This window comes from Malaclemys terrapin, chromosome 3 (genome assembly GCF_027887155.1).
Source record: "Malaclemys terrapin pileata isolate rMalTer1 chromosome 3, rMalTer1.hap1, whole genome shotgun sequence".
Taxonomy (NCBI): domain Eukaryota; kingdom Metazoa; phylum Chordata; order Testudines; family Emydidae; genus Malaclemys; species Malaclemys terrapin.
Window position 1 is genome coordinate 18,298,353 of NC_071507.1, and position 72,089 is coordinate 18,370,441.

Here is a 72,089-nt window from a genome sequence, read left to right on the forward strand (position 1 = left end):
ATGTTTTCAGGATGGGGGTTTTTCAGCTTTTTTAATACGATGATCTCAAGAAGATGGAAAGGTAGAGCGAAATTAGAATGAGTGCAGTTTGTTATGCACACAGAGGTTAAGACCAAAAAAATAGAGACACTGAGAAGAACACCCCCCAGATTGCAGAGTCAGACACAAATTCCTATTCAAGCTGTTGCAGACCTTAAAGAGAAAAGGTGCCAGGGACTGAGATGTAAAATGCTAAGGAGAAAAAGAAAAGGTTGCACAGAACGAGACTGCACAGGTGCACAAAAGAATAAAAGAGCACAAGGAGCCATTCACCCAGTCTTTGCACTGGAGTCCGGAATAATTCTGCTCCCTGAGTGCAAGACCTTAGGGTCTGTAATGCTACAAGCAACAAAGTTCAAGGGGATGGAACAATGGACCAGACCTCATCTCCACATTGGCTAGTACAGCTGGCCTGGCATGGATGTTATCTCTGTTCATGAGAAGCCTACAGAATTCCCTATTTGTTGATCCAAATTAATCTTGGATTTCTTTATGATTTTTTTTTCTGGACAGCTCACAAAATGATCACCATGAAATATCTAATATCGCAACTTAATGGTAGTGACATGGGTCACAAAGCTAACAACAATACAAGTATTGCTTCAAAGACTGAAAGGCACTCACGTGCTAAGGGTTTGTAAGTGGAACTCATCAGGGAATGTTTTTGTTCCAGCATACAACTTTTGAGTTTTCATGGAGTTTTTGGTTTTTTTCCAGTGAAAGTCCAGAACATTTCCATGGAAATTCACATTTTGACAAAAAAAACATTTTTCATTGAAGAAAACGTTTAAAACAAAAAATTGTAACCAGACATATTGGTAAGACTCTGTGTAACACAGTGCCAAATGGTGATTCCTGCCTTGACATTCAATTGAATGACCTCTGCACAGTGCAAATTTCAAACAGAACAACTGAATACACAAACTCCTTTAATGACAACTGAAGTGTCTGAATTTAAAAATGTTTTTTAATTACTATTCGGGCAAGTAAAGCTCAAGCTGTCAAATTCTAGCAGAAAGTGGACACAAAGGGCCATATTCTCAGCTACTGTAAATCAAGTCAATGGCTCTACACCAGTTTATAAGTTGAGAATCTGGCCCAAAGGTTGAATCAGAAATGGATATGGTTGAATCAAAATGTATTTTCAAATTCAAACAATTATTCACAGAAAAAATTCTTCCCTTTGATTATTTCTAACAACTCTGCTCTAATGTTTAGTTCTTCAGCAGAAAATGTTGCCGTGGAAATGGTACAAGTGTGGCCATCTGAGCTGAAATTCTCATTGTCTGAATTTCTAACTCAAAAGTTGCGATTTCACATTTAATATGCTGTTGAGTTGTCACTTCAAAAGCACTTATTACTCCTGCACAATGTAACCAAAATATAAACACAAACTTTGGCTGAAACAAAAGGCAGTTAAAGCACTCTCTCCTCGGTGCTTGATGTTAGTGGGCAGGTCAGGAAATGAAACTATTGACATAGGAATTTGAAGTGGGTTTCCAGACCTGGATACATAGGCAAGAAGGTCAACCTTTGGGATAGCTTCCTCCCACCTCCCTTTTGGGAGTTGAAAACTAGAAGAAGCAAATTAAGAACAACCTTGTACCACTGACTCAGCTCAGGATGCTGGGTAAGTGGTTGGTAATGGATGGAAACACAGAGAGAACAGTTCTTCCTGTAGAACTGCTAGTGAAAATACCACAAGAACATTGCTTCTTACGGTGCTCTGCAGCTGTATTTTGTAGAAAAATATCTGAGTGAAGGGAAGTGACCTCCTTAGATTCCATGTTTTAAACCACATGTAAACATACACAAGACTGAAAAGCCTTTAGAAGGATTATTATTAGTCAGCGGCACAAGAATCCATATATACACATATAAATAAGATAAACACAATACACAATATATATTCACAAATATATTGATGTATCTATATATGTAGACAGACAGACAGAAGCTCCATTTCAGGATTTTTTCAAAAAATTATAGGAATTAAAGGATCATTTTGATCAGGTCTGGGAGCTGGGTCAGGGATCCTATACCCCATAGTGCGTACCCTACAGGCTGTTCAGCTCCACACCACACCCAGCATGGGTCACAGTATAGCCAACACAATCTGGCCATTGCAAAAGTTAAATTAAATTAAAAAATGAACTGAAAACACAATGTATTGCATTTCTGTTATGAGAGTACCACAGCATTCCAGTCACTTCCCAAGACGCTCCAGATAAATCGCATCATCGGCCATAAACTCCCTTGTGGCTGGGGTCCTGCCTGTGTTTTAAAAGTCTGCTCCAGATGCGTTCTTCTCCAGAAGGTCAGTGAAATACATTAACACTACATGGCTTTCAGATTAGGAAAGAAATATGAAGAAAAACTCCCTATTTATCACCTTGAGGTAACATATTCTGTCTCCAGAAATTGTCCATATCGTTCAGTAACTGTGATCCATTATTCCTTCTCTTAATTTCTTTTGAACAGCAGCAAACAAACATATGGTAAGTCAGAACAGAATGGTGCTCCACAGGCTTCACAGATCACAATGGAGGCACAAATAGCAGAGGGTTGTTTTAATATTAGATCATATATGGTCACATAGATGGATCAAAGCAGATAGACAAGTCACTTATTTCTTGGTTTCAAAATAGGCAGAAAGATGATCTTGAGATTAAGACACTGGATGTAGAGAGATCTAGGTTCAAATCCCAGCTCTGCCACAAATGTCTTGTGTCCTTGGGCAAACCATTTAATCATTCCGTCTCCCAGTTCCCCTGCCATTAAATGGGGCTAATAACACTTCCTTTGTCTGTCTTGTTTATTTAGACTGTAAGCTCTTCAGGGCAGGGACTGAATCTTACTATGATCTGGACAAACTGGAGAAATGGTCTGAAGTGAATAGGATGAAATTCAATAAGGACAAAGTACTCCACTTAGGAAGGAACAATCAATTGCACACATACAAAATGGGAAATGACTGCCTAGGAAGGGGTACTGGAAAAAGAGATCTGGGGGTTATAGCAGTTCACAAGCTAAATATGGGTCAACAGTGTAACACTTACAAAAAAAGCAAACATTCTGGGATGTATTAGCAGGAGTGTTGCAAGCAAAACACGAGAAGTAATTTTTCTGCTCCACTTCACACTGATTAGGCCTCAACTGGAGTACTGTGTCCAGTTCTGGGCACCACATTTCAGAAAAGATGTGGACAAATTGGAGAAAGTCCAGAGGAAAGTAACAAAAATGATTAAGGTCTAGAAACATGACCTATGAGGAGAGATTGAAAAAACTGAGTTTGTTTAGTTTGAAAAAGAGAAGACTGAGGGAGGCCATGATAACATTTCAAGTACATAAACAGTTTGTTACAAGGAGGAGGGTGAAAAATTGTTCACCTTTAACCTCTAAGGATAGGACAAGAAGCAATGGGCTTAAATTGCAGCAAGGGGGGTTTAGGTTGGACATTAGGAAAAACTTACTAAATGTCAGGGTGGTTAAGCACTGAAACAAATTACCTAGGGTGGTTGTGGAAACTCTGTCATTGGTTTTTAAGAACAGGTTAGACAAACACCTGTCAGGAATGGTCTAGTTATTATGTAGTCCTGCCTTTGAGTGCAGGGAACTGGACTCAATGACATACTGAGGTCCCTTCAAGTCCTACGATTCTATATGTCTGACAGTGACTAGCTCAATGGGGCCCTGATCTCAGCTGGGGCCTCTAAATCACAGAATCATAGAACTGGAAGGGACCTTGAGAGATCATCTAGTCCAGTCCCCTGCACTCATGGAAAAGTATTATCTAGACCATCTCTGACAGTTGTTTGTCTAACCTGCTCTTAAAAATCTTCAGTGATGGAGATTCCACATTGTCTATCTACACAGCAATTCAACACCCGTTGCTGGCCCAGGTCAGCTGACTTGGACTTGTGGGCTGTAAAACTGCTGTGTAGACATTCAGGCTCAGGCTGGAGCCTGTGAGGGGGGAGGGTCGCAGGCTCCAGCCCAAACCTGAACACCTACACAGCAATTTTTAGCCCTTCAGCCCAAGCCCAAGTCATCTGACCCAGGCCTGCTGTGGCCAGGCCAGAGGTCTTTTATTCCAGCGTTGATGTACCCTAAGAGCGAACATAACAAGATCAGAGACCCTCCTTGGGTGTCTTGACTATCGTTCAAAAAAAGGATTTGTTTTGCTGATAAGTCTCATGGCTCTGGCTCTTCCATTTTGCCAGGCTTCAAGCGCTCTACTCCCAGGCTATCTCCAAGATGCTAGCCTGGGCGCAGCACCTCCAGCAAGCAGTATCTCTTGGCTATTTAGCAAGGGCTCCAACTGCACTGTCTTGTGAGAAGGATGTTTATTTCTGAACATACTGAACTGAAATCCATGTCTCTCTGGCAGCAATCTCGCTGAGGAATTCCTCTACCACCACAGGAAACCTGTACCACTAGGTTTTATTGGCTATAAAAATGTAGCAAAAATAAATGTAGCTTGCTCTGTTTTCTGAAGGTGTCTCTTGCTCTCTGTCTCTGCTCTGTTTTTCTGAGAAAAAGTGATTACAGAGTGGAAGTCTCACTGATGATTTTGACTGATCAACTGGAGAAATTTAGATAAATTTGGCTTTTCATGAACTGCAGCTGTTGTTCTTTTCGGTGCCTTAATGCAATTTATCATTCAAATGTGTTGGCTGAGGAATGCTGCTCTAGTTTTCCTCTCCCTTCTATCATTAATCCTAACAGTATGAATCCAATTTCAATCGTTAGCCTCTTTTGTATTGTCCCACTTTTTATTCCTTTGGGGTCTGCTATGCTAGAAAGTTATGCTTTGGAATCAGATGCCCTCTCCCTGCAGCCCTGATACACCTCCTACTTCTATAAAACAAAAGACAATCTTTCAAGCATTCTGCCAAAAGTTTTTTTTTTAAACGAACAGTGCCAACACGGGACAGCCAAAACAAGACAGTCGTGTCGGCTATAGGCTACATATGGCCTATGATGTAAGACAAACAGACAAAAGCTAAATGCAGCAAACTAAAGCAAAAAAAAAAACCTCCAATAAAAACCTCATATCCTGAAATTAGTACGAGACAGGCTAGAAATTGAAACGAGAAGAAGATAAACTTATGTAATGCTGCATGACTTCTCCATGAACAAGGGTTATGGGAAGATAAATGATTGTTGAACAACACTGGCTGATTTAAATTAAATAATAATTCATTTGTTCAGGATGAAGGCTCACGATTATCTGGACAAGAAAAAAAAAATGAGAGAGGCAAAGAAACCCTTCAGAACCTGTTTCCTGTTAGCATTCCAATTGCCTTAATATGATGCAGGTCATTATGTGGCTTCACATCATTCTTAGAACTTTAGTTACATTCTAATTACTGTATTGCTTCTTTTTTTTTTCCTGAGAAGCAGACAGGCTGCATTTTCTTTTCTCCATATCATGATGGATTAAATGTCTACAATAATTAAATACAAGGGTGTTGTAATCGAACGTTTGTGTCTTTTCGGAAACTCTATCCTGAGAGGCAGAGAATAGAAACATCTTTATTTCTTTTCGTTTCCTCTTCCTCTTCTGTATTGTTTTTAAACTTAGGTAGAGATCTTGTCAGGGCCACCCAGAGGATTCAGGGGGCCTGGGGCAAAGCAATTTCGGGGGCCCCTTCCATAAAAAAAAGTTGCAATACTATAGAATACTATATTCTCATGGGGGCCCCTGCGGGGTCTGGGGCAAATTGCCCCACTTGCCCAACCCGGCTGCCCGGGCAGCCCTGGATCTTGTAATCTCAAAGTAAAATTAAGCAACTGAAGTGTTGGACCTGATTCTCTTTTGTCTGAGGGTATGTCCACACAGCAAAAGCTGGGCACGGGCTAGCCTACTTGAGCACGCTTGAATCCAGCTAACACAGTAGGTAACTGTAGCAGTGAAGACAGCAGTGCAGGCTTAAGAGCAAGCTAGCAAGTTGAGTACGTACCCAGGTTCTATGCCAGGTTGTACTACTCATGCTGAAGTCAATGCTGCACTGTCTTTATTGCTATTGCTACCCACACTAACTGGATTCAAGCTAGCTTGGGTAGGCTAGCCCATGCCCAGCTTTTGCTGTGTAGACATACCCTTATACTGGTATAAATCAGGAGTAATTCTATTGAAGTCAATAGAGTTATTGGATCACTGCACTTACTCCTGATTTACACAAGTGTATTTCAATGGACAATCAGACCCATTCTTCTCACTTCATATTTAGTTCCTCATTCAATGTGAGGGTTTCAAAGGGAACATAGCATCTTGGACCTGATTTTCAGAAGTGCTAAGAAGCTACAACTCCATCTGAAATCAATGAGAGCTGCAGGTTCTCTGCATCTCTGAAAAACAAGCCCATAATTTCATAATTAGGTATGGGCGGAAGCTGCAAAATTCCGGTTTGGATCCAGATCTAGAATTCACACATCCCAAAGACCAATGGTGTTGAGATCAGGCAGTTTGGTTCAAGCCCATCTCATCATTTCCATAACAGAAAAATCAGGATTTATTTCAGTTTGCAAACTAAAAACAAGGCAAACAACATACACACCAACCAGACAGAGACACCTGAGATCACACTCCATGCTTCTGAGATTACCATGTATTTTCAGTAGAGATGGTAGACAATAGTTTTGGACAAAACTGACCCAGAGTTTCAACTCAGAAATTGGAATGAACTTTATGAAGGTTCAAATACATCCTAATAACTTTTTATTATTTTTCAATTTCACATACCCAAGTGCTAATCAGGGCCGCCCAGAGGATTCAGGGGGCCTGGGGCAAAGAAAATTCGGGGGTCCCTTACATTAAAAAAAAAGTTGCAATAATGTAGAATACTATATTCTCGGGGGGCCCCTGTGGGGCCCAGGGCCTGGGGCAAATTGCCCCACTTGCCCTCCCTCGGGCGGCCCTGGCTAGTCAACCTGAAGCAAAACCACAGGCATGCTGTAGGGAAGACAGTTGTTGGGGTACCGCTGATCCAAGCAGGGGCAAGAAGAATGGGAAATCTCGTAAGAAAGTCTGAGCTGTGAAAGCAGAAACACTCAGAAATTTTGGATATGGTTCAGGTAAGCAGCAGTTAGGTGGGGAAGCTCTCCCTCTGACTTAAGCAGAGGAGGGAAACTGTGCTCCTCTCTGCTCTGCCTTCCTTTACCCCTGCAACTAACTTCTGACTGTTCAGCCAAAAATGAATCACTGAACCTTTTGAGGACCTTCCATCACTACTTATTAGTTCTAGAGACAATATCTGGACTGACGGCTGCTGCCAGCAGTAACAGTATTATTTGGTGATGGGCCAATACCAGGAAATCTAAATCCAGTCCTCCCAAAGTCTGAGGGTATTTGGATATGGGGTTTCAATCTTGGTCCATTTCTAGTATCATCAATGGGCTGCACCCTAACCCCACCTTTACTCTTAGTTATTTTGTGCTCAGTTCTTACGCAGGCAAAACTTCCACTGAATGAACAAACCAAGTCCGGAGGCCGTCGCTCTGTTTTTACTGCCTCTGAAATAAAGAGTGAGGGCTACGTTGTGCTCAGCCTTCATGGGTCTGCAGGGAACGTCCCACATTACACTCTGCACAGGGCTGCTCCTAGCACCCCATTGAGCACATAGACTGCTCCTGGCTAGCAACACTGTGTGATGTTGCAGTCTATATGATTCTATAAAAACATGCTAATGAGTGAATTTAATGTAACTGGAATGTGCTTCATGCAAAAGGTCTCTTGTAAGGTATCATTACAAAGATTATAATCTATTGAGTGTGATCATCCTATTTGTATAAATGTACCACTCTTGTATCTGAAACTGGAAATATGAAATATAACTCTGAGGGCCTATTGTAATTATGCAAAGTGTGGGCCATTAATGGTGGTTTGGAATCTTGATGACTCCCATTAACCAGGACAACTGTCTGCAGATGGGTGTGTTTTACCTCTAAGTCTTCCTGTATACATGTGTGCTGGCAAGTGGGCAATGAAGTCTTGCAGTGACATGTGATCATGTCACCTGGACTGGAATCCATCTTTAACCTGGTGTCTTTCAATTGAGAAGGAGGGGGTAGGATCCCAGAGAGGGACAAAGGATTCCCGCCTTATGCAAAAGATATATAAAGGGGTGGAAGAGAACAAAAGGAGGAGGAGGAGCCATCATGAAGAATCCCCTAGTTACCACCTGAGCTGGAACAAGAGCGGTACCAGGCCTGGAAAGTGTCCAGCCTGAGGAAAAAACTTACTGAAGCATCTCTGAGGGTGAGATTATCTGTATTCAGTTTGATTAGATATAGATTGGCGTGTTTTATTTTATTTTGCTTGGTAACTTACTTTGTTCTGTCCGTTACTTCTTGGAACCACTTAAATCCTACTTTCTGTATTTAATAAAATCACTTTTTACTTATTAATTAACTCAGAGTATGTATTAATACCTGGGGGAGCAAACAACTGTGCATATCTCTCTAACAGTGTTATAGAGGGTGAACAATTTATGAGTTTACCCTGTATAAGCTTTATACGGGGTAAAATGGATTTATTTGGGTTTAGACCCCCACTGGGAGTTGGGCATCTGAGTGTTAAAGGCAGGAACACTTCTGTTAGCTGCTTTCAGGTAAACCTGCAGCTTTGGGGCAAGTAATTCAGACCCGGAGTCTTTGTTGGAGCAGATGAGCATGTTTGGCTCAGCAAGACAGGGTGCTGGGGTCCCGAGCTGGCAGGGAAAGCAAGAGCAGAGGTAGTCTTGGCACATCGGGTGGCAGCTCCCAAGGGGGGTTCTGTGATCCAACCCACACAGTGGTTGACCCAAACGGAACAGGGTCCATGGCCTTGCCCCACTCCACTCAGCCAACACAACAGGAGGGCCACTGGGAGGAAGCTGCTGATACAAATACACATAAAGAACAAACAGGTCAGAATATCCCATGCAACTGTAAATCCCAGAGTAGATGATGTATTCAAATCCTGCCATATCACCAAAAAGATTGTAACACATACACTGGGGGGGGGGAGGGATCAGAATTATCCTTCCAAACAATAGATTCTTATAGCCAGAGATGTTGTGGAGGCACAAAAGCATCTGCATGGAAAATCCCTCATCTCTCACTGATCCCAACAGATCCACAAGGTTTGGAGGCAGGGCCTGCAGCAGGGGCAGACACACACACTCCCCAGATGAAACAATCATGGAGAAATCTCTGGGAGGAGAATCCCACAACAGGTTAGCCCCTGTCTCTGTCTTCTACAAGTGGGCACAATGAGACCCACTGGCATGGCAAGCTAACTCTACAGTGCTTCCGTGGGAATTCTGAGCAAGGTCTGCAGGACTGGGCCCTACATTTACATTTCTTTGAGGTGCCTGGGTCTACGGCAGCCCTGCCCCAGTGTCTCTTCAGAGTGCTTTTAAAGACGCACAGGGTATGAAATGTAAAAACAAACCCCTTGCAGCTGCTTTCTGAGTTTTCACATTCTCACTGCAGCTGCAGGGGGCGGGTTTTAGATCTGTGTCTCTCTAAAAGCACTTCAAAAGGAGGCCAAAACCAACTATATGCACTTTTGTTAATTTAAAGCTATTTCAGGCTCGCTATCCATCACCAGCTAAGGATGTGTGTACATATTGTAGGTCAAATCGTTCATTGACTTCCAACCTGTGTGATCATAGTGCATGGGTAAGTATGCATAGAATTTGGTGCAGAGTATATTCTTTATATGCTTAAATACTGGACTCCAAAAAGTGAGATCTTATTTTTCCTGTTGAATTAACATGAAATATTCCTACGTCTTGTTATTTAAAAATATAGTTTCACTGGCATGGGTTATAAAAATGAAAGGCCTGATTCCCAGTTACACTGCTCCAGACATGGAAAGTGGGTTTATATTTATATTTGCCATTGCAGTATATCAGGGCCTTTGTGTAAACGAGAAGCAGACCTGTGAAGTTCTTACTGTAAAGTTTTTGGCTGATGGATACTCTCATTGAGATGCATGGGATGGAGGCACTGTTTACTCAGTCGGAGTGAGTGTCAGCCCATTCCTTCTTCCAGTACAAAGTCTGTCAAGAGAAACCAGCTACCAAGAGACTGAGATTTCTGTAGCAACAAAGGAGAGGCTCACTTTTAACATCTGGTTTCCTATTTAGGTACAAATGGTCACTCAGCCCTGATACGGAATAACACACTGGAGGTCACCTTGGAAGTTAATACCAATTTACACCATGTGAGGATCTCTGGTCATGGTTTTCCATCTTGATGCTTTTACCAAAATTTTGCCAAATTCCAGAATGTTTTTCGCAAGGGAAGTGGAGGGCATGTCTGCAGTAATGTGCATCCTCACTCCAGTGTGCAGTAATAATTTGGAGGAGAAATTCTAGTCAGTGGTAGCTGTAAGTTTGAGTAGTCATTCCAGGTATAGTCAAGGGACTATGAGATCAGAGAGGGATGTTGGATCAGAACTAAGAATTCCTTCCCCTTCTCTACAATCATCTAGGGGAAAAGGAGTGTCCTGACAGAACAAGGAGTAATGGTCTCAAGTTGCAATGGGGGAGGTTTAGGTTGGATATTAGGAAAAACTTTTTCACTAGGAGGGTGGTGAAGCACTGGAATGGGTTACCTAGGGAGGTGGTGGTATCTCCTTCCTTAGAGGTTTTTAAGATCAGGCTTGACAAAGCCCTGGCTGCGATGATTTAGTTGGGAATTGGTCCTGCTTTGAGCAGGGGGTTGGACTAGATGACCTCCTGAGGTCCCTTCCAACCCTGATATTCCATGATTCTATGAATACAAATTAGCTAACATATAGTAACTAATACAAGGTGAAGACAAAGCCGTTTTTAGTTTTCACATAGGTCAAGTTACAAACTATGGGGAAATCTAAAGTTTACCTCAACCTGTTAACTCATGTGAAAACTGGAAACAGCCTTGTCTTCACTAGATTTCACTTCATGTTAATTACCACGTTAGCTAACTTGAGTTAAGAACATACCTTTTTTCCTAGTACACACCAGGGGTTAAAGTTGATGTGAAGCAAGCAGACTCTCATTAGAGTTGGTCAGGCAGTTTCTTGCAAGAACAAGCAATGTCTGTTCTTCACATGAATACCCAAATTTAAAAGCAAACAACAGTATTGGCTACTCGTTCCGTGTTACTTGCTATTTGTCATTTGTTTGTTTCAGTCAGCCCATCATGTGACCAAGACAACAAAATCGCACCTCATGACTCACAAACAGCAACTAGCCAAAGTGAACTCTTTGTGCACCTCCCAACAGCTGAGATTTGTTCACATAAACAACGCAGCAAATACTTGTAACCGGTGAATACGCTCACAAGCATCAGGGCGGGTTCACAAACAGGAAAAAGAGCTACATTCATTGAATAATTTATTCTCAATGAATCATTCCACCAGCTGTGATTGCCACTGTCATGGAGACGAGCTTTGCCAGTTCTTGGATTAATGTAAAACTGCTCAGCTCTGTATGGAGATGTTTAACTTCTAACCATTAGAAAACAGGAGTAGAAGTCAGGAATCCTGCTTTGCCACGTACTCTCTGTGTGACCCTGGGAAAGTCACCAAACCTATCTGTGCTTCAGAGTAACCATCTGTAAAATACGTCTTGCCTACCCCACAAGGGTCTCTGAGGCTTAGCTCATTAATGTATGGAAAGTGCTTGTGAGAGCCTTGAATAAAAAATGTAACATATATGCAAAGTAGTATTGTTGATTGGATCCAAGATCACCTTTCAGTTCCCACATTCATTAATAGGGTTAATTAATATTTTCCAGTGTGGCTTTGGTGGTCTCTGAAACAGATTTTGCTCAGTAAGATTATTACTGTCACCCAGCCCTTGTGCACAAGGAAGTCCTTGATGACAACAGAATGAGAGGAGTCTCCACAAGCAATTTATTAGGAACAGAGCTGGTTGAATTATTTGTTATGAATAAATTGTCTGACATACTTAATGTTTTTTTCTGTTCACAAACTAATTCTGATTTCAACAAATGCACTTGTCATTCCCCAAAGAGTTTATGTGAATACATTTCAGCTCATGAGGTCTTGTAAGCTGTTCGCTTTGAGTGTTCACAGTTCATTATTTGTGCTTTATGGTTGGTTACTCGAGTCACATGGTGCTGTTTTGACTCCCTGACTGGATGACAAACTTTTTGAACAGGAGAGTAATGACTAGCAAATAACAAGTGACAAACACTCTTGCAGTCACTGGTATTTACATGATGAATGGCCATTCTCCAGCCATTGGTGTGAGAAAAAATGTACAACACAAATGTCTGCCAATAGTAAGGGAAAAGGGGCCACAAGTGGGGGAGGAATAGCTCAGTGGTTTGAGCATTGGCCTCCTAAACCCAGGGTTGAGTTCAATCCTTGAGGGGGCCACTTAGGGAGCTGGGGCAAAAATCAGTACTTGGTCCTGCTAGTGAAGGTAGGGGGCTGGACTCAACTCAATGACCTTTCAGGGTCCCTTCCAGTCCTGAGATAGGTATATTTCCATATATATTTTATATTTAAGTGTGGTTGAACCAAACAGGTCTTCAGAATTCAAATGAATATTCACAGTCATTGTTTGTGCAACGTTTGATCAGATCTACTTAGGAACACACACACTAAGTATATTAGGTATTCTTTGATCCTTCTTGTGGTTCTACGAGATCCAAACTCACATAAATCCATTTCCTTTCATTTATTTTTTCCCACCTCAAAAAAAAAAAAATCAAGGCTTATCTGTTGTAATCAGATCTGTCTCTTTCTCTCTTTCCCCTTCACTCTTCTGCAAGAACATGGGATAGTTAAGGTCTGACTTGTGGGCTGGTGCAAAGCTTTTCAAACCTGAAATCCACAGACTTAAAATCCTTGCTTCGGGCAGAACTCAGTTTTTTAATAAGAGAAGACCATGCAGAGCTAGGTGAGTCACATCTGGACAGCTGACAATGTCAAACTCAGAGATTTCACTCGTCTCCTCCCTCCCCAGAAAGCAGAAGTGGGACTTTTCAGAATTCAGAACTAAATGGAATGGATGCATGATCTTGCTCATGCTATTAACGCACGTAACTTGCCATTGCACAACTATGTCTTGTATCAGCGCCGCTTAACTCAAGTTTAAAAGCAGTTCTGCAAACTGTCTGGAAGCTTTTTTGCTCAGATACAAAATTTGCACAGTGCCAAAAGCAGAAAATTCCTTTTTTCCATGGGAAATGCATTGTTGATGCTGGCAACTTGCTGAGGCTTAAGGCCAGGGCTTTAACATGGCAGCATTCTTTTGCTGTAAGTGGATTCTTGGATTCCTACCCTATAGCAAAAGGAGTCTGTGTGATCTGTATACTCTCCAGCCTAAAGCAGGAACTTTCCTCCTCGTAAAGTGGCACCAACTCTTGCTTAGCTTGTCTAACAGCCAAGTTATGACATGGCCCTCGACCAGCATTTTGATCACCTGCAAGGAAAGTGTTAACATGTACTTGAAACAATGCTGGCATTTTATTATCTTTTTGCAAAGTGAATTCTTAGTTATGAAAATAAGGCATTAGAGGGAAAGAAAGGCTACTTGGTTTCATAATCTTGGCCCCTTTGGGGTTAGCTGAACACTACACCTCCGTCAATCCCCCACTCTTTCTTCAGGAATAAAATACGTCTAGTTCCCTCATGAACTCATTTATAAAACTTGAGGGCTTAACTTGGCAACTTGTTCCATAAATCTCCTATGCTAGGAGTATGCAGACAAGGACCCAAAATCAGCCCTAGTGCAATGGTCCCAACCTGCACCAACTGCAATAGGAATTGCACTCATCTTGGCCTGGGTTTAATTTGATCCAGGATGTCTATGGTTAGAGAAGAGGACTGTCAATCAGGTCACATGAATACTAGTCCCAGCTTTGCCACTGACTTGCTAGGAGATCTTGGAAAATTCACTTTGCTTTGCTCTGCCTCATAGGCCTAAAACTACTTATCTACTTCGCAGATAATGTTTAAACCCATGGCAACCATCAGAAGACAAGCTCGATTATTAATGATATTTCATGATTAAAGCAATTGAGGGGACACTATCATTGAGGGGACAGCTTGTAGACACTCCCATATTCTTTACCCAACTACATGTTCTTGTTGAAGCACACACAAAAATTAAAAATAAAATGTAATAACTATGGGCCTAATTATGCAAACACTTATGCATGCAAGTAACTTTACCCACACAAATAATACCGTCAAAATCAATGGGAATATTAGCACAAGAAAAGCTATCCACAAGCGTAACTGTTCACAGGATAGGGCCCTCATGGCTCAATCCTCATGCTAAAGAATAAGCACCACAGTAAATGCTTGCAAGGCCCAATAAGAAACAATCACAGCAGTGTGTTTACTATCCATTTTTTATTACTAGTGTTATTGCAGAAAACGTCCAATGGCTAAAAAACCCTACTGACCTGAATTTCAGCATCAGAGAGTTTGACAAGATAAATCAATTTTTTTTCAGCCTAACAACTTTGGTGGTGGTGTTTTAAAAATGATTTCATCCAGGAAAGTGAGTCTGTTCTGAAGGCACTGGAAATTTTCCAGCATGCACTCCCTTTCCCCAAAGTCAGAAACCTCAGACGTTGCAACTTCCTCCAGCCCAAATGGCTACCAGAAAGAGCAGTGTGCTCTGTGGACTCCCCAGCTCCCCTTTTGCTCATACCACTCATATCTCTGCAGCACTGTAACCTCACACTGAACTGCCAAACCCCCAACCTCTGCTACTGCAACACCATGCTCCCCATTACCTTGCCATACTTTCCATTATATCCTATCCCCCTGCTGAGGCTGTCAGGGCAGGACACTATTTGGGTAAGTAAAAAGCAAGGGTCAGATTGTAAACCTTATGCTTTGCAACTGGCGGAGGGTGTGAAAAGGCAAATGGCTTTGCCAGGCAGTAAATATACTCAAACCCTGTACTGCAGAGAACAATAGAACATTTGCCCATGTCCCATATTGCTCTGCGTCTCCCCCAGTTATGGAAGAAGGTCCATTGATGCTCATAGAATCCTAGATTTAAGGCCAGAGGGGAACATCATGATCATCTAGTCAGACCTCCATCACATTGCAGGCCACAGAACCTTGCCCACCCACTTCTGTAACAGGCTCCCAACCTCTGGCTGAGTTACTGGAGTCCTCAAACCTTGATTTAAAGACTGAGTTACAGAGAATCCACCATTTAAACTAGTTGAAACCTGCAAGTGACCCATGTCTCATGCTGCAGAGGAAGGTGAAAACCCCCCAGGGTCTCTGCCAATCTGACATGAGGGAAAATTCCTTCCTAGCTCCAAATATAGCGCTCAGTTAGACCCTGGGCATAGGCAGGGTCGGCTCTAGGTACCAGAGTTCCAAGCATGTGCTTGGGGAGGCACTTTTCAAGGGGCAGCATTCCAGGGTTTTTTTTTTTTTTTCTCTCTCTCTCTTCGGCGGCAGCACTCGGGCCCCCTCCGTGCCATAGGTTGCCTACCCCTGCTCTATAGTCACTCAAAGCCCGCCCCCTCTGGTCTCCCATTTCCATTGAAGATATTTGCTAATGGGGCTGCTTTCTTTGGCAGTACCACTGGCTCTGGTTCTCGTATCCCCGTCTACCTTGTTGTGCTTGAGAGCCGTATGTAGCATTTTCTGAACACCACCTCGCTGCTGTCACATTAATTCACAATGCAGTAAGTTCAAATCCATTGTGAACTGACTAAAAATCATCTTGACTGTCAGCAGAAGGATTTACACAACTTGCTTCTCTCCCCTGAAGAGTGATTGCTCAGCTAGTAGTAGCACTAGTTGTTTTCAAACTGGAAGTGGGGCGGGGGCGGGAGGGAAACCTTCTATAAAGGATTTCTTTTAGGTGAAGCCAAATAGACATTTACTGTAAATCCAATAGGCCAGTTTTCCCAGATAATTTTTTGAAACACCCTTGGAACTCCCTACAGGTGGCCTATATTAAGAGCAGCACACCTCCTGCAGACTTAGCAGCATGCATCACCAATGGTCTCATACTGCCCTCTACAGTCTCCTAACACATCTGTACCAGCTTTAAAACGGATATTCAATCTAAAGACCTGCCAAATATGTCAGAACCTGTGACATATTAAAGATACCAAAGTGTCACATATCAGGCAGATAAACCAGTGAAAGTGAGCCATGAGCTACAGTAAACAAATGGCTAGGAGAGGGTCCCTTCACTTGGACTTTCCAGTCTGGGTGATAAGCTTGTGTCACTATTCATTACCATTTCTTCTGCAAACACTGAAGAAGAACTAATTCTGATGGGATGTGTAAGAGAGTTTAAATCAGATCACAGCTTCGAAAAGGAAAATTGGTTGAGATAAAATGGGTGATCTTCCCCCCTCCCCCCCCAACACATGCACATGCTAGCCTGGGCCTTTCCCCCTTTACAGAACCTACTGCAATGCACCTTTTCCAGGCAAGTGCGTTTCTTGCTTCTGTTTTCTGTCCTGAATCAGAACCCAAAGCACCACATCACCAGGAGAAAGACTATTATTGGAGTATTTCCTGCTTAGATCAGAAGCAAGAAGACTGGAAATCACAGATTCCCAGCCCAGCTTGGCAACTTTAGAATGCTCATCTGAACCAAAACCTACTCCACCAAGCCTTTGCAAGTCACCCATCCCTAATTACATCTCTTCAGATCTTTGGGTTAATGTCTGCGTTTAGAGATGAATAATGTGTAATCTGTCTTTTGTTTAAATGCTTGTGACTTTCAAAGGTACACGCATGGTTTAGAAGACAGTGTACCTGCTCTAGCTGATGTTCCCTTGCCCACATTTCTTCCCGTGATATCAGATTTGTTGTTGGGTGGGCAAGAAGGCTGGCATCTAAACAGGAAATGTGTCCAATATCGTGGGACGGGAAAGGCCAAGTGTCCTATAGCACAATCCTACCTAAAGTGTGCTCATGGGAATGAACTAAGAGGAAAAGCATCTAAACCACCAGCCCCACATAGTGCATGCCTCAAAGCAAACCCCCCTTCTCCCAAAGAAAACCCCAAACGTACATTAACACAACAAAAGAAACTTGCTCACTTTCCCTGTGGTGGCTGGCAAATGCTTGTGTTGTGTTCCCAAGTGCCCTGTCCCAGGAGATTGGCATTAATCTCATTTCAGATCTGATAATACAGTGCCAGATGTTCTTGGAAATCTATTTTACCCCTGTACATTGTACAATTAACCTTTTGGTTTCCCAGAGATCAGATTAGAGCTGTGGAAATGTTTCCAAACCTCTCTCTAAAAAGGGGGAGTGTGTAGCATCTGAACCAATTGCTGAACCATTCTCCCAGCCCCTTAGTACTTTCAGAAACACTAGGAAGATTGTCATGCCAGAGACAAACTCCATCCTTTCAACTTTGTAGTGGAAAATATAAATAGCCCTGGGTAAAAATATCAGGTTCTGTCTGAGTGGTGTTCAATGTTATGGGTTGGTCTTGGTTAGGGGCTAAGTTCTTTGTGCCCTTCCCAATCCTCCTCCATTGCACATGTAAGTAAGATTCAAGCACACTATGGTCCTAAGGGAATACCATGAAGCTTTTATGAATGGGATTTTCAAAAGTGCTCAACTTTGGCTTAACTGTGCTTCCATTGAAGTCAATACGAGTTAGACATCTAGGCATCTTTGATAATCCCCGTAGACTCCTATCTGCAGCTTTAGGTGCTTAAATAGCTTTAAAAATCTGGGCCTTAGGAGCCTAAGTCTGACTGAAAGTCAACAGGATCTGAGTGCCCAAGTCCCTTTAAAGGGGGGGAATTACAAGCCTAAGTCATTAAGCACTTTTGGAAATGTTAACTTAAGTCTCATTGAAAGTCAATTGGACTTGGGCTCCTAAGTGTATAAGTCAGTTTTGACAATAGGAATTAGGCTCCTAAGTCACTTAGATACTTCTGAAAATCTTACCCAGCTTCCCAACTATTTCTCATCACAAAATTCCACGTTGGCTGCTGAAAATGACAAAAAGTGTCCCATTTGCTCTTGGAAACAGCAAAAATGTTATTTGAACCAAAATGGTTAAAAATAATTAGGAACATTTCTGTTTCTTGTATAAAAATGCACAGAGCAAAATTGGATCTTTGTATATTTCAGGTATAAAAGCCCTACTGTAAAGTCAAGCCAGTCCCACAAACTGCTTTGCCAAACCACAAAGGGCTAGATTCTGGTACCCTTACTCAGGCTGAGTAGTAACCTTTACTCAGTGGGATTACTCCAGGAGAGGAAGGTACTATTCCATGAGAAATCTGGCCTTAAAAATTGTAGGCCTCCTTAGCCTTAAGCACTCAACACCTATTTGATTTAAATACGATCTCACAATCCCATAACTTGAGTTTTGCAGCTGATTGTAGAAATGGGTAGAGAACAAATGAAAACAGTAACAACGGCTCAAGCGCATACAAAAGGTGTCTCTGTCTTAGGGCTTTATTCACTTGTACACAATGACAGGACATTATCCCAGCAGCCTTATACAGAAAAGCATTTATTTAGTATCTGTCAGCATCGGGCTATATGATATTGACACAGCAGAATGTCAATACTTTCATTCAAAATTTCCAGCATTACGTACATCAGAGTTTGATCAGTGCTTTTCACACAAGGGCAGGGCTTTCGCTTTAAATTATGTTCCAAAACACAGGCAAGGAGATAACTAATAAAATAAAAGAGTTTTTATGATTTAGAGTTATGAGAAAATCCTTTACTTTTCATTGAAATGATGGCTTCAAGGCGTTTCCTCTAATTTATTTATTTATGGAGTCACTACTATTGTTTTAATGTACACAGAGTCAAAGTCCGTTGACAGTTGGAAGAGGCCAACAGAAATTATTTCAAAGAAAGCGTCTTAGAAAAATGCTGTTCTGTTCAGCAAAGTGATTCCTGTATCATGACTGCAGTGCTGGTCAACAATAAGCAAAATATTTTATTACAACATGTCAAAAGGGCTTCAAGACAGAAGCTGTTCAAATATGAAAATAAACTTTCACATATAAGGGATTTTGATACACATGATTTACTCCAAGGACAACACACTGTACTGAGGAGTGCTGAAAGCTTATTAATATGATACAAAAGACTTTTGTTTAAAACTTTGCTGGACTGCATGGGAGTTGCAATAAGCAAGCAGCGACACGGCAGGGGTCCTGTCTGTATAGCAGTGTAACATGTGGAGATTTAGAAAAGAGAGCTGGGCGTGAGCCATTGAAACAAAGCCAGCTTTCCAAACCAGTCGAGGGATAGCAACACTAGTATAATGGGCACAGCTCAGGAGGTACAGAGGTTCAAATTCAGATCAGCACCCAAATGTCTGGATGTGTATTTCAAGTCTGCCAAGAAGATAAAACTCAGTAAACTGGGGGAAGCTATTTATTTATTTGGCGGTTTACACCCAAACAATCGGTTACCTTTTTCTGGTGTTGAATTCAGTGCAGGAAGATTCTGTCTGCAATCCAGAGACATAGATTGTAACTTTGCAATCTGCCTTGTAGAAGGGGTGGCGTACAGCTGCACTGCTCCAGGAGCAAGATGGGGACGCATTGGTTAGAAGTAACGGAAGAGGAGAAGGACCTAGGGGTCCTTGTGGACCACAGGATGACTATGAGTCGGCAATGTGACGTGGCGGTGAAAAAAGCCAATGCGGTCTTGGGATGTATTAGGCGAGGTATATCTAGTAGAGATAGGGAGGTCCTGCTTCCGTTGTATAAGGCGCTGGTGAGACCTCATTTGGAGTACTGTGTGCAGTTCTGGTCTCCAATGTTTAAAAAAGATGAACTCAAACTGGAACGGGTGCAGAGAAGGGCAACTAAGATGATCAGAGGAATGGAAAACCTGTCGTATGAAAAGAGATTAGAGGAGTTTGGGTTGTTTAGTCTGACAAAGCGAAGGCTGAGGGGGGATATGATTGCTATCTTTAAATATATCAAAGGGGTTAATACAAGGGAGGGAGAGGAATTATTCCAGTTTAGTACTAATGTGGACACGAGAACGAATGGATACAAACTGGCCGGGGGGAAGTTTAGGCTTGAAATTAGACGAAGGTTTCTGACCATCAGAGGGGTGAAATATTGGAACGGCCTTCCGAGGGAAACGGTGGGGGCGACGGACCTGTCTGGTTTTAAGATTAAGTTGGATAAGTTTATGGAGGGAATGGTTTAATGATAAAACATAGTAGCCAAGGAAAACCAAGCAATGGTACATGAACAGCATAATGGCCAACAAGGGTCAGGCTAGAGACTCTTGCCTATATGCTCGGGGTATTACTGATTGCCATATTTGGGGTCGGGAAGGAATTTTCCTCCAGGGTAGATTGGCTGAGCCTCTGGAGGTTTTTCGCCTTCCTCCGCAGCATGGGGCAGGGATCACTAGCAGGAGGGTCTCAGCCGATTGAAGTCACTAAAACACAGGATTGGGGACTTCAACGGTAGAGTCCAGGGAAGGGTCTTGCGGCCTGCAGCATGCAGGGGGTCAGACCAGATGATCATAATGGTCCCTTCTGACCTTAATGTCTATGAGTCTATGAGTCTATGAGTCTATGAGCAGAGTGGAGAATGAACTGTGACTTAGACAGTCATGACTCCTCCTTTGCTCTGGTTACTTCGCCTCTTTTCCTGGAGCTGTTAGCTCCCCTCTGTGTGCCCACCCAGCTACTCTGGCCAGCATGTGGTGAGACATGGCCAGGCATCTGAGATGCTTTGCATGGAGTATCTATGATCAGGCATGAATCTGGTCGCCTGGATTTTCAACCCAGGGTGATCAAAAGGAAATCTGCAGACAAAGCCTTCCTAGGAATCCATCTTGAACAATTACCACTCTCACGTGGGAATCAGAAACTGGTCTTCAAGATTCCATTGCTGCTCTAACATGTTTTTCTATGAGATCATCATGGACTGGATTTCCAAATGGCCACACAGAAAATGGGTGCATCCTGATGTCTACTAACCTCCACCAGTCTGGCTCTTAGCCAGGACAGTTAGGGGAAAGGATACCAGTAAGTGCTTATTAGAGGAAGATTCAATTTCTAAGATCAAGGGATCGTTGTTTGCATCTAAATAACTATAGAACACTAAAAACAAAAGTTCTGCAAATTCCTTGATTCCTTAGGGAGAATAAGTCCTGACTATAACACTGAAATATCCACAGCAAAATTCAAAGCCACTTGAAACTCATCTACTTTCAGATTTGCTAAAAAGTCTGAGATTTAGATCATGTTTCTTGAAATAAGGTTTAAGAACCTTTCAGGAAAATATGGGCCCCATTTTGAATGAACACAAGCTGATCTGTAGCTTTGCAACAAAATCATGATAAAATGTTCAGCGTTGCATAGTTTCCACACAAAACCAGATAAAACTTGGCCATTTTGATCAAGTTTTACATGGAGATTTTGGCTTCGTTCGAACCTTGAATCTCCAACCTAAACTCAGGAATGAAGCCAAACAAAATGTTCACAGAAACCCCTGAAAAGTGCAACAAGTTCATTGTGCACAGCTTGAGTCAGAGCCTCTAAAGCAATGTAATGGACCATTTTTAATGAAGTCTCTTCAAGAAATAACTCTACAAGAACACGAGCTACTTTCCAAAGTGATATCACTGTGTTGAACAACCAGCAACGTCTGCCATGGCAACGTAGCATAACTTCCCAGCTTACCAAATATTTCCTGTACAGATGTCACTCAAGGTAGAAAAACCAAGCATCTGAAATACTCATAAGCAGGTTAGGTACTTGTAGGGCTCTCACAAATGGGCAGGCAAGTAGGATATCCTCATTCCCCTTCTGTGTCTATTGAAGAGAAGCTCTCATCCTGTTTATAAGAGCACTTTCCCTGAGCTGAAGGACTCCCAACGTTTAGTCACAGAAAATTAGTCGCAGCAACAATTTAGTGACAGATTATTTCTTTTCCTGACAGACAAAGTCATATTGTGCAGAGCTTTAAAGGAAAAAGATTTAGCAAGTCAAGGAAAGTGCTGAACTTTACACATTCACTGATTTCATGATCTATTTAGCATAACAAAGAAAAGGTTAAGCGGTGACTTGATCACCATCTATAAGTACCTACACGAGGAACAGAAATTTGATAATGGGCTCTTCAATCTAGCAGACAAATGTATAACTAGATCCAAAGGTTGGAAGCTGAAGCTAGACAAATTCAGACTGGAAATAAGGTGCACAGTTTCAACAATGAGGGTAACTAACCATTGGAACAATTTACTATTGGCTGTGGTAGATTCTCCATCACTGGCAATTTTTAAATAAAGATTGGATGTTTTTCTAAAAGATCTGCTTTAGTACAACCACAGCTACTGGACTTCAAACAGGAATTAATTCAGGGAATCCTATAGCCTGTACTATATAGGTCAGACTAGATGATGGCACTGGTCACTTCTGACCATAGTATCTATTATACACCTAACACAAAACAATTCCCACAACAGGGCTTCTTGTCAGCATCACCACCTACACCTACTGGCATAAGCTGTACTAGTGAGCGAAGCTAGCCTGTGCGAAATATCTTGGTGCTCTCACGCTGGATCCTAGTGGACAATTGCTCATACCATCCACCAGCACTAATCAGCAGAGGCCAAGGAAGTCATCAGTTTGAAGACTAAGCTGCCCCTCTTCAAACCAGGGTTGAGATATGCTGAGGGAGAAATACTGGGATGATTTTCATTAGGCTGTTTCATTAATAGTCCCTGTAATTATTCTATTCTGGGACTAAAGGAGATTCCATCTCCAGGGTTGTCAATTTAGAAACTTTCAAGAATACTGAAATCATTTCAAAGTAAAAAACCACATTGGAGAAAGACAGAAAAATACCTGATTCTAAGTAAAAATGGAAATAATCTGTATAACCCCATAGCTAATGCTACACACTGTAACACAAGGGAGCCAGGTTTGATTCCCAGATCTGGTGTCTCCTTCCCCACCTCAACAAGGACTGGATTTTCCACACCAAGAGGGAAGGAAGTGGCTTGTATTAACTTCTATGTTAGTCCTTCTCCTGGCCCAGAGGTTAAATTAAATTAAATTAAATTAAATTAATGGAGATATCCCATCTCCTAGAACTGGAAGGGACCTTGAAAGGTCATTGAGTCCAGCCCCCTGCCTTCACTAGCAGGACCAAGTACTGATTTTGCCCCAGATCCCCAAGTGGCCCCCTCAAGGATTGAACTCACAACCCTGGGTTTAGCAGGCCAATGCTCAAACCACTGAGCTATCCCTCCCCCCAACAATGAACTCTGAAGGAAATCACATCCCACCTCTCTCAGCTAAAAGGAAAGTGAACACCACCTGGAGCCACGGCAGAAGTGCGGATGCAAACTGGGGAAACAATGCTGGGATCATCAAGGCTCCCAGATATATGTGAGTGATTACCCAAAAACTACCAAAGAAAGGCATTTCAAGTGAAATTGGCTTCACCATGGGTATCTCCTTAGTGGATCCAAATCCAAAGCCCGCTGAAGTTAACAAAAAGACTTCCATTAACTTCAGTGGGCTTTGGATCAAGCTGAAGAGATGATTCATTTACAAACAAGTAGTTATTTTAACGACGGGGTCCCGCTTAACTGTAACAAATGTGTCAGGTACTTCAGATCACCTGTCCAAAATGATTCCTTCGGTCATAGAATCCCTCTCAGATTTTATAGTGCCTCTTTCAGTCTCTGACTTACTGGAAATGGGCAGCACAGGGTGGAGATTTTCAGCCTACAGGATTTAGAAGCACATGTCCCACTGACTTGCAGTATGACTCATGCTAAATCTCTGAGATGCTTCTGAAAATCCCACCCATAATGGGCCAAACTGAGGGCTTGTCTTCACTACCAGGGAGAACGACATTACTGCAATCGATGCAGAGGAAGTCGATTTAGTGGGTCTAGTGAAGACCCACTAAATCGACGCAGAACGCTCTCCAGTCAACTCTGGTACTCCACCTCTCCAAGAAGAGTAAGGTAAGTCGATGGGAGAGCATCTCCCATCACGCAGCACAGAGAAGACACCGCAGTAAGTCTACCTAAGATACGTCGACTCCAGCTATGTTATTCACATAGCTGGAACAGCATAATTTAGGTCGACTTACCCCAGCAGTGAAGACAAGCCATGAGCCCTGGAATATACCTATACAGCTTAATGAAGACACAGCAGGGACCAGGGGCGCCGCCAGCTGTTTTGCCGCCCTAGGCGGCGGAAGGTCCCCGCACCCAAAATACCGCCCCCGACAGAGGCGGCGGAAGGTCCTGCCCCCGAAATACCAACGACGACCGGGGCGGCCAAAGATCTGGCTGCCGCGGTCACCGCCCCCAAAATGTTAGCACCCTAGGCGACCACCTAGGTCGCCTAATGGGTTGCGCCGGCCCTGGCAGAGACACATTCAATGCACGGTGTATTATAACAAATGGAAAAAGAACTAACAAATACACTCATTCTCTCATCTAGACTTTTCAAAATAAATGTTATTAAACAAAATTTGGGAAGGTTTCTATCAGCACCACTGTTTTAAACCTATTTTAAAGAGCAGTTTGGACAGCCGGGGAGGAAAAAGAATGCTAATTTACAAATGTTCCAGTCATTTGGCTGCTAGGAGGAATGCAGAGTTAGAACCACATATACAAGAGGAAAAGAAAATACATCATTGTTCCATACCATATAGGGTCTTTAGGTTACACTTCAAGATTTCTAGACTCAGTGGGCTTTTATTGCATCTGCACAGCCACAAACATCACTCCAGTCTATGCATGGGATTGTCTACATATTCTGCTGTGTATAAGGCAGGAATTGTTCCTATCATATACCATTTAGAACCAGTTGCAGGAATTCCATATACAGAGTGAGTATCTATCCTTCGGCAGCACTGAACAGATGATTCAAACTCAGTTCTATTCACTGAATTATGCCTTTTTTGATTTGTGAAATGTCTACCAACAGATTATGTTTTTCTTCAATTTATTCATTATTCAGCATTTATTACTATTATTTGTTTTCTGGCAGTACAAACAATGTGGCAAAGCTTGCTCCATAAACATATGAGAAATTATTTCTTGAATAATTTCTGTGAATAAACATTGTATTGTAACTTGTTAGTGAGCAAATCATGGTGGGTGTGTTCAACATTGAAAATCTGAGCACATAGGTTATATGGTATTGTTCCTATTTTCTTATCGATTACAACTGTTAGATTCAGATTTTTAGTACCATTACACATTATTAAGAATTTGAAATTCACTTTCCTTGAATATTCTTCAATATTCACTTAAAATTTGTAGATTCTGTAAATATTTAACCAAATGAATTTACTGGCACCTAAAGTGAATTCAAACGAGATATGAAGAAGCAAATTCATTTTAAAATTTAAATAAATATTAGCAGAAATTTTCTTCTGCAGTGTTCAGCTTTGGTATAGATTTTTATGCCCTTGCTTCACCGATCACAGAAAATCCTGTGACCATAACACAAAAAGGAGAAACTACCTACCCTACAAATAGACCCCATCACTGAAAAGCTCCAGTGGGCACATTTGGTCTCGATTTTATTGCCCTATAATTTTTGAACTGCATCAATTGAAAACTAACCTTTATCCCTTTACCCAACACCATGCAAGGAAGATCCGTAAGTGCATCACTGTGGTTCTCTTGGTACACTGGAGTTTGATTGAATTTCATAGCATATTCTGTGACTAAAGAGAGCATTCCATTATCATGTCACAAGCAGGGCTGTCAATTAATTGCAGTTCACTTACGCAATTCACTCAAAATAAATTAATTTCATTAAAAAATAGTCACGATTAATCGCAATTTTAATCGCACTGTTAAACAATAATAGAATACCAGTTTAAATTTATTATAAATATTTTAGATATTTTTCTACATTTACAAATATATTGATTTCAATTACAACATAGAATACAAAGTGCACAGTGATCACTTGATATTATTTTTATTACAAATATTCACACTGTAAAAAAGATAAACAAAAGAAATAGTATTTTTCAATTCACCTCATACAAGTACCATACTGCAATCTTTTTATTGTGAAAGTGCAACTTACAAACGTAGAATTTTTTTTTACATAACTGCTCTCAAAAACAAAACCACGTAAACCTTTAGAGCCTACAAGTCCACTCAGTCCTACTTCTTGTTCAGCCAATCGCTCAAACAAACAAGGTTATTTACATTTATGGGAGATAATGCTGCCCGCTTCTTATTTACAATGTCACCTGAAAGTGAGAACAGGCATTCGCATAGCACTGTTGCAGCCAGCATTGCAAGGTATTTACATGCCAAATATGCTAAACATTCGTATGCCCCTTCATGCTTCGACCACCATTCCAGAGGATATGCTTCTATGCTGAATTTAAATTGGTATTCTATTATTGTTTAACAGTATGATTAATACTGAAATTAAACAACTATTTTTTTTAATCTCACGATTAATTGCGATTATTTCTTTAATCGTTTGACAGCCCTAGTCACTGCCCATGGAGTGTTAAACCGTATCTCCTGAATCAGAGTATCAAAAGCCTGAAGAAATACTGTGACATCATTCCCATTAGGTTGTGGTTTAAAAATGCTGTTGAGGCGACGACTACATTGCCCTTACCAGATAACAACAGGCTGCACTCAAGAGCAAAGTCACATTATTCTGAAAATACTCAGAACCTGCAAGTCCACTGAAAACCAAAGAAACCACTAGAAAGTTGATCACAGCCATGGGGAGGAGGAGGGGGGCATCTTTCCCACAGGTTGTTTTGATTCATCAGCCAAAAGTGAGCTATACAAAGAGAATGGATTATTTCCTGCGGTGACGGCTGTATCAATAGGGTGCCATGGAAAGAACGTTTTCTGAAGAGTAACACACTGAGTGAATTCCAGCTGCCTGCCTCCGAACACCAGACGTGTTTTTAAGCCCCACCATGACAAAGGAGTTGCCTTCCCCTTACTCTTTCCATCACTAAACATACTGGGAGAAACCAAAGAAAGTGGCTAGAACCATAAAGAGACTGAGAGGTTTGGGAAGGCAGGATTCAGGCAGAAAGTCCTCTGCAGAGGTGAAGAAGGAGGTAATCCCTATGGATCCAATTTTGTGAATTCCTTTGCAGAGGTGGGATATGTTTTAAAGTGGACATTGACAGACATCCCTAACAGGAAACACTGAGCGTTACAAGATAGAACTAAGAACATTCTAAGGCCATTGAAGTGAAGATGCACAAGGCTTTAAGGTGCCATTCTGAAGTTCGCAGGTTAATTGTTGTTATAGAGCACAATCATTTGCTTGCTTGCTTTGGTTGAAATTGTAGCATTCAGTTCTGCAGGAAATAAAATACCCAGTGAGCCAAATCCACCCACTGAAGCCGGTTGAGTCATAGTATAGATTAATTTGGGCCCCTGCATTTAGGAAAGTACCAAATCTGCTTAAATAAACTTGAATCCTTCTTTAAGACAGAGAGAGCTACACTCCCTTAAGGTCAGCAACCACAATCAGAGAGCTCCTTCATTCCTTACCTCTTTTAAACAAACTATTATTTGGGCCTAATAAATGTGGAAGGTTCATGATTCAGCATGAACCGTTTTCTCCACGCACTAAGCTAGAATTCCATTCACTTGTGACGTTAGACTGATGTAAGACACTGGGACAAATTCAGCCTTGGCACAAGCAGGTGCAATTACATTTTACACCCGCTCCTCCCAGCAGTGAGGTTGACTCAGGAGCCTTCTGGCCTCAGAGGATGTAGTCAGAAGCCCACCCTTTTGTTATCTTTTCACAACGCTTTCTAAAGAACTGTTTAAATGTTTCTTATGCTTTAACAATTCCACTGTATTTGTCCTTGAACTGCAGCTGGCTGAGTGCTTATCCATTTCCCATATAGCAGATATACAGTTGTCTATTCTCAGCAACATAGTCACACTTCACTAGGCAAAAGTAACACACACGTTATTTCTTTATATTGTACCAGAGGGGCCAGAGTCAGATCTCAGCTACTCCGGTGTAAGTCTGAAGCAGCACTATTGCATTCAGTGGAGGTGCTCCAGGTTTATACCTGTTTAACTGATACCAAATCTGGGCTCAGCAGTTCCACTCATTACAAGTAAGAGGAATAGGCCCAAACCCTCAGCTGGTGTTAACTGATGTAGCTCCACTGACTTCAGAGCAGCTCTGCCAATTTACACCAACTGAGAATCTGGCCCAAAAATTCCAGTGTGAATCCTAAGCAATGAGAACAGTACAGTGGCACAAGAGGTTTATTAAATATTCATCCCTTCTACCTGATTCTCGGTGCTACCTTGTTTAACCTCTACAAGGACACCCATAAAATTGATTACTCTGTCTTCCATCCAATGAAAAACAGCAAACAAGAGATGACATTATCAAATCTTAATTTTATTTTTAGGAATAGAATTATATTTGCAATAAACACAGTTCAAAGTTTTCCACCAAAGTGAGTTCCTCCACGTTTATTAGCTCAGACTTTCAAAAGTAATTAGTGATTTGAGGGGGTGTCAATGTTTGGTTGCCTAACTTGAGACAAGGGACCTGATTTTCAAAAACAGCTGAGTGCCCAGTCTTTGAAAATCAGGACCCTTTAAGGTGGGGCACCCAGAAACAGAGACATCTGATTAACTAGTCCCTGCTGAAAATTTAGGACATTATCTGCATGTTTGGGAAGTTCCTGCTTCTTTACAGCACAGGATGCAACCCTCTCTGTGCTGTTGCAGACAGTAGTTTAGCTTTCTTTGACATGCCAACCTAGCAGTAGCCAAGCAAAACACAATGAATCTAAGCTCTGAGAAACCCCTGCATCTCGACATTCCTCCAGGTGCGAACAAGCAATTGAGCTTTTAGCAAGACTTCAACTGTAAAGTGTTAACTACCTACTCAAAGATGATATAATTATTAGGACTGGAGGGTACTCAATTATCTGCTGTTTCTTTTTTTAATGGCATTACACTATGATTGGCAACACACACTTCCCCACTGGCTGCACTGGTTGCATTTATGCCACATGAAAACCAGAAAATTTGTAACATCAAACCTGGCCCTTTGCCAGATATCTACAGGGCATTAGTAACAAACTGGTGAAGCTCATTAAAAAAAAGAGAGAGAAACCTATAACCATTAAAAGTCCATTAAGCAGCATGTCATTTTGTAGAGCTAAATAGCCCACAGTAATCAAAAGCATATGAACCCCAGCTGGGTTACCCAGCGAATTGTTTCGATTTAGGGGGAGAATTCATCAAGAAAGATTGTTCTTAGGATTGGGTTGATTTTTCTCCTTCAGTTGCTGGCTCCATGTTCCATTATAATTAAAGTGATTGATGCACATAGCAGACAGAGGTGAGGAGTGACCAAAATAGCCAGAACATCTGCGCGATCCAAGCAGCAGCTAATGTGGAACTTCTGCAGAAAGGCACGTAACTTAAGGTTATCCCACCATTGCCAATTAGGTATGGCAGAGGCAACTTTTTCTTTCTCATCTAAGTTACTCTTGGGTTATGGATTAATATTTCCCACTATTGCTCACTCTGCAAAGCAGAGAAATCACTGATATCAAAGCATGAAAACTGACTTATGCAAAGAAATCTCTCATAAACAGATTAAGTTAGTGAAAAAAAAATAGAGGACAATTCATCAGTACTGATAAACAACATGTACTGTGTCTTCCGCTTAGCCGGGGACATCATCACCTTTTTCTTAACTATGCAAGCAATGCACTGCTTCAAGTTAGCCAGCATATATAGTGTATCATGAGAGGAAGCCATCAGCCAGGTACTCCTGTTTTTAATTCCAACTCCGCCACTGACCTGCTGTATGGTCTTGAGCAAGTCACTTGGGTCAGATTGTTAAAGATATTTAGGTGCCAGATAGCTGCCTGATTTACAAGAGGATCTAGGAGCTCCCATCAATTTCAAAGGCTAGTGCAATTTTCAAAAGCACCTAAACTGCTTAGGCACCTTTGAAAAGTCCTACCAGGTGCCTATCTGGCCCTTGGATCCAAGGTACTACAGCACATGCCTACTTTGGGTCTTGTCTACACAGCCTGTTACGTACAACAAGCCGGAGTGTAAATCTACAGCACTCTAGCATGCCTCGCACTAACTGTCTGTACAGATCCTGCTACCGTGCACTAAAAGTTCTGTAGTACACTTCGACGTGCTGCCATTTCAAAGGGCTTCAGACCGTTTACATGCTTAAAGTTAGATATGTGCTGTAGTACTTTGCTGTATTGTGGCCTTAAACTCTCCTTTTCCGCTTTCCCAGTTGTAAAATGAGAATAGTTCTTACTTCCATCACAGGCATATTGTGTGGCTTAGTAAATTAATGGGTGCTTTGAAAGTGTATGGCTGGATCCTCAGCTGGTGTATAGCAGCATTACTTCACTGAAGTCAGTGCAGTTACACTGATTTATACCAGCTGAGGACCTGGCTCATAACATATTATTTCATTTTGTTTTTAACATCCCCTAATATTAACTATAAGGCACAAATATTAAGGCCAAAAGGTAAGAATTTTGTCTACCAGATAACACAGCTTCACCAGTATTGCAGTTTTCAATAGTGGTCTCTCAAGCTTTTCATTTTGGTTCAGAGAAATCAGTGGGAGTTGAAGGCACTTCATTCCACACTGTTTTTGTTTTTTGAGATTAAATATTCCCTTGATATTTAAATGTCTATGGATATTTAACCTCCCATTGAAAATAAGCCAAGGGGAAAAAATCAGGTAACCTTCATTGTTCCCTGAAGCAGCATGTTACCTCTGTATGTGAGGCCTAAAGAGATGTTTGGTGCCTAACACCAAACCAGAACCTTATACTTCTAACATCTTTTCCAGAAGTAGCACCTTTGGAATAGTTACTTTATGGACTGATTGCAAAAGCTTATTGGCTGGAACCATATGACATCATCCCGAAGAGTCGTTTTCGTCCTGAATGACCTCACAATGCAGCTTTTCAGAGGCTTGTACGTATCCATTGGTTGCAGTGGATCATCTCTGATGTAGATCTAATTTGAGAATGTGAGGACTAGAATAATCTGAAACATCTTTGTAAAAAGCATATGGAACCCTCCAGCTGGTGTGTTTAATTTTCACAGGACATCTCAGTTAAGTTTGACAGTTTATTTACAATGGGAGTCTGCTGCCCAAAAAAAGCTTTATACAGTACGTCGTTAAAGCAGATAATACTCAATTACAGCAATAAATCATCTTATTGCTGAATTCCTTCTGATATATATCCCACTGCCAGTAACAGGATGTGTGTGGAAAAATCTCGGACATACTAACATCAGGAGATGCCAAGTTGCATCTGTTTCACTGGCTGGATTTGGCCATTGCAAAATATGTACAGATATGTTTCCCAAACCTGCATTAATTAGAATGGGTGGAAGGTCAAATACTGACTAGAAATAAAATAATGTACAAGAGTTAGTTACTCCTTGTCAATCCCATGCAGTGTTGTAGCATGTAGATACCCTATTAATTTCAATGGGAGTTCTGAAGGTGGAAGGACTGCAGGATGGTACTCTAATGCACCTCTACCACGATATAATGCTGTCCTCAGGAGCCAAAAAATCTTACTGGGTTATAGGTGAAACCGTGTTATATTGAACTTGCTTTGATCCACCGGAGTGCACAGCCCTGCCCCACCCGGAGCACTGCTTTATTGCGTTATATCCGAATTTGTGTTATATCGGGTCACGTTATATCGAGGTAGCGGTGTATACGGGTGCCATTAGACTGGTTTTGGTCAACCATTTTTATCCATTGTATAGTTCTGTGTATACATACAGTAAGCTATATACTTAATAAAGATAGGTTAAAACCAAACTATACATCCAAAGCCCTGCACACACCATAACCTGAACTTTGGGTGTTTTCATAAAATGGAATATAGTTGCAAATAACTCTTGGCTTTCTTTTTCATGTTGCAAATTCAGTTTCAGGGAACCCATATCCCCTATTTTTCCTGATAGAATGTGCAGTTTTATTTATAGTCCCAGTCTACTTTATCAGCTAATGATAGATATAATAATCAGTTTGTAGAAAAGCAGGGATAGATGCTGCAAAAATGCTCATGAGGTCGCACTATGGACAGGCACACAAATATATGACTACATACCTGAACTATCCAGATTTCTTGCATCTGCAAAACTGAGATGGGAATTTCATAAGAATCAGTCCCCTTGTATTGCTTCAGTCCTTTCAGCCCTACTCCTAGCTGGAACCAGGTTCTAATAAAGAAGAATGCAAACTTGAAAAATAATTTTAAATACTGACCTCCCTCCCCCCCCACACACACACAACCTCAGAAAAATTTAATTTCAAATTTGGTTTGAATTTTGGGTTTTATTTTAATTGAACCTGTTCAGGTTTTCTCCACTTCCTTACACTGGTACAAACGGTCTAGACAGTATTGGGTTCTGCCATGAGGGCAGGGGACTGGACTCAATGACCTCTTGAGGTCCCTTCCAGTCCTAGAATCTATGAATCTATGAAACCCGGAAATCAAATTAAGATATGCTGTTATAAAACCAATGTTAGAGGCAAATGAGACCCATAATATGCAATAAATATACAGAGACCAGATCCTGCAAATGTGAATAAATTTACACATGAATGCTTCCATTGGACTTGCATAGATATCATAGAATCATAGAATATCAGGGTTGGAAGGGACCTCAGGAGGTCATCTAGTCCAACCACCTGCTCAAAGCAGGACCAATTCCCAACTAAATCATCCCAGCCAGGGCTTTGTCAAGCCTGACCTTAAAAACCTCTAAGGAAGGAGATTCATATGCATAAACGCTTGCAGGATTGGGGCCACAGTTACTGCTTCATAATATAGAACATGGATGGACTTCCCAAGCTCATGTGAACTCCATACATAATCAAGATGTAGCCCATAGCTTCACTTATTTGTGGGCTTTATGTTCCACCCACACCTGAATTTATCTCAATAGGGTTTGTCACCTAATTGATAGAGCAGGGCAGAAATTTTAAGATAAGTTTTTATTGGGGAAAATAATAGAGAAAACAAAAATTCTATAATCCTAACATACCAAACAATAAAAGCTACTGGAAGAAAGGTATCAAATAGACAAGCGAGAAAAAACTGAATAATATAAAAAAAAAACCATTGAAGGAAAAAAGGAAAAGTCCAACAGAGCGTCCTAATACAAACAGGACTGATGCTAAGGGATTATTTAAACAAGAAAGCAGAAGTTAGCACCAGTTAATGACCAGTTTGCTAGCTAACAGGCTGTTAACACTCAAACAAACTGGTCATTAAATGTGGTTACTACTTATTTTAATGGAAATTTATTAGAACCTTTATTTGAAGATTTAATGGGTGGGAGCTCCTTAGCGTCCACACCTGGAGCTCCACAAAAAGCCAAACAATGCAGACTTGGAGCTGCTCTGCTTGCATTAAAAGAATAACAACAACAATATTAGAAATAAAGCCTCCACAGCATCAATTATAGATTTTTTCCCAGCAACAGAATGTTAGATGAGTTCTGATTCTCTGATAGCTTCATATCTAATAAGAACTACTTGAATCTTCATTACTTTGTAGTACCATTATGGTAAGTGGTCCTGATCTGTGTCCTTTAGAAACCCATTGCAAATCTCATTATTATTAGACTGAACTTTGATAAAGCTCATAACACTCTCTGATGTGTCTTTGTTCCTTTGGCGGGTGGCAGGAGGGGGAGAAAGAAAGAAAGAAAGAAAGAAAGAAAGAAAGAAAGAAAGAAAGAAAGAAGCATATATCAAAAAAATGTATGAAAAAAGCAACAACTTCAGACTTTGTTCAGCATTTCATTTCATGGCAAGTTTAAGAAAACAACCTGCTTCTTAATGGAGAATGGAAATGGATCCTGAGGGTATGGCTGCTTACTAGTTACATACCTCCACCAAGAAAAGAAAGCAAATCAGCCATCTCTCAGTATATATATGGAGATGCAGCATAGTCCAGAAGAGAGCACTGGACCGGGCTCCAGAGACATAGCTTCTATTCCCAGCTCTGCCACTGATCAGCTGTGCAATCTTGAGCAAATTACTTCACCTGTTTCCCCTCTCATTCTTTGTCATGTCTGGCTACTTAGATTGTAAATTCTCTGTCTGGGTCACAATGTGTTTGTACAGCACCTAGCACAACCGGGCCCAGTCTCAGCTGAGGCCTCTAGGCACTACTGCTATTTACATTATATTTTTTTAATTTACATGTCTATAAAGTTACTTTCATTGGATGCTCTAAAAAAGCTTTACAAACATTCATTCACTCATACTAATAACTGTGAGATGGGTATCATTTTACAGATGGGGAAGCATATTCCTCTCATTTCCAGTATGACTATAGCTTCAATGGAATCTGTCTTAATTAACACCAGTGGGAGGTGAGGAGAGAATCAGACCTAAAGGCCAAACATTTTTAAAAGGGCCACTAATTTTGGGTGGTCCACCTAAGGCACATTAGGGGGAGGTGGACGGGGGGGGGGAGGAGAAAGAGAAAGAAAGACAGAAAGACAGAACTGAGTGTTCATGGTTCTAACTAAAATCCATGGAAGCAATGGGTGTTCTTTGGACTCTTCAGACACCTTTGAAAATATGGCCCAAGGTGTCTGAAGAGTCCAGCATCAAAAATCTGACACACTAAAAATCAATGGCCACTTCTGAAATCTTTGGCCAGAGAATTTGTCACTGATCCAAGGCCATATGGCAAATCAGTGGAAGAGCTAAGAACAGAACCCAGGAGTTTTGAAGCCCTGCCCTATTATACTGCCTGTGCCCAACTTACTGTTTCTATGAGTTGCTCTTTGTTTTTCAAACAAGCCTCACTTTCAATCTCAAGGGCTTCTGACAGTCTCCCCTCTGAATGCTCACATTTTCCGGCGCCATTGTTAATATTTCATGCAATATTAGGATTTCAGATGCATCTCTCTTGCCTGGTTTGCAAGAGCATTTCAAACAAGACCCTGGACATGTCTAAACTCCTAATGCCATTTAAAAGCAGGTGGGCTGGGAATGGGAGAGAATAGCTGATATTTTCATTTAGCTGCTGATGTGACTGGGATTTAGAGAATGGTCTGATTGATGTCTCAGCTTCGTTTAAAATAAAATAATTAGGCTACTAAAATCTGAAAAGTATATTTTCATTTTAACCGGTCTGTGTGCTCAGCCTGGGCGCCAAGAAAGAAGATGGAACGTTACAGGAATGGAAATGAAGAGTCTGAGTAGAAAAATGATATACTGTAAATTAAAGGCAGACAAGCCAAGGAGATGAGAAAAGGTCTGGGAGAATTAAAATAATCAGGAACTAAGAGGAAAAACCAAGAGTTCAGAAAAAATGTAGAGAATTCCATTAATAGTCATTTTGGGAGGTAACAGAGGGTGGACAACTATATGAAAGAAAAAGTGAAGAAGCACAACTGCAAGGACAGAGAGCAGTAAAAATGAATAAAACAGTTGTAACATGCACATTCCTTTGTCTTCGCCCTTCCAGCAACCCCTCATTCTCCAGTTACTAGCAATCTTCGGGTTAATATGAACAGCAAAAGGTGTTGACAGGTGGGTCCAGGACAGCCAACTGTGTCAAAGAACACGAAGAAACCTGTGGAATCTGGCTTTCAATTCTCTAAAAACATGTACAAGAACACAACTCAGGAACCTTAGACCCCAAAACTCCTTATCTCTGAAGAAGTTGTGATTCTTGTGCAGCACGCTCTCTTGGACTGAACACAACCAAAACCCTGGATCTGACCACCACACTCCAGCAATTTTCAGATTTCGATCTGTACTGTGTAAGTCAGGCCCATCTCCACTCCTACCCAGTATTCATGTTTAGAGAAAAACAGCGTGAAAATGGGACACTACCCACTGCCATGGCCAAGGGCATCACCTGGATTGCTGGGACCCTAAACACAAAAAGTGTTCAGGACACTGCGGTTCCAGTACCTCATATGAACTAATGACTTGAAAGTGACTAGCTGGGACTGGGACTTAGTCCTTTAGCCTCATTCCCATAGCATGAAAGTGAAAAGCACTGGAGAAATGTGAAAGGAAGGAGACAAAATACCATACCCTGCGTTGAGGATCCCACGCAACTCAGATACATACTCGTCTTCTCCTTCATACCCTAGCAGTGGGCCACCAGCAGTGGAAAGCTCACTTGGAGAGTGGTCACTTTGCACAACCCAGAACACCCAAAATACCACAAAAGTAGTCAGCTTTGGTCAGTGCACCTGGAAAATTAAATGATTCAGCACATCATCCAAACAGCCTCCATTAGTGGGCTCCTTTGGAGTTTTATTCTCAATTTACAGCTTCCCTACCCTGGTAGAACGACTGAGAGGTTGCATTTGCAAACGCTGTTTTTCCCTTTCCGACAGGAGAATTTCCCAATGGGAGACAGCAGCCACCACTGCAGTTTGGTGGAGAAAGTTGCAATTTGCACCCCCATGCATCAGTGGGGTGTGAATCAACCCCTAGATCCTGCCTCTCAGAGGCTACAGTACCTTGATAGGAGGCCCAATATTTGTAAAAGGTAGTTGATGATTTTTGGATGCCCAATTTGAGACGCCCTGGGCCTGAACTGCAGAATGGCTTAGGTGAGGGAGCTCTTTTTATTTGTATTTTTATGTATTTGTATTAATGGAGCAACTTGGAGCCGTAGTCAAGGACCAACACCCCATCATGCTAGGGGCTGTATAAACACAGAACAAAAAGACGGTCCCTGCCCCAGAGAGCTTACAAGCCAAGTATAACAAAAGACAACAATATAATGCAGACAGACGGCGAGAATAAGGAAACAATGAGACAATATTGGTCAGCATAATAAGCAGTGGTCTGAGCCCACCAGCTGTCGCGCTTTTTATAGATATCACAGCAAAGCAGTTTTAAGGAGGGTAACTCAGGTGATGGGTGCTCAAGTTGGGCTCAAAGGAGGCACCCCAAAGCAGGGTCCACTTTTGAAAATACAGATGGAAATTTACACAAAAATAAATATTAACATTCAGGATATGTGCTCGCTTGAAAGAAACAGTTGAAAACGCCTCAAAACTCAGAAACTCCCAAGAAACTGATGTAGAGCATGAACATTTGCTCTTTTAACTCCCCCCCCCCCTCCTCCTCCTCAGCACAAACACTTTAAGATGTGGAAATACTTTTTGGCCAGGTGACATCTCACATGTCATAGAGCTCTCACTATTTTCACAAAACGAGTGTTTGCACAGGAGGGCCGGACATGAATGGCAGTTATGTGCACCTTATAGAAAGGAGAACAGACCCTTCAACATCAGTTTACCGCAAATATCTGGCTCAACGAGCACAACCCCGTGAGTCCCCTGCACACAACAGACCATGGGAGTTCTATCCATGGAGGTTTGCAAAGTTGGGCTTGATTTCTATATGCAGAATGTCTGCAGGTGGTTTGCTCTACTAATAAAATAAGGTTCAAGTGAAGAAATGAAGCAGCGGTAAAGCAAGGATTAGAAGGATACTACAGGCTTATTTTTTTATCCTACCTAGGGCACAGAAGGCATATATTATATTTTAGGGTGGGGTGAGCTGTGGGAGGGCAGGGGGTAGGGATAAAGATAATGAAGCAGGAATACCACAGCTGGCCTGACACCACATACCGTTTCAGACTGTACGCTCCAAAGGTGAATAAGGCAATTTAGGAAATCGTAACACAGCTAATGCTACAGCTTGGAGAATCAGAATAAAAGGAAAATGCCACCCTGACCCTAAATCATGCTAAAAAGATAGGAAACAAAGGAAACTATTTGCTAACCATTAATGGTGCATAAAAATTCCGTGATTAGGACTTTAGAGATGGTACGGTTCAAATACTGCATATTGATGTACCAAGTTAGAATGGAAATCAGATCAAAAGTATTCCTGTAGTAGCACTTTAACCTAACTGTTGACAGATGGAGAATGGAAGCAACATAAATGCTCTCTTTTTGTGTCAGCACTATAAAAATGTCTGACTAGCCCATGAAAGATGGAGATGAAAGCTTAGGCAGCCATTAGAAACTGTGCCTTACCTCAAGCAATAACTCATTCCCATGGTATTATGAAAATGGTTTTATTGCAGAGGATTACTTCTTCCCCTTCTGCAAAAATTACTGCTTATCAGCAGTGCAGAAATAAAACTCAAAACTCCCAATCTTTTACATTCTCTCATGCAATCTCTTCGCAATGGTAAGGAATTTAATAAAATGTAACATTTGATTAAACCAGTTTGCATGCCTCTTTGAAGCTGACACCATTATCTAAAGTATGGCACTTTCAAGTGTCCTGCCATTAGCATACTGCAGCTTGATTGCCTGTTGCATTTATTTATCTGTGTATTAACGCTCAGAGAACCGACTTGATTGGAATCCAAGCCTTTTGGCAGACCGGAATTGGGAATCAAAGAGGGGTTGTCAGGGCAGGAAGTAATTCAAAAGCAGCCTTTTTTTTTTTTTTTAATGTTTTTTCAAGATATATTTGGTTGCTGGTTATTCATGAGCAGCCAGGCTTCACTCAGAGACCAAAACAGAACCAGGTGTGGCTGAAATTCAAACAGTCACAAAATCCTTGGAATCTATTCTCCTCTCAGTGCACATACATAGCTCTCAATAACATGAATGGGAGCTAGTGGTGTACATCTCAGATAGACTCTCCGTATGTGGAGTAATTTAGCCATATAAGCTAGCCCTCAGAGCTAGCACAAATCATAGAGGTGTCTGTTCAGGCTGTATGATTCTTCCCATAAATGCATCTTCACGTGGCAGAAAGAGGCTTTACTTTCTTTTTATATTTCAGGAACCTTTGCAGCCAAAAATCTAAGTAAGCTTGGCTTAGACCGGTGTTGACAGAATGTTGGCCAGGACAGTAGGGTTATTCCCTACACTTTTTCAAACAGGACAGTGAGTGAGGAGTGGAAGGGATGTGTGTGTGTGAGGGGGGGAATTTAGTTCTCAGTTACACTGGTGAAATACCATGGACTGACCTCAGTATAATAAATGAAAGAAGAATTTGTCTTAGCGTCTTTAGCTTTAACTTGAACAGCCCTGAAAAAATGGCCAGAAGACATCTATTATTTACAGGACTTTTTAATCTGTGCTCCTACAATCCAGGAGTCAAAGGTAAACCCTCAATGTTAATTCTTAGGGAGAGGACCCCAATGGATTCCCGCTCCCCAAGTTCACATACACACTTCAAATTACCCACACTGGACACTGCGCTACAGTCTTAATTTACTTGCCAGGTTTTTTAGGGACAAAGTATAAACTACTCCTGGGGGAATTCTGCGCCATTGTGCGCATGCAGAATTCACGTCACCCACAGATTTCTTTTCTTCCCTCCAGAAAACTGACTTTCTGATGGGGAAGCAAAGGGACGCTGCAAGAGCAGTCACATGCCCCTTCTCAGCAGTGTCGGTGAGTTCTTTCAGGTGCCCGGAGCAGCCGGCAGAGAGGTAAATCACTGCAGGGGAGCAGGGCTAGGGACACCTCGGCGGGTGCTGGGTCAGACCCAGCCCCCCCATCCACCCAACCCCCATGCATCCATACCTCCCATACCCATACCCTCCCTCCAAGCCCCACCCCTCCACCCCCAGACCGCCTCACTGAGTCCCATTCCCGGGACCCCTGGAGAGCCTCACTTCCCATACACCAAGCCCTGAGGGGCTGGCCATGGGCTCCTTCCCTGTGCTGGGCTCAGCTGCTAGTCCCGGCTGGGCTGGGTGTGGGGGAGGAGTGCACTTCCCCTGCATGGAGCCGCCAACCCCCAGAAACCTCCCCCAGCTGCAGGAATCAACCACAAAGGAGGGGTCACTATAGGGAACTGCTCCCCCATCTGCCCAATCCCTGTGCTTCTGGAGCCCCCCACATCCAGATCCCCCCACTGAGTCCCCTGTACCCAAACCCTTATCCCCCTGCCTCCCTGCCACACCTTAGCCCCCCTGCATCATGAACCCAGCCGAGCCTCTCTCCCCTGCATCTGGACCCCCACCCCTGCATCCATACCACCCGTGCTCAGCCCCCCCAAACTCAAACCCCCATCCCAAGTAGCCCCACCCCCATGCACCTGGACCACCGCAACTTGCTCCCCTCACCTGGACCCTCACACCACTGAGCCTCAACCAGCTGCATCTGGACCCCACTCCACCCCGCCAAGTCCCACTCCCCTAGCACCCAGACCCTCCCACCTCCACATTTATTTATTGACAAATAAAATTTGCAGAATTTTAAAATATTGTGCTCAGAATTTTTATTATTTTGACACAGACTTTTTATTTGTTTGGTACCTAATTCCCTTAGGAGAAATAAACATATCTAGCAATGTGCACTTCGTACGTGTTTGTTTACCAAAGGACAAAAAGAGCAACAGCCCTGGGCTCCGTGCCTGGGAGAAGACATCATTCTCATAATGCATCCACGACCAGATCATATCCATCCTTCCTAGGTAGGTACTGGATTGGGTACCCCACATCTTGAATTGTTAAACTGTTAATTTATATTAAGAGACCCTGGCTACTTCTTCTGGAGCTATGTCGATTTACACAAGCTGAATAGCTGACTTCATGTTTAATTATATGCTTGTACAGCACCTAACACAATGGGGTCTTAAATCTCACGTCATCTGACACTGCATCATCTTGTGTGTTTGCATAAAACCTAATACAATGGGATGCCATCCCTCATTTCAGTCTTTCCAGAATAATGACAACAATCTTGACATAAAACCTAGGAAACCTAGCACCAAACCTAAAGCAAAATCTTTTTCTCCGCTACTGAGAGGCAGTAAATATGACCTGTTTAACTGATCACACTGCTGCATGCAAATTTACTGAAGCTAAAGTATGTACTCAAAAACCATTAATAAAAACAGCATCTGCCATCACTATTACACATAGTTCAAGATCTGTCGGCATTTCCATTCTAATTCCCCACTGCATTCTTAAGGTTTTATAATTCAGAATATTCTCTGGGTTAAAAACTGGTGTAAGAAGACTCAAGCCAGGAGATACACCTTTACACATTTTGACAAAGTTAACAGAGTGAAAAAATATATATATTGGGGGTATTCATTTTTTATTTCTTATTATCTTGTAATGCACCTTTTCTTCCTATCACTCAAAGACCACAGTGGGTTTTAGTCCCCAATTCAGCAAAAGCGATTAAACAGAGATTTAAGTTGAAGTCCTGTGTGCTTAAATGCTCTGTAGAATCAGGATGGTCGTAAGCACATGTGTTAGTGCTTTGCTGAATATGGGCCTTAACTGGGAGCTTTGTGGAGCCATTAGTCAAAACTATAGACTGTGCATTTTAAAGTGACAGAGTTACTGATTTTAAAGCTCAGATATCATGCTTGCACAGTAACTTTCTTACAAAAGTATTTTTAAATATGCCTAATTTGCATAACACCATTATGAGTTATCATGTCAGAGATCCATTTAATAACAAAGCCAATGCTATGGATTGACATGATCGCTTATTACGGCTTCAGATAATATGTAAATAATATTTAAATTATTTCTCTCAGAGCCATTACTGTCAATCAAATAAATACATATATTTTGGCTCCCCGTTTTTGTCTCCTTAAGTAACATTATGTAACAGAACGGCAACTTAAATGCAAAAACTCTAATAAAATTACTGTATATAAACCATTTGGTTTAAACCAAGAAAACATAACTAAATATTAAAGCTAAAACTCTGATTTTTAATCACCCTGTTGTATCTAGATATTGCAAAGGCTCATATTGTTTTGTGGATCACAACAGGACTAATTCGGGGGCATTGGTCCCATAAGAGACCATATAATAGTAACACCTCGCTCATACATAGCACCAGAGCATACGTGTCACTGGATGGTTAAGCCTAACTGCTGCCATTGTTTCAACACAGGGACGTGTGAATGTGACTCATACATTAAAATCATAGAAATTAGAGAGGGAAAAGTGCTAGTGGCACATCTGGGGCCCAATCCTGTTCCCTCCAGCATTATTTTCAGTGTGTGTCATTTAATACAGCATGGCATGTGTTTTGGCAGAGAGATATCCTCTCTTGTGTATTGTAATTACCTACATTCCAATGGTTTGGTACCTTACCAACCCTACACACTAAGCCTGGCGATCATCTGGTGTCAAAACAGCTCATGTGGGCAGATGTGTCCAATCAGGACAGGAACATTTTTTATAATTTGCTTCACAATGAACACTGCACTAAAATGATCGTATAATTAGCCTCACCCACCTTGTGAAGGGCTCACACATTTGCTAGTAATTTTTGACTGCATACCCAATGCTCTACAGCAATGTTGTTTTATCTTTCCACAAAGCAACAATGACTTAGCCGAATTTGCAAAGGAGAGTGGCCTCCCTTTGTCTTGTTGCTTTTCTATTCCCAGGGAAGAGGCTGCATCTCTCTTTTGTTTGGCTGTGTTTAATAAAGTCTTCATTTTGTCAGGAAGAAATTGCCTTCCACCCTCAAAAACGATGCTTTTGATGACATGCCAAACGTCTAGCGTACAACTAACAGAAGGAAAGATGGTCCAGTGGTTAAGGCATTAAACTAAGACGGGGTCGGCAGCCTTTCAGAAGTGATGTGCCGAGTCTTCATTTATCCACTCTAATTTAAGGTTTCGCGTGCCAGTAATACATTTTAACGTTTTTAGAAGGTCTCTTTCTATAAGTCTATAATATATAACTAAACTATTGTTATATGTAAAGTAAATAAGGTTTTTAAAATGTTTAAGAAGCTTCATTTAAAATTAAATTAAAATGCAGAGGCCCCGGACCAGTGGCCAGGAGCCGGGCAGTGTGAGTGCCACTGAAAATCAGCTCGCGTGCCGCCTTAGGCACGAGTGCCATAGGTTGCCTACCCCTGAACTAAGATGTAGGAGACCCACATTCAATTCCTTGCTCTGCCACAGACTTCCTGTGTGGCCCTTGATGCATCACCTCTCTATGCTTCAGTTGCCCATTACTACACTGGGATTAATAGCACTTCCCTACCTCATAGAGTGTTGTGAGGGGAGAAATACATTAAACAGTGTAAGGTGCTCAGATACCGCAGTAACAGGGGCCATCTAAGTTCTGTAGATAAACAGTACACATTAAATCTACAATCTCCATTGACTATCATCAATACTACAGGTTATTGAGTATTGATCACAATTTAGCACTTTTCAGGCTAAATTCACTGAAGTCATAAGCAAGCACAACTAACCCTGGAGTGAAGTGTGTTTTGTAGACATTTCCTATTTAATCCTCACAGCAATAATGTAGGTAAGCAAGTATTCGTCACAGAGGCAGTGAGTTTAAGTAACTTTTCCAAGGCCACACAGGGTGTTAGTGTCAGAGCTAGAGTTAGAATTTAGTAGCTGCTCAGTGCCAGTCCCATTGTCAAACCACTAGACCATACCCCTTTCTGTTTCTGCAATGCATATTGTAATCGTGCCAAGTAGCCTGACCTAGGGAAATAAACCTACAAGTATTGTATGTGGACCAATAAGACCAGATTGACACAATTAGGAAAATCACTGCATCTCATATATGTCCTTATGTAGCAAAGCCAGAATTATTAGCATAATCACAGTATGTTCAGTTAGCATTAGAACTAAAATTGGAGAGGGAAGAAGGAGGAGTGTGTTAACACAGGCAAGCAAGCCAGACAACAGTTGGCCTTAGTAATTAGCAAAACAGTGCCACTTTTAGAGCTCTATTTTTGTACTCTTTAGGAAATTTCAGCCATCAGGCCACCATTTTTTAAATACATACTAGTCGCTGAGTGCTAAAATGAATAGTCGAACACCTCTGTGTCGGGAACTGATGCCCTGAAAAACCTGCACACTGACAAAAGCCTGGAATCACTCACTGGTAAAAATGTTGCCAACTCTCACAATTTTATCACCGGGCTAGCAATGTTTGGTGTTTTTCTTTACACCCCAGCTCCTGGAGTCAGGGGATTAAGTGTGAAAAATCAGCTTTTAAAGTAAGTTTCTAGACGTTCTGGTTACAAAGAAAACTTGAAAATGTAACCTCTAAAGGCTCAAAATACTAGAAGGCAATCAAAACAAACCCAACTTTAAAAAAAAATCTCAGGATTTTAAAACCAATTTTTGGGACCCAACTCATGATTTTAGAATGCTTGGGGTTGACAATACTAGCATACATTGCTAGAAACAAGGATATGTTCTATCTCATCCATTACCTTCTCGTTTCTGTGCATACTTCAGATGTTTCTCTCTACCTTTCATTTGTCAGAGTACTCACCTTCTACAGCTACATAGGCCTAGCAGTCTGAAGACGTTCCCCTTCATTCCAGGGCATAGCTAACAGCATGCAGCAGTGGTAAGTTAACATGCAAGCCAGACCTATAGTAGGTCCCCAGTCTCTACTTACTAACTTGAAGGAGATAAAGAAAGAATCCCTCATGGAAGCGCAGCACACTTCATACTGTATTATACCTGCTGTACTTTGGCCCATGTTAGTGTATTTAAAGCAGTGGTAGTTGCTAAGTACAGTATAATATTCTACTAAGGCCATTCAATTATGACTCTAGCTTGGAAGACAGAAAAATGTGTTTTTCTATATAGAGTGTTTAAGCTCTATAAAGTTCATGATGACTAGAGACACAGATAGATATGTCTAAAGTATAATATACAAGAATAATAACCTTATATACTAAAAGCATATTAGTATTTCACCAAGGGAGCCAGAGGAGCTGGCGAGCAGTAGGAGCCCCATCACATGATCATCATCTGATAGGATGTCCATCCAGCTACAGAGATAATTCACAAGGATTATAAATGCTCTATTTTCATTTGCAGTCCTGAAAGGAGACCCACTGCCAGCAGGAATTTGGTCGTGTGAACAACTCCTGAGTAATTAATCAGGGTCAGGGCAAGATCTGGTTTCAGAGAAGGCAGGCATGTTACTGATGCTGCATTCCAGACTAGCCCAGTTGTGCCATTTCTCCTGTTTATATAAGTCAGCAGATCTCTGACTGCCACAGGATATTGTGACATCCAGTCATTTATTCTGAGTACAAGCTGCATGCTCACTTTTCAGTTTCGTCCAATCAGCCCCTTCATGAACCATCAGAAATTGCAGATTTCCTAGGATGCAGGCCCCCAACGGTTAAATAAAAGCATGTGAGGAGGCTGGACTGATGGCCATATCCCTGCAGTGACATTTAGAAGACTTGGTCCCAATTTCAGTTGCGAGGCATGGATTGCAATCTGGGGAGAACCGTGCAAAACAGAGTGATCTGACATTGCTGTGACACAACCAAGTTTTGCTTTGAGATTTTGGATATGTCCCTCATGAACCTCTCAAAAAGGTTTGTCTGCAACACATGCAGGCAAAAGCTGCAGAGAGCCACACATTTCCAGGTGGAAATGCCAAATGGTATTGGGCAAATCTCAAAATGGTCCCTCCGAAAGGAGATGAGTAAGAGGGGACATGATAAAAAAACCATATAAAACAAAGAAGAGTTTAGAGAAGGTAAATTTCCAATTTCATAACACAGGAACAAGAGGACATTCAATGAAATTAAAAGGCGGGTGATTTAAAACAGATGATAAAAGGATATTTTTTTCATGCATTTCATAATTAGACTGAAAGTCCATTGCCTCAAGGCTGTTGAGGCCAGGATCTTAACAATATTCAAAGAGGGACTGGACGTTTATATGGATAACAAGAATACTCAGCATTATCATAGTTAATGCTAGAGGCTAACATATATTCTAGAAGAGGTATTAAACCTCCTGCTTCAAGATTTAAACCAATCTTTATTAAAGAGCAGGATGCAATCTAATGTAGGGGACAGGAATCCCACATATGCCTACTCAAGGTTTCTTGCACTTATCTCCGAAGCATCTGGCCACTGTCAGAGACAGAATCCTATACGCACCACAGATTTGATCCAGTATGACAACTCCTGCATGAATCCAAAAATCACTGGCGCCTAGTTCATCCCATTCACTAAATCAATGGAATTACACCATGTATGAATTTGACCCTGCATGTTTAAATTAAGTAATTTGACCAAAACATCTGAACAGAAATCTTGCAAATAAAGGCTTTCTTGCAACCTTGTAGAGCTATCATGAGAACGTATCAGCTCGGGCATAAATTCCACTTCCCTGCCCTTCACCATGATGATGAAGCTTTAAAAAAAAAGAAAAAGAAAAAGACTTTGTGACGGGTTGGATCACAGAAACCCCCTTGGGAGCTGCCACCCGATGTGCAAAGACTACCCCTGCTCCTGTTTTCCCTGCCAGCTCAGGACTCCAGCACCCTGTCTTGCTGAGCCAGACACTCCCGTCTGGCTCCAGACACAGACCCAGGGTCTGAATCACTTGTCCCAAAGCTGCAAGTTTACCTGAAAACAGCTCGCAGTAGCGTGCTTGTCTTTAGCACTCAGATGCCCAACTCCCAATGGGGTCTAAACCCAGATAAATCCGTTTTGCCCTGCATAAACTTTATGCAGGGCAAACTCATAAATTGTTCGCCCTCTATAACACTGATAGAGAGATATGCACAGTTGTTTGCTCCCCCAGGTATTAATACATACTCTGAGTGAATTACTAAATAGAAAGTGATTTTATTAAATACAGACAGTAGGATTTAAGTGGTTCAAAGTAGTAACAGACAGAACAAAGTAAGTCACAAGCAAAATAAAATAAAATGCGCAAATCTATGCCTAATCAAACTGAATACAGATAATCTCACCCTCAGAGATGCTTCAGTAAGTTTTTCTCAGACTGGACACCTTCCAGGCCTGGGCACAATTCTTTCCCCTGGTGCAGCTCTTGTTGCAGCTCAGGTGATAGCTAGGGGATTCTTCATGATGGCTTCTCTCCCTCTCTGTTCTCTTCCCCCCCTTTATATATCTTTTGCATAAGGCGGGAACTCTTTGTCTCTCTGGGTTTCCACCCCCCCTCACTGGAAAAGCACTAGGTTAAAGATGGATTCCAGTTCAGGTGACATGATCACATGTCACTGCAAGACTTCATTGCTCACTTGCCAGCACACACACATACAGGAAGACTCACAGGTAAATACAGCCATCTGCAGACAATGGGAGTCATCAAGATTCCAAACCATCATTAATGGTTCACACTTTACACAATTACAATAGGCCCTCAGAGTTACATTTTATATTTCTAGTTTTAGATACAAGAGTGGTACATTTATACAAATCAGATGATCATACTCAGTAGATTATAAGCTTTGTAATGATACCTTACAAGAGACCTTTTGCATGAAGCATATCCCAGTTACGTTACATTCACTTATTACCGTATTTTCTCTAAAACTATCCCAGTTACATTATATTGACTTGATAATAAGTTTTTATAAAACCATATAGACTGCACAACATCACAGACTTACCCTAGGACAGGAGAATTTTACAGAGCTACTTAAAGGGGAGATCCGCTGTGCTTCAGCAGGGCCCAGTATACCAGGAGACTGCGAACAGCATCACATGTTAAAAAGAATGAAAATGAGAAGAGGAAAAGTAAACTAAGACATTTTGCCCTTGCAAGTTCTTATATTGCATGTATCACCATGACACAAATGCCTGAACAAAATATTTTTTCAGAACTCTTGTGTGGTTTTGGTTGAGATTTCGTTTGATTCAAATTTGGTGCAAAGGATTGGGCAGGTCTTATTTGATCCCAACCATTCACCCATCCCTAGTGTGGAGTAAAACAGATACCCTAAATTTGCATACAGAGCAGCATATTGAATTTTTGCAAGGAACTCCTGTACTGTGAAATTACTGTCACTCTTGTCTGTGCTAACTATGGGGTAGGCGATAGTTCTCTTTCCATCTTGGAGCAGAGATGCCCACACTTCTGAAAACTGAAGCTCAACCGTTAGTTGTGGATTCCATTTCTGTTTACAGATTCATCATAAAAATAAAACAATTGTTGAACATAAGTTCTCTTTGTTCCTTTTGAACAATACATTATTTAGGTCAATAATACACCAAACTGATATGAAACAATCAGGTACAAGGGGAATACCAGAACAGCAACAGGTCTGAACGCCTAAAGCAAAGGAGCTCCAACTGCAGCCATGATGTATACTATAGACCACATGATTTTATGTTTTCCCAACACATCACTTCCCCCCCTTTTCTTAGCTTCAAGGTGGGGACTGCATTTTAATGATTAAACAATGCTGTGTACGGTACGAGAAAACATGCAGAAACCCAAGTGAAGCAAATAAACAACAAAATGTGTTGTTGCTGTGATGGTTTTTCCTTTATTGGAGGCCAACAGTTGTAAAGAGTACTTAAATTGTGTATATTTGATAAAACTGATGTGGCTGTGATTTAGTAAAACTGGTGTGGGCCAGGTAACATTTGATGACTTATAGACAACAGTGATCATAAGTTCACTGACTCTTGTTGTGATTGCTTGTGATGCTGAAGAGTTTGAGTCTACGGAGCAGACGTTCCAGAGACCTTGTCTCACAAATGTTGCCACTCCACATTTTGGATGGTGTTGCCACTAAGCGGTATCCTAGAACACAACATTGTGATGCTTTTTTGATAAGCGAGTCTCTGGTACCATGAAAATATTGATTTCTGTCAGGGCCGGTTCTAACTTTTTTGCTGCCCCAAGCAGCAAAAAAAAGTGCCCCCCGCCGAGCGCCGCCCCCCACCGAGCGCCGCACCGCCGGAGCCCACCCCCCCCGCCGAGCGCCGCCAGAACACACACACCCCGAGCGCCGTGCTGCCGGAGCCCACCCCCACCTCCCGCCGAGCGCCTCCGGAACCCCCCCCCCAGCGCCGCACCCGCGCCGCCCCCCGAACCGAGCGCCGCGCCGCTGGAGCCTGCCCCCCCCCGCCAAGCACCGTGCCCCCGGAGCGCCCCCCCCCGCGGAATGCCACGCCTCGCTGCACTCCCCCTGCCGCCCCTTACCAGGTGCCGCCCGAAGCATGTGCTTGGGTGCCTGGTGCCTGGAGCCGGCCCTGATTTCTGTTCACATAATAGCATGGTGAGGTAATTGCATTTTGCAGGAAAGAGGCCTTCTATGCTGAGGCATACACATAGGTATGAGCCTACCAAACATTTTCCCTGAGAAAGGCCATTTCTCACTTGAGATCATCATTTGAGATGCTTTTTTCAGACAGCAAGGCCATCAATCAGCATTTGGTCACTACACCGATGGCCTTGGTTATGCCAAAGTACTTAACAGGAAAACAGCAGGGTCAAGAATCAAGACCTGATCACAGATCCTATAAACCAACCTCCTGGTTTCCCCATGCCACATGAGATATGGATCACAGTAAATTGCATCAGACCGTCACACAGACATTGCAATTACCTACTACACAAGTGGAAAATGAAAGACAGTCCAATATGCGACTGTGGAGAAGCTATCCAAACCATGGAACATCTAGTGAACCACTGCTCTCTGAGATCTTTACCCAGGGGGACAACCTGGAATTATTCCATATCACTGAAAGTTATAGTGTGGATGACAAAATTGGACATTGACTTTTAATATTGTTTTTCAATTTGCCACATGAAAGATGAAAACCATGTAAATCATGTCTGTCTGTGAACAAGCTTTGGGCAAAAAGACACCATCACTCATGGGTCACTGGACAGCAACTACTCCCCTGACAAAATGCATACATTAAAAATGTGTGTTTCCTCCTCACCCCACTGTCAGTTCATTCCTCTGCAAAACATCCTGGCTTTCAGAAAACAGGCTTGCACTCTTCCCCACCTGCATGTGCATTAGAGCAAGTATCTCCTCATGAATATTCCTTAATTACTATTCAATGATCATATGCATCTCTTTAGCAAGCTGGATTGCAGTGGCTAATGGTATAAATGGTACCGAGAATGACAGGGATTCTGTTTACTTCATGGGTTATCAAAATGGAAGCACACATCAGGACTGATAATCTGCAGACATTATTCAGCAAAGGTGTTTAGACCAGTTAATGCAATTTATTAGAACTTTTGGACTGTGGAGCAACATACATATTGAAGTAGATTTTATTGTAAACAGGACAGCCATTTGAGTTGAAGTGAACTTTATCAGGTAAAGCAACTGACATTACCAAGTGGGAGAAAAGACTAGCATAAGGCAAGAGTTGAAAAATAATGAAGGCTTTAACTTAATTAAATTACAGCAAAATTGTATTCTTTAATAAAAAAGAATCACATTTTCCAGTCATTCTGATTCAGTTAAATTTTTACAGTATATAAATAACTCTAATTACGCTCATATAGGTTTAGCTTTCCTGCATGCAGGCATTTAGAAAAACGTTAAATTAAATTATCTACATGCACTGGAAACTTAATACAAAAGATTATCTGAAAAGCCAGGAGCAGCAGGCCAATGTGAACAAATCTCTTATGTAATGTCTGACAAAGCCTAATGCGGGTACAGGAATAGAGCTCTCATTTTCCTAGGAACCATTCTCTTTGCAGATGAAATGTTTAATCATGGATCTGAGTCCACAAATAGACTGTTAACGCTTGGAGAGGAAGAGAAGAACTAGATGCAGATGCTCCACTAGATTAATGGAAGACTCTACAAGAAATTTATCAATGTCAGCGTCGCCGTAATTAATTATAACTCTCCATCGACTGATCTAGCCATGTTTATCAGCTGGAATTCCCAGAACAGCAATCAGCTGACAAAGTGCTTAGTGGTGTTTTCTGCCTCTTCGTCCACCTATTTGTGACTTGTCTCCCTTACAAACGGTTGTCTTTTCATTGTTCACATTGACTTAAAGAAATTCAGTGCTGCCGATTCATATGATTTTATTGTGACACCTGTGATATTTGGTGGGTTTTTTAAGCCCCCAACTCCTTCAGTCATGTCCTTCCATGAAAATCTCAGCTTTCATTTTAAAAAATAAGTAGGCTTTTAGTCCTTGTGGTTGCAAAGAAAGGCCTGAATATGTTGACCCTAAAGGTTCAATCACCAGAAGGCAAATAGAAAGAATCCAACATTATTTTTATATTCTCCAGATTTTTAAACCAGATTCATGATTGTTGAAATCTTGGTGTTGACAATACTGGATACTTACCAGAACTTTTCAGAGTAGCAGCCGTGTTAGTCTGTATCTGCAAAAAGAAGAACAGGAGTACTTGTGGCACCTTAGAGACTAACAAATTTATTAGAGCATAAGCTTTCGTGGACTACAGCCCACATATGCATCCGAAGAAGTGGGCTGTAGTCCACGAAAGCTTATGCTCTAATAAATTTGTTAGTCTCTAAGGTGCCACAAGTACTCCTGTTCTTCTTTTTACCAGAACTTGTAGACCAATTGCAACATAGAATTATGTCTATTTTTCTAATTTAATTTGAAGATACTAAACATAATACTGAAAGTGCATGTGCAGAAATATTGAACTATTGAGATTTGTAGGTAACCATCCTATTTCTAACAAACCTTTGTATATAGAACTGATTTGTTTTGAAATGTGAAGCAGTACAGATTAAAATAAATGGGAAATATTGGATCTCTCAATAGATTAACAGGATACTGGTCTTTTCACCTATAGGTCACTGGTATCTGGTCCCAGATGATAGGGAACAAAAGTTTTTACTACCTGAATGTTGATCAGTGGTCTGTCATAACTGAAATAGTGATCTCATTCTAGTTCCTAGTGGATAACTCTCCATATCACACATCACCACCAGAACTGGTTCTGCGGTATTGGTAGAGAGGCTAAGGATTGGATGGACATGAAAACCAAAATACCTTCTCACCACCAGAAATAGTGTATCTAGGACAAGTTGGAGGCACATTGGCAGGGCATTATGAGGAGGCCCCTATGCTATTGTCTATGTTCTACCTGTCCTGGGAATAGGACATCATAGAGGACATCACTTTATACTACTATCTTTCCAGCACCTTCATCATGTATCACGTTGACAGAAAAATTGTGTTTCATTTTCTACGTTTGTTATATAAAAGCAGGTCATTGTTAAACAGCCCTGTACACTGAAATGAACCTACTAGAACCTGAAACAGGACAATGACACAGCTTACGAAAAACTCTGCTTCATTCTGAAGTATACTGTAAATACTGGACCCAGTCCTGTTCCCATGGGCAGCTCACCTATTGACTTCAATGGGTTCAGGATGGAACCCAAAGGGAAAACATTTTTTTTTAATGTTATTGCATTTTAGGAACTTTCTTCATTGTTCTTTTACACACTAGTTTCTCACTGCTTCTTCGGTGCATCATTTTGTAAATAGCTGAATTATTATTTACAAGTATCCAAAAAGGTGCGAGGCCCTTCTCAAAATAAATAAAGACATGACGCCTGACCCAGAGAGTACACAATCTAAATTCAGCATGATGCAAGGAGAGTGGCTCATAAACCCACACGAAGAGGATATACAAAGGGTGATATAAGATCCCATACGGGGGACTTGATTCAAAGGTGACTGGAGTCAATGGAAAGACTCCCATTGACTTCAATGGGGTTTAGATGATTCCCTTATTCAGTAAGTCCCCAGTCCTACAGCTGACTCCATGCAACCTGACCCCTGTATCCCACAGAGAGCCCTACTGAAATTAAGGAGCTCCACATGGATACAAGGATCTACTCACACAGATCAATTGTGGGATCAGGGCCTATGGCACATACACATCTCAATTATTGTCTCACGTGTGTAGAGTGGAGGAGGGTATGTGTGCATGAGAGACCTTTCCTCTCCCTCAGTTCTTACAGGTGATGTAACATTAGCATTGAGTGATGCAGCAGGCAGAGCTGTAGGAAAGGGATCATTACTGAGCATGCTAAGAGACCAGTGTTACATGCCAAGGCTCTAGAATTTATCCCACAGCATCTGGAATTCCTGAGCCCCTGTCATGCCCTGTCCCTCCTAAACCCTGACCCTCTTTCTCCAGTTCCACTCATCATACTACAGGCAAGAGGGCAGAAGTCTTTATGGGACAGATTTTCGCTCCGAGCTACAAGGCACACATCAGTTCTAATCCCAAATCTGCAGTGCATTTTATGGGGTCATTGTTTTCTTTGTATAATCTATCTGAATTTCATTATCTATTTGTCACGTACATGCAAGAGAACAGGGAATCAAGATCCAGGCCATTACAGAACACTATCATGTACAAGGCCTGGAGCAACAGCACAGGTGCAAACTAATCTCCGGTTGTGTAGTTTGAAATGAAAGATTTTTGGCCAGGGAGGACAAGTGTCTCCTGAGAATGGTGCTTTCAAACGACGTATCATTTCCTAGCATTCATGCTCACTACTGTCAGCTATAAACAGAAGCCTGATTCCTTGAATGCAACATGAATCCACAACATTCTGGCCAGAGATATGAATGTCAGTGATGGGGCCATCATGACATGCAGGACAGTTTAAAATGGTTATAAGGCATCTCCATGACCTCCCTTGCTCTATACCAGAATGACTTTCCCATCAATGGTGCAGTGATGTTACAGGCTCTACAATTACAGTGATTGAGATGGCAATGCTAAATATCCACATAGCATCTGATACATGATCTGCAATTGCTCCTTTCTGACCTGTTCCTCCAAATGCTTATCCACGTGAGTAACCCTACACATGTGAGCAGGCCCACTGAGCTCAATGGGACGACTCACAAGAACAAAGGCAAGTACATACCTACATGTCTGCAGTCTGAGCCCTACTGACCTGATTGTCATTATGGAAGTTTCAAAAATAATAAGAAATATGGTTTTTCAAGTGGAAAAAATCTGAACTTGACTGCTTACCTGGTCATTCAGGGCTCATTTTAATTGTCAAACACAGTTGTTTTCTTACAATACTTTTAAATTGCTGGTGCATAAAATTAATTTAAAAAATGAAAAATCTTCTCAAGAGTGTCATATCAGCAAAGTTCTCCCTCTTTAACAGCCAAGATAACAACACACTTGCATTTTTAGATGCCTGCATCCAAAAGCTAAAGGCCCCTTAACAAAAATGGTAAAAATGTAATTACTATCAATAAGAAATGTGTCTAAGACAGGAAAGAAGTAAAACAAAAGCTAAAACACCACCATGCTTAACATTCATTGAAAAGCACCTCTGGTCCGAGTCTGCCACTTTTAGGGCTTGCCTACACTACCCGCTGGATCAGCAGGCAGCGATCGATCCAGTGGGGGTTGATTTATTGCGTCTAGTATAGACACAATAAATCGACTGCTGAGCGCTCTCCCATCCATAGGTGCCAACTTTCCCCGGCGCCGGTGGGGGCTCGCGCCCCCCCCACCCCTGGCCCCGCCTGACTCCACCCTTTCCCTGCCCCTGCCCCGCCCCCATTCCAACCCCTTCCCCAAAGTCCCCGCCCCAACTCCGCCCCCTCCCTGCCCCTATTGGACCCCTTCTCCAAATCCCCGCCCTGGCCCTGCCTCTTCCCCGAGCGCGCCGTGTTCCCCCTCCTCCCCCCTCCCTCCCAGCCGCATGAAACAACTCTTTCGCAGTGCAAGCACTGGGAGGTAGGGGGGGAAAGCAGGCATGCAGCGTGCTCAGGGGAGGAGGCGGAGCGGAGGGGGAGGTGAGCTGGGGCAGGGCAGGGAGCTGCCGGTGGGTGCTGAACACCCACCAATTTTTCCCCGTGGTTGCTCCAGCCCCGGAGCACTCACGGAGTCAGCGCCTATGCTCCCATCGACTCCGGTACTCCACCAGAACGAGAAGCGCAAGCAGAGTTGACGGGAGAGCATCAGTTGTCTACTTACTGCAGTGAAGACACCGTGGTAAGTAGATCTAAGTACGTTAGCTTCAGCTATGCCATTCATGTAGCTGAAGTTGCGTATCTTAGATCAACCCTGCGCGGTAGTGTAGGCAAGCCCTTACTCACACTGAATAGTACCTTTACCTGCAAGGAGTCCTATTGAAATCAAGGTGAGTAAGGGAGACAGGATGTGGACCAGGAGGCTCTGGGAGGTCTACAAAGGTGTATAAGGTATGACTGTCTACATATTTAGATAGGGGAGGTGAGGCACAAGGTGCTGTAAACGGTCACAGGCCAACTTAGTGAAACAGTCAGGGACAGATCACAGGGGAGCTTGGCTTTGCTCTGGCTTACGCTGCTGAAAAAACAGTGCAACTCCACTGATTTCAATAGAGCTAACTCCTGATTTACACTGGCAATGGAACAGAATCAGTCCCCTGCTCTCCTGGCACCACCTGGCCCTTACACAAGTGTGCAGTGGGTGAAGAGAGCATAAGAAGCCCTGTGTGTGGCTCACATAAGAACAGGTCAAATGGCAGTGCTTCCCGGGAGATGCACAGCACCTCGATGACGGCAGGATGGGCAGGGCCATGGCTGTGCAAGGGAAAAGGAAGCAGCGTCCCACACAGGAATGTAGAAACAGGTGAACAAGCAGTATCCAGGAGCTCCAGGAGACACGCCTGCCTCCAAGAAACAGAATCCCTCTGGGGCTGTGCTATACCAAAGACGGGCTGAGCCTACGTTCCACTATCAAGCCCTGCATGATTCACACATTTCCAAACACTACCCTGCAGCAACAGTAAGCAAAAAAACGGGTCTGGATTTTAATATGAATGGACTTGGAATGAAAGAATGTGACTGAGTGAAAAAGCAATCACAGCAAAAAGAAATACAACCAAGTTTGCCTGCTGACCCACTTTTATAAAGAAGCAAAGAGCACTTGGGAATGACATCACAGAGCCAAATCCCCTAGCTGCCAATATTTACGGATTCTGCCCAGTTTCCTCTTATAACCTCCTCCTACCTGAAGGTCGGCTTAGGGTTACTAGAAATGACCACAAGTGCTATTACAGCAGAAGACCAATCCTTCCCTTAATTAATAAGGCAGTAATTTAGCACTGTATGTCCCTCGGCGTCAGTGATTAATTTGTATATTATTGTATAGTGAGGTCAACTCCAGGCAAGTATTAGATTATTTATAACTTCAAAAAGTTACTTTGCAGGCTCATTTGCCAGACTTCCATGTGAGGCAGCATTTGATAGAAATATGGAAAATGGCCTGAACTTTAAATGACAAACAGATGAGAAGGTCTGATGAAAATCAAATACTTTTGAAGCCCATGTGTTTTCACAGGGAATATAAATGGGATTTTTAATTGATGTTGACTTTAGCTCATGGTAAACATTTTGGGTGATCTCAATTAGTGGGGTTACAAGAAACAGTAAAGAAAGGAATTTGATTATGGCTAGCACTAAAGAAAACCTGGCTGAAGTATCTCAAAGCTTCCTAACTTTGGAAATAATCCAATCCATAATGAAACTACTTGCACTCAACATTTTGCTACAAACATACTGTACAGAACCTGCATGTTAACACCAATGATGCTGAGTAGAGCGATTTTTTTCCATTTTGCATTGTGACCGATTAGTTCCATTTAGAAACATGGCTACATTTGGTTAGGGCACTAACCTGGGAGTCTCAAGACATGGGTTCAATTCCCAGCTCTGTCACAGACTTCCTGCATGATGCGGGGGCAGGGATAGCTCAGTGGTTTGAGCATTAGCCTGCTAAACCCAGGATTGTGAGCTCAATCCTTGAGGGGGCCACTTAGGGATCTGGGGCAAAAAAATCAGTACTTGGTCTTGCTAGTGAAGGCAGGGGGCTGGATTCAATGACCTTTTGGGGTCCCTTCCAGTTCTAGGAGATAGGTATATCTCCATATATTATTATTTAATCTCTCTATGCCTCAATTCCCAGTCTATAAATTGGGGATAAGAGCAATTCCCCACCTCACAGAGGTGTTGTGAGGTTATATACATTAAAGATTGAGAGATGCTCAGATATTATGGTAATAGAGGCATATGAGTACCTAAAACTGTTATTCAAATTTACTCCCTGACGCTTTAGTTTCACAGTCATCTGAGCCGACTGGAATCCCAATGGCTCATAGGTTCCCAACTACAGCAGTGACGCACCCATGTCAGGAAACTATTTTTAAACTTGATCTTAAAATAGTTTCTACCAGCAAGAGTAAAATACAGCTTTCCTGCTGAGTATGGATGGGCAAAGTTGTTTTACAGCAAAGTTTGTGCAGACAGTTTCTAAGTGAAAACCATCTTACTAACTTATCAGCTTGCATACAAATGCCCTACCAACAAGGAAGTTTTACCTGTGCTTGGACAGACTTTAACACGTTTTTCTAACACTGCATTAAAAAGTATTTTTCTTGGTTCACACTGGCCTGGCAAACTGTATTTAAACCATATTATCAAAAGGCAATTTTGAACATGTTTAAACATTTTTTTCTAACAGGGCTGTAACTCCATCAGGAGCCTAATTCACCACTGGGTTGTGCTGGTTTTACTTCCGTGGATTTAGGAGGGTGTAACACTGATGTGGCAGCGTGGTGAATCAAACCAGAGCCTTTATGTTTAAGCCTTTCAGAGTCTGATCCTACCTCCACAGGGCCTGATTCTCCTCTCAACTTATCTCACTGTGGGTACGTCTACACTACCCGTCAGATCGGCGGGTAGAGATCGATCTATCAGGGATCGATTTATCGCGTGTAGTGTAGACGCGATAAATTGATCCCCAATCATTCTCCCATCGACTGCTGACATGTTTAGTCTTGAGAAAAGAAGGTTGAGGGGGGGACCTGATAACAGTCTTCAAATATGTTAAGGGCGGTTATAAAAAGGACTGTGATCAGTTGTTCTCCATGTCCACTGAACGTAGGACAAGTAGTAATGGGCTTAATCTTCAGCAAGGGAGATGTAGGTTAGATATTAGGAAGGACTTTCTAACTATAAGGAAGTTAATTACTGGAATAGGTCCCCGAGGGAAGTTGTGGAATTCCTGTCTTTGGAAGGTTTTAAGAAAAGGTTAGATAACCACTGTCAAGGATAGTCTAGATAAGGGATCGGCAATGGGGGCTGCGGGAAGCGGTGCGGGACGAGGCATGTGCTGGCCGCAGCTTCCCATAGCCCCCCATTGACCTGCAACGGCGAACCGCGGCCAGTGGGAGCTGCGATCAGCTGAACCTGCAGACGCAGCAGGTAAACAAACCAGCCCGGCCCGCCAGGGAGGTTACCCTGGCGGGCCGCAGGCCAAATGTTGCCGATCCCTGGGCTAGGTATACTTGGTCCTGCTCCAGCACAGGGAGATGGACTAGATGGCCTCCAGAGATCCCTTCCAGCCCTACATTGCTATGATTCTATAAGTCCCCATACAGAATAGAATAGAATAGAATAGAATAGAATAGAATAGAATAGAGTTGGGACCCCATACAACTCCCTCCCAAAGTTACCTTCACCTCCACTTATAGCTCCAGGTGCTCCATAACAGCCTGCAAGCCACCCCCAACCGCAGACTGTGGCAAACATACACCCCTCACTGCTATACTCCCCCAATCTGTCATTCCTGTATTGTAGCTGTGTTCAGGTCCAACAAAACCTGAGGTATATACATTGCTAATCAGATAACTCAAACAGTTGTGCATTACTCCCAAAATAATCCTCATTCAATATGCCATCCAAACAAAGCATGGTCAATATGCATTTAAACTATGCTTTCCCACAACCCTTTCCTCCCAATGGAATAGATATTATATTTTACCACCGAGAGGAAGTTGTTGCTCAGAAAACTGAGGAGAAATCATGGAACAATGGAATTGTTCCTCTAAACCACAGACTCACCTGGGAATATAAATTCTAGGCTTGTTATTCATCTAATTAATGTTTCAATGGAGTGGATCATTTTTTGTCTGCAATTTGAACAGTAGAAGATAGAATATCAAAACGCCAAAGCATGGCACTTTGAAGTTATTTTTCTCATTAGCTTATATGCTTCAGGATACAGTTCGATTCCCTAGAGAGCTGTCATTTTTTGTACGACAATCAGAAATGTATAAGTATCAGTTTTGAAAATACATACGGCTAAGAACAAAGAGAAACAGATTGATCAAACAGTGGGACAATGTACAGAAGTTGTTAATACAAAATAATTATGAGCAGTGGCTAGTTTCCACAAATCAACATCTAAATGTGGACACCATATTGTCAATTAGACCCAGTCATTTTCAGATGTAATGGGAACTGGAATACAATATTTACATCTGATGTATGGACACAACTGTAAAGAATCAGTGCCAACTGGCTAGGAAGGATTTTTGTCTTTTAGGGCTGTCCAGACAAGACCAACAGTTTAGATGACATGGGAGCCTCAGACTTTCCACCACATTGTTTGATTGTTTGCAGGGTAATTTTTAACAGGAGATGCACAAAGTTTTAGGGGTGCTTTACCAATAAATCCGAACATGGGGAATAAACCTTGATTGAGGTCCAGAGGTTGGAGTGGAAATTTTTGTTCCTTCAATGAAGGTTTATACATCCACATGCATTACATTGTTGTCCAAATTCAGAGCTATGTAAGTGGGCCCAAAGCCCAGTCTGGATTTAGCCATGTATATTCTCATAATGCCTGTCACAAGACGTCAGAAGTAATCACAACACATAGTGCTATGAATGCTAATAAAAATAAATAAACCAATGACTGATGAAGAATTGTATCCCAAAATATAACCCACCTTACATTGTATTTCAGGAGCACTGGAGCATTAATTGTTTCCATACTAACTTAGCTCTGTTTACCAGGAGTTAACGCCACCTCTATTTACTGGACCTAAGTGCCTGTGACAAAACTTTTTTTTTTTTTTTTTAAAACTGATCATCTTTCCTAGAAAGAGTCTGCACCTCTGCTTAGGAAGAGAGAGTAAAGAAACAGTGAACATTCTTGCATATACTGCCTCTCAAGTAGCTGGCAGTAGCAGCTTTGTGTTTTCCACTGGCAAGCAGCTTTGTGTTTTCTCTGCTACAAGAGCTAACAAGCTTCTGAAAAGCTTGGAGCACGTTTGAGTTTCTAATGATGTGTAAATCTAAGGGATGAAGGAATTGTGTCATCATGTGAGAGATTTTTCCATGCTGGTAAAGGAGTATTCAAGGCTCTGTTTGTCCAACATTGCCTGCAACGCTGCCCTGTGCTCTAGCAGGGAGCTGACTGCAGAAATGCACCCTAGAGCTTGGCTCTCACACAAACAGGTCTTCGGGGACAAAACAACACACAAAAATAGCAGCAGTGGTAAAAGCTGATCAGCTGAATTTAAAGGAAAAGCTCTTAATATTTTAAGACTTACTGATACAGGACCAGATCCTCAGCTGGTGCAAACTGGTGTAGCTCTATTGATGTGAATAAAGCAAGAGGATCTGGCCCATAATAGTTTCTCCCCCCCCCCCACCCCTTAACTGAAAGGGTTTATACATTTAAAGTTGCCAATGTGTGCTGTGCCCTGCACCCACCCCTATAGGGCTTCATGTATTCGCATGAAAATACAAGATTTAAAAACACAGGCCTAGAAGCTCTGCTGGTATAAAATCAGCACAGATCCAGTGACTTCACTCTGATTTTCCATCAGCTTAGGACACGGCTCATAAATATTTGGACTTATGAAAAGAGAAGAAAACCAAGTTTGGTTGTGTGATCTGTCTATTGCTGATGTCTATCCTGCAAGCTGCTGCACACTCTCCTCACCTGCTGAAGTCAACAGCACAGAGGGTGTTCACCACCATGCCAGGCTATGCCCTACATGCCAGCTTTGTCCAGTAAGAGCAGGGGTGGGCAAACTTTTTGGCCCGAGGGCCACATCATGGAAATTGTATGGCAGGCCATGAATGCTCAGGAAACTGGGGGTTGGGGTGTGGGAGGGGGTGAGGGCTCCGGCTGGGGGTGCAGGCTCTGGAGTGGAACCAGAAATGAGGAGTTCTGGGTGCAGGAGGGGGCTCCAGGCTGGGGCAGCGGGCTAGGCTGCAGGGGGATGAGGGCTCTGGCTGGAGGGGTGGGCTCGGGGGGTGGGGCTGAGGAGTTGGGGGTGCAGGAGGGTATTCCGGGCTGGGACCAAGGGACTCAGAGGGCAGGATGGGGATCAGGCCTGAGGCAGGAGGTTGGAGCACAGGATGGGGTCCGGGTGCAGGTTCCTGGCAGCGCTTACCTCAAGAAGCTCCCGGAAGCAGCGGTATGTCCCCCCTCAAGCTCCTACACGGCGGCATGGCCAGGTGGCTCTGCGCGCTGCCCTGTCCGCAGGTGTCGCCCCTGCAGCTCCCATTGGCCACGGATCCAGGGACAGTGCTTGGGGCAGGGGCAGCGGAGCCCCCTGGCTGCCCCTACAGCTAAGAACCAGAGGGGGACATGCCACTGCTTCCGGGAGCCACGCGGAGCCATGGCACGTACGGAGTGGGGTAAGCTCCCAACCCCGCTCTCCGGCCAGAGTGCCAGAGCAGGGCAAGCCCTGGACCCCAGTCCCTGGCGGGAGCTCAAAGGCCAGATTAAAATGTCTGAAGGACCGGATGCGGTCCCCAGACTGTACTTTGCCCATCCCTGAGTAAGAGATACTAACATCGCTTTGCTTGCACCTGAACTCCCAATTTTTTTAATAAGTCAAATGTAATATAATCTAGAAAACAGCCAACTGGCCTTTTTTGGTTGATCTTGTTGCTAGTTACCAGAGTACATTTACAGCCCTTGTCATCCAAGGATCTCAGAACACTTCACAAGCATTGAGGAATGGAGCCTGAAAACACCCTTATGGGAAGAGGAATACTTGTGGCACCTTAGAGACTAACACATTTATTTGAGCATAAATTTTCGTGGGCTACAGCCCACTTCATCGGATGCATATAGTGGAATATATAGTAAGGAGATATGTATATATACACATACAGAGAACATGAAAAGGGGGAGTTGTCCTACCAACGCTAAGAGAATTAAGAGAGAAAACTTTTGTAGTGATAATCAAGATAGCTCATTACAGACTGTTTGACAAGAGTTGTGAGGATACTTAACATGGGCAAATAGATTCAATGTGTGTAATGGCTCAGCCATTCCCAGTCTCTATTCAAGCCTATGGGCAGGTAAGCCTTATATACATCCTGGGTAAACTAAGGTGCAGAGATGTGCACAGCAAGGACCTGACTCAGCACTGCCTTACCTTAGTTTTACACTATAGAATCAATTGTGTTACACCAGCATAAATCAAGATTAATGCTGGGGTGAGTCAGGACATTTGTCTTTAGGAAAGCTTGAGGGGTGGGGAAGAATGAAGGAGTCTTTCTAACTCCCATGATCCTATCTATCCTCCAGACACACTTTTTCCTTGCTAGCTTCCCAGTATTCACACACTACAATGGGTTCTGCTTAACCATGCCAGGTCCTGCTCTGCACTGAATCCAATATATGGCCAGATTCTAATATCCTTACTCATACGTGGTTGTACCTTAATATGCAAATAGTCCCGTGGACTTCAATGGTCCTGCACATGGAGGAAGGTCCTATTCAGCACAAGCGAATGAATCACAATTTGGCCCAGAGAATATGTCTGGCTGTTACATCTATTTTTAGCAACACCTAAACAAATCTTGATCTGCTGATTGCAGATTTTTTTTTTTAAATTAAACGGACTGTTTTCCTTTTAAAAAATTGTCCTCCTGGGTCTCTTAGAGATAATAATTACCACTCTGCTCAGCTAGTGCTGTCATTATGTTGCTCAATAAACGGATCATTTTTAACTCTCAGGAGCATCGGGAGCTCCATGACTTCCTCATGTGAGAGTCAGAATGTGTCAGCTTTGTTTAGCAAATATAATCTTTAATGTCTTTGCTCTCTGCGTTGTTTATGGATCAGCACTGAGCAAACTGCAGGATGCACAGCATGCCCTGAGCAGCTAGACTTGGAACTGGAAATGGAGGCCTACAATTGAAGAGTTTTCCGGGAATGTGTAAAGCAATCCTGGCCAAACCCACCCAGGCTATTTTTAGACTTCATGCTATAGGCATCTGCGCTTTGCTCTTGAAACACTGGGCCAGGTCCTCAAGTGGTGTAAAACAGCGTAGTTCTGTTGAAGTCATCTGGAGTCATTGATGGATTGTGCCCATGATGTCTTAGCCACCATGACACTACGTAATGCCTCATTGAAGCCTGGGGCTGATCACAAATAGCACCAGTTCTATACATGGGGCGGTCATGTATCCTCCTCTTTCGGCTCCAGCGTTTTTGCCACCCCAAGCAGCCAAAAAAAAAAAAAAAAATGCCGCGATCGGCGGTACTTCAGCAGCAGCTCTACTGCTGCCGCTTCATTCTTCGGCGGCAATTCAGCGGCAGGTCCTTCGCTCCGAGAGGGACTGAGGGACCTGCCACCGAATTGCTGCCGAAGAGCCGTACATGCCACCCCTTTCCGTTAGCCACCCCAGGCTTGCTGCGCTGGTGCCTGGAGCCGGCCCTGGTCCGCCCCAGTATGGGGAGGCACTAGTCGTCTATGGAAGAATGGGAACCAGATTCAGCACCAGGGTAATCAAAACTTCTATTTAAAGTGCAGCAGGGAATGCCAGAAACAGAGCTTTGAATTTCCTACCATTTTTCACTGTAAAGCCTTAACATAATCTAGTTAGTTCAGCCACAGGGGAAAGAGAGGACTTATTGCTCCCTAAGCCAGAGAGGGCACATGTACCTCAGTGGGCTAAATCAGCTAGTGCATCAAAGAACTCACAGCAGCCACAAGATTTTAGTCCCTTTTCTTTAGAGCTTGAGTTGCATTTTCCCCCAAATATGTAAACCTCATCCTTTGCTCTGCCCCAGGCTCTCCTGCAGGAGCCTATCTACTCACTGCAGGTCTCACTCACCATGGCCCCTCCGCAGGGGCAAGTCTCTCTACTGCCTTCTGCTGGAGCTTTTGTCCAGCAGACTGGCTTCCAGCCTTCCTCGCCTGCGCCCGGCAGGGCTACATGCCCAGGCCATCTGCCTGGGAGCTAAGGAGAGCTGCTCTGCTCCAGTCCTGTCCCTAGACCACTTCCTGAACTCAGGCTGCCATTAATATTCCAGCAGGCCTGACTCTGAATTACACTCTTCTACTGTGTCACCCTGGGACTTATTTCCTTCACTTGGGACTGGATTGAGCCTGGCACAGGGAGCAACTGAGCCCCACCCACCTTACAGGGTGGTTGCTCCCTGCACTATAAAGATGCTCCCCATGTACATATCACTCTCCCTTGGGGTGACATTGTGCCAGTTTGGTCCCTGTATTAATCTATGTGATTTTGCAATGCGTGTTCCAGCAGAGAGAGGCTGTGAGGAACATATTTTACAAATACAGCCCAGATCATCCCTTTCTACAGAAAACCCTAAATGAGTGAGATTGGAGGAAGCCAGGAAGAAACCTCTAGATCAGGTCTCAAACTGTGGGTCGGGACCCCAAAGTGGGTCATGACCCCATTTTAATGTGTTCACCAAGGCTAATGGTGGTCCTGGGTCCTAGCAAGTCTGAAGGCCAAGTCCAAGCCCCACCACCCAGGGCTAAAGTTACATGCCCCCTATCCAGGGCAGAAGGGCTTAGGCTTTGGGGCTCAGGCTTCGGTCCATGCTCCTGGGGTCACGTAGTAATTTTTGTTGTCAGAAGGCGGTCACGGTGCAAGGAAGTTTGAGAATCACTGCTCTAGATTCTCCTCATGAAGTCTCCTCCATATTCCTCCACTTCAGATCCCCTAAAGTCTGCACCAATCTCGGGCAATCCACTGGAGGACAGAGCAATCTCTGCAGAGGCCCTGTGCCTCCATGCTGCCTCTCTTGGTGATCTCACCAACCTCCCTTGCTAGTACTGCCCTGGAGGCTTCCACTGCTCAGGAGTTAATACAACCGTAGGCTGATTAATTGACCTATCCTGAGCAGATTAGCCACAGGCCTGGGACAGAAGATGTGTATCCCCCAGTGTCTGCATCCCATCTCCTCTCCACATGGGGACCCTGGACCACACAGAGAGCCTTCCCGATGTCTGGGAGATGGGGTGGTGGTAAGGATGGCAGACCCCCAATGTGATGTGCTCCATGTGCAGAATCACAGGATACAATCTAGACTCCTGTTAACAAAACAAGAGACACATGGGAGAGACTGAAACACAAGCCATTGTACTTAGTTTTCCTAACATCCACAACACATATTAAAAATGCTGTGCGACACCTGAATGCAATTCTTCAGATTGCCGGTGATATAAGCAGAGCATTTTCATGCCAGTGGTAACCTGATCCTGCCCAGCTGGGTTGGCTGCCTGACAGGAAAGTCATTCCATCTTACTGTATAGCTATGCTAAAACTGTGAAGACAAAGAACACTGCTATAAAGGTGTTCCCAACCACAGCGGGGGGGGGAGATGACCAGATCTGCTGCACTCATGCTGAATATGAACACACACAAGAACATCAACAAGATGAAGGGGCTCTCAGACAGGCAATCTTGATCGCCAATATCACACGGCCTAGAATTCTACCCGACTAAACTGATGCTAAGCAACAGAGAGTTCAAACATATTGAACTCAAGCCAATACACAGAAGCACAAATTGAAGAGATGAGCTGGACTCTGCATGTAATGAAATTGCATCTTCAGATTAGCAGAGCCAAAAAGAGGCTGGATTCACACTGCATTTTACAAAAGTAGTTCACCCAAATACTATGGGGAAAGGGTCTCACTGACAGCCCCAGAGGCAAAGCACAATTTAACTAAGTCGTAAGAAAGGAAAAAAAGCCCTTCTTTCACTTAGCTCTTGTATGCTGCCTGAAAAATTAAATAATGTTCATTTATATCTGGTACACTTCTGCAATGCTGAACATATAAAGGACATACAAAATGTGTGCAGTGATTAGGCGCGTAAGGGAAATTTTTCAAAACCACCTAAATGACAACGGACATGACTACACTGCACCTGAAACGGACAATGCCTACCCCACTATTTTTAGCCTCCCAGCACAGGTCCGGACAAGATCTACCCATTTTTAGCATGCGAATGCGAGCCCTGCTAAAAATAGCTGGGTAGACATTGTGGCACAGGCCGGAGCTTAGACTCGCAAGCCAGCTGCCATGTCAAAGCAACATCTACACGGCTATTTTAGTGAGCTAGCACAAGCCCAGCTAACACAAGTCTGGGGAGGGTGTGGCTCGCTCCCATATGCAGTGTAGACTTACCCGTATGCACCTAAATTTCATTTTCAAAAATGGCTTATGCACTCAGAGTGAATCTCAGTGAAAGTCAAAGGGACTTATGCACCTGAGTGCCTAGGGCCATTTCTGAGAACTGAACTTTGGCTCCTAAGTCACATAGGCACTTCTGACATTTTTACCTTTAGTCACAAAGATCTGATGTTTCCTTACATTAAAAACGATGACATTTTTATATTATTTTGTCAATTTTATACTGTGAGCTGGTAACTCCAGTTCCAGGCAACAGCCTGTATCGTAATCTTCTGGCAATGCACATTGGCTAAGGGTACAGATGAGCCCCTGGAGATTTTATAAAACAGAAATACTCCATTATCTAGGCTCTGAGCCTGCATTCCCTGTGCATCCAAGATTCCAACTGAGTTCAGAAAATAAAAAGAAGTCAATGGGTGAAAGGTTACATTAGCATTGGCTTTCTGGATCTTAATGCGCCGGAGTTCTCTAGAGTTCATGGAAGTTAATGAGAGCACTGGGGATGCAAAATATTCAAGGTCCAGCCCCCAATGGACACAGACAGGCTGTAATCCACGCACTACAGTTTCCTGTGTTATTTGTTTCTAGAGCAGAGTTGAGGTTAGCTCAGAAGACAAGTTCCTCATTCCCTCCCCCGTCTGTCCCTCCCCCTAACCAGATGTTACAACCTTACAATGTTATTATCCTGTCAGCACCACGGGGGGAATGCAAATAAAATTATGGGGGAAATGGGAGCCAAAAGAAAACATAGCCAAAGCCCCACTTTTCTGATATCACTAGACCATCGCAGGGAACCAAAAACCTTTATAGTTAGGCTGTGGTTTCATCCAAGATGTTTGTGGCTGAACAATTAACGTTAGCACTAACTTTCTGAGGTCCTATTCTCCTGCTGTAGGCTAGGGATAATTCCCAGTGAAATCAATGGGAGTTGCTGAAATCCTGTGGATGGGAAATTGGGTCTCTGGGGCCCATGAGAGGTACCCATATCCTGCAGCACAAAAATCAGCCCCCAATGATTTTAACATGCCACTGCTCTTTGGCAGTCTTACTGCCTTAGGGAAGGGAATAGTAGGCCTGGAGTTTCCTTATATAAACCACTCCCACAAGAGAAGAACTGATTCGGCTTTCATCCAGACTTAGGAAGCAAGAATGGGTGCACAAGTGGAAACACATTAAGCGAACTAGGACAGAGAGGGAAGAAGATTACTTTGAGTTAACTGCAATTAGAAATTCAAAATGTGTAAAAAAAAAAAAAAAACCCTCCTTCCCGCTAAAAGGCTTTTGTTTTAACACCCTGTACATAAGAGGTGGCACTCACATTGTTATGCTTGTCAGTCTCATGAAATCCAGTAACAGGAGACACCTTCATTCTCTGCAGCCTTTGGAAGTGCACAATTAGTGAGAGCAGAAGCATTTGATTCTATTATCTGTGCATACTGCAGTAGAACTCAGAGTTACAGACACTCGGGAATGGAGGTTGTCCCTAACTGTGAAATGTTCGTAACTCAGAACAAAGTGCAGTTCGGGCTCCCGATCCAGCAGTTGACACTCCAGGCCAGGTTTCAGCAGCAGCTGAGCAACCTAGTCAGCCCTGGCATGGGTTTGCAAGGTTGTACCCCCTCCAGACAGGGGTGTGGAGCACATCCCCCTCCTGGGAGTGGGGTAGAGAGGGGTGAAAGCTGCACAGATCCCAGTGCTGCTTCTGCTCTGCTGTCTCCGGCTGCCTTGGGCTGGCAGCCCGTGTCTTGCTGTAAGTGGCTGCCCCGTGAGTGGGGGTAGGGATGGGGGTAGGTGGGGGCAGGCAGCCCAGATGTGCCTACCTTTAAGTTGCAATACAGGCATAGTAAAGTACTTACTTTTTGCTTGTTTAACCTCTGTTGCTGCCTGATTGGTTACTTCCGGTTTTACATGGTGTCCGGTTGACCGATCAGTCCGTAACTCTGGTGTTCGTATTTTTGAGGTTCTACTGGACATGAATTGGCCAAAGCTGTGATAGGGACATCAATTATTCTTTTACTTTAGTGCAATGAGTAACTTGGAAACAACCTGCAGTTTTGCTCCCTGTTGGTAAAGAAATGAAAAAAACAAAACAAAAACAACATTAACCCCGGGGGGGTTAATCAATCATTTGTGGATCTCTCTTTTGTCAACCACAGGAGAGGTCAGTCAGGATACTTGCTTCAGTCAGGATTTGATCCCAAGAGACTCCATTCTAAAAATAGGGAAACACCTGAGATTTAAAAGTATCCATAGCTGCTCTTTTCCTTCTCCTCCCTTAAGATCACTGACTATGCTCTTGCTCTCATTGATTCCACTGGGACCAGGATCTGGCCCCATCTATCTAGAAAGCAAGGAGAGACCCTTCAAAGTTTTCATCAGACAAGTTACTAAATTCAGACTGCACCACAAAACCATTATGAGATACCAGGAAGCCTTTGACATTTTCTGGACTGGCAACCACATGGGTAGACTTCGAAGGCGTATGCATGTCCTATCAAGGGAACTCCACCCCTTCCATGCAATAACAACCTCTACTTCATGCAGATGGATAGCTAATAGGGATGATAAGGAAGTTAATTAATTCAGTGTTCATGTTAGTTCCAGCTCTGTAGCACTGAATTACAGAGATAATTTTGTCAAGTATCAGGGGGTAGCCGTGTTAGTCTGTATCTACAAAAACAACAAAGAGTCTGGTGGCACCTTAAAGACTAACAGATTTATTTGGGCATAAGCTTTCGTGAGTAAAAACCTCACTTCTTCGGATGCATAGAGTGAAAGACTCTATGCATCCGAAGAAGTGAGGATTTTACTCACGAAAGCTTATGCCCAAATAAATCTGTTAGTCTTTAAGGTGCCACCAGACTCTTTGTTGTTTTTTTAGAGATAATTTTAAGTCCAAACATGGTTTACCTACCAGGGCAATCCTTTTACATGTCAGCCTTTATTGAGCCAGACCCATTAATCCTCACATAGGAAATCATTCCATTACTTCTAAGTTGTAAAACAAAGCATTCCCCATTTGAGACAGAGAACCTCACCAGCTACATCATATTTATATGCAATGATGCAAAATCATCTGGCCAATTGTTTTGAGTGGTGAAGCAAGTAATAGTTTAAAACGAGACTGACACCGTGAGTATGGAGCTGTGTTATCACTTAGCATGGATGTGACATTCAGAAACAGGGCTTGCCACTGTGGTATATAGCCAAATCCTGCAGTCCTTACACACAGTCCTTACGTAAGTAAAAGTCCCCCTGACTTCAGTGGCAATATTTTTGCGGAATAAGGAGTGCAGGATTTATCCACTAATAAAGAAAACAATTTGAAAATAACACGCTGGGTTCAGCAAAAGGATTTACAACAACTTGTTTCTCTTATTGTGGACTCAAATGTTCCATTAGAGCCTACTGACGTTAACAGGAGTCATTCACTGACTTCAGTGGGCACTGGATCAGGTCCTTACAGCACAGCTCCAGAGTAAGGAGCATTGTTGAGCCCCACTGCCCCACGGGTTGCTCCAGGAGGGATTGTACGTTGGGTGACAATACCTCCAAGAGCTCCAGACACTCATGGTGAGTGTTCATGCAGCCTCATCCTTTAGGATAAGTGCACTCCTGGCCAGTGTAGAGAGGGTTGTGTCCATCTCTGCCCCTTTGGGACATCTTGACCTCTCCAGCTCACAAGGAGGGAGCAGTCCATGCACTCCCCCAAGCACAGAGACTGCAATTATGTCTCACCCTGGTGGGAGGGTGTGACAGTTTGTACCCCTAGGTTCACCCCTTTTATATCGACTATGATAAATCTTGTACAAACTATGCATTATAAGGTATGATTTGAAAACTCATAATTTGCTGATCATTATTGTCCTGGTAAAATGTGTGTGGTAACATTGTACATGTATTTATAAGATTCTACCGTATGGTATTGTTAAGATATGTTCCAAATCTGAGGAACAGCCACAAACCAGTGCCTCAGAGACAAAAGGCTGACCAACGCTTCAGCCAGGTGTCAACAAGATCAAATGGGCCATCAGCTGGTTAAGTGGCCATTGTTTGGCAGGAAAAAGGGTGTGAACAAAAAAAATCTACATCTTGACAAAGGAACAGCTGAGAGTTCCTGTGCACTCAGACTTTCTGTATTACTTGTAATTACTTAAAATCTATCTTTTTGTAGTTAGTAAATTTGTTTTACTGTTTTATCCAAACACACTGGTTTAAACTGAAGTGTTTGGTAAACTCCATTTGAGATGACAGGATTTGTGCATATTATTTTCTATTAATGAATGGCAGACTTTATATGAGCTTGTATAGTCCAGGAGAGAGCTGGGCACTACAAGACGTACATTGCTGGGGGAAAGTCTGGGACTGAGAATTTGCTAGTGTTGCTCTGCAGTGTAATTCATGAGTAGCTGGCCACAGCACTCATACAGTATAACTGGGAGAAATTTACATGCTGGAGGCTGAGAGAGAGCATACCAGGTGTGGTAGCTCTCATAGCAAAGCAGTGTAACCCCCAGGTTGGAGAACTGAGGGGACATAGCTGTTTAAAGGTCCAGAGTGTACCCTGGGTAATGTCACAGAGGACACAAGGGGGTGTGGCAGGTTCCTTTTGTGGGAGCTGGTCACAATCTGGCTCTTTATGCTTTCCCCTTACCTATGAAGTGCTTTCTGATTCTGTTCTAAGTTTTCACAAGCCTATGAGTAAGGACGGGGGTCTGGAACATTCATGACCCCACAGACATTCAATGTTGTTTTGGAAATGGCTACAATGAACCAACTGCAAGGATTTACCCAACGTGCTTTTCATTTAAAAATTTGAATAAAACCAGAAGTTTAAAATAACAACGTGTGAAGCATGGGTGAGGAAAGACCCATGCACCTATTAGGAGGTGGTAAAAAATAACATTGATGAGTCCATTGCCAGAGAAACAAGCTCATTAACCATGTCCAACGGCTAAGTTCTTGCTGGCAAGAGGAATCCTTCAGAGTATCTCGTCGGTAGACTCCCTGCTTTAATAAACAAATTTATTTTTACTGCTGTGAACTCAGTAACATGCTGGCTTGCTGAAAAGTTTCTGGCTGTCTTTCAAATCCTGGAAGACACCAAAGACTTTTGTTTTGATTTCAAACCATTTTTCACCACCTCAATGATGTTGGAATACCAACTTGGAAAAAAAAATCCCAAGGAGACATTGACAGGGCTTTGTGGTTAATGTACTTAAGGAAGAAACCAATTTTAAATTCTGACATCCACTTAGGGATTTCTGACCTTTCAAAAATGAATTCTACTTGCCTCGTGGAGTTTTCAATAAGTTGGAAGCATTAGGAAATGTTGTTTGTTTTATTAAAGGCTGTCTTGGCCTCGATTTCGAGTTAATACAGTACTGAGGACTCCAGTTCTATGGCAATGAAATGCAAACGGCACTTTAAAAATATGAAACTCAACGATGCTAAGACAACATCTGCAACACGCACTTATAGTAAGATGGTCAATGCTTTCAAGGTTCAGTTAAAGCAACACAGTATTATTTCTCTAGAAAGTGGTAATTGTTCTCCAACTTCTATCCTTTTAAAATAAAACCTTTGGCATATTTTGGGAATAAGGTCAAACTCAAGTATTGAATTTTGCTGTTGTAATGCACTGGCTTAGTGTATGCACTCACTGTCGCCCTCTGGTGGCTAGCAATAGTCGACTACAGCTTGCAGCTGACTCAGTTACTGCCTTCATTCAAGTTGAAGGATCCCTGCTGACAACGCATGGTGTTTCAGTGCCTGCAGATATAGATATATTGGACTGTAGTAACCACCATCAGCTTGACCCTGCTCTGTTGATTTCAATGAGGCTTCAGAATTAGTTGCTATTATATTCTACTGCCAAGTAGCTCACCTAATCAACCCACGAGCCACCTTTTTTAACATGGAAAGTCTTAGGAGGGGAAAGGAGAGAGAGATGGCTCTGCTGCTGAAACAGCAAATTAAAAGGTTTTGCTTTCATGCCGAAGGACAAGAACATAGCGGGGATGAGGAAAGGAATCTTGCTTTAGTAGCAGCGGGGCACTCACATAACC